At 54.8% G+C, this 65,516-nt stretch overlaps 6 protein-coding genes across 21 annotated transcripts; 4 read left to right on the top strand and 2 right to left on the bottom strand.

Moving 5' to 3' along the window:
* Positions 1–5,265: 5,265 nt before the first annotated feature.
* On the top strand, positions 5,266–28,337 carry PHLDB1 (pleckstrin homology like domain family B member 1). 15 transcript variants are annotated; one of them, XM_042882375.1, is made up of 25 exons: positions 5,266–5,343; positions 7,421–7,519; positions 8,278–8,401; positions 8,558–8,728; positions 11,428–11,553; positions 13,211–14,454; positions 16,110–16,343; positions 16,412–16,549; positions 16,634–16,771; positions 19,152–19,280; positions 20,595–20,750; positions 20,896–21,006; positions 21,270–21,359; positions 21,907–22,029; positions 23,483–23,638; positions 24,044–24,208; positions 24,544–24,660; positions 24,767–24,869; positions 25,176–25,220; positions 26,267–26,558; positions 27,089–27,179; positions 27,277–27,423; positions 27,568–27,787; positions 27,899–27,984; positions 28,087–28,337. In XM_042882375.1, exons 2-25 carry the CDS (start codon positions 7,460–7,462, stop codon positions 28,225–28,227), a joined length of 4,407 nt encoding a protein of 1,468 aa, XP_042738309.1. In that variant the 5' UTR covers positions 5,266–5,343; positions 7,421–7,459; the 3' UTR covers positions 28,228–28,337. The 15 variants fall into 15 exon arrangements, with proteins under 15 accessions (XP_042738309.1, XP_042738310.1, XP_042738308.1 ...); XM_042882376.1 differs by lacking the exon at positions 5,266–5,343 and adding an exon at positions 5,386–5,459; XM_042882374.1 differs by lacking the exon at positions 5,266–5,343 and adding an exon at positions 5,503–5,584.
* A 202-nt stretch (positions 28,338–28,539) lies between these two features.
* On the top strand, positions 28,540–42,836 carry HYOU1 (hypoxia up-regulated 1). Its single transcript, XM_042882541.1, has 24 exons — positions 28,540–28,822; positions 29,034–29,127; positions 30,350–30,428; positions 30,564–30,718; positions 30,813–30,889; positions 31,018–31,199; positions 31,809–31,924; positions 32,692–32,875; positions 33,362–33,496; positions 34,397–34,479; positions 34,578–34,710; positions 35,033–35,220; positions 35,419–35,557; positions 35,667–35,727; positions 36,460–36,542; positions 37,166–37,360; positions 37,802–38,001; positions 38,646–38,733; positions 39,292–39,414; positions 39,731–39,864; positions 40,228–40,312; positions 40,740–40,992; positions 41,666–41,749; positions 42,242–42,836. The coding sequence occupies exons 1-24, from the start codon at positions 28,540–28,542 to the stop codon at positions 42,301–42,303; spliced, it is 3,216 nt and encodes a 1,071-aa protein (XP_042738475.1). The 3' UTR covers positions 42,304–42,836.
* A 535-nt stretch (positions 42,837–43,371) lies between these two features.
* Positions 43,372–51,077, top strand: SLC37A4 (solute carrier family 37 member 4). Of its 2 annotated transcripts, XM_042882338.1 has the most exons (9): positions 43,372–43,577; positions 43,664–43,896; positions 44,750–44,993; positions 46,091–46,249; positions 46,585–46,670; positions 47,419–47,532; positions 48,112–48,177; positions 49,180–49,318; positions 49,595–51,077. In XM_042882338.1, the coding sequence occupies exons 1-9, from the start codon at positions 43,430–43,432 to the stop codon at positions 49,759–49,761; spliced, it is 1,356 nt and encodes a 451-aa protein (XP_042738272.1). In that variant the 5' UTR covers positions 43,372–43,429; the 3' UTR covers positions 49,762–51,077. The 2 variants fall into 2 exon arrangements, with proteins under 2 accessions (XP_042738272.1, XP_042738273.1); XM_042882339.1 differs by lacking the exon at positions 48,112–48,177.
* Positions 51,078–51,202: 125 nt separating this feature from the next.
* TRAPPC4 (trafficking protein particle complex subunit 4) lies at positions 51,203–52,980 on the bottom strand. The gene is made up of 5 exons (XM_042882341.1): positions 52,771–52,980; positions 52,530–52,704; positions 52,339–52,442; positions 52,137–52,263; positions 51,203–51,671 (listed from the first exon to the last, which is right to left on the bottom strand). Exons 1-5 carry the CDS (start codon positions 52,943–52,945, stop codon positions 51,593–51,595), a joined length of 660 nt encoding a protein of 219 aa, XP_042738275.1. The 5' UTR covers positions 52,946–52,980; the 3' UTR covers positions 51,203–51,592.
* A 36-nt stretch (positions 52,981–53,016) lies between these two features.
* RPS25 (ribosomal protein S25) lies at positions 53,017–54,777 on the top strand. Its single transcript, XM_042882343.1, has 5 exons — positions 53,017–53,100; positions 53,198–53,293; positions 53,597–53,780; positions 54,214–54,312; positions 54,692–54,777. The coding sequence occupies exons 1-4, from the start codon at positions 53,098–53,100 to the stop codon at positions 54,306–54,308; spliced, it is 378 nt and encodes a 125-aa protein (XP_042738277.1). The 5' UTR covers positions 53,017–53,097; the 3' UTR covers positions 54,309–54,312; positions 54,692–54,777.
* A 448-nt stretch (positions 54,778–55,225) lies between these two features.
* CENATAC (centrosomal AT-AC splicing factor) lies at positions 55,226–58,923 on the bottom strand. Its single transcript, XM_042882340.1, has 9 exons — positions 58,634–58,923; positions 58,384–58,549; positions 58,237–58,299; positions 58,030–58,094; positions 57,277–57,382; positions 56,889–56,919; positions 56,401–56,490; positions 56,168–56,300; positions 55,226–55,679 (listed from the first exon to the last, which is right to left on the bottom strand). The coding sequence occupies exons 1-9, from the start codon at positions 58,915–58,917 to the stop codon at positions 55,634–55,636; spliced, it is 984 nt and encodes a 327-aa protein (XP_042738274.1). The 5' UTR covers positions 58,918–58,923; the 3' UTR covers positions 55,226–55,633.
* Between the last annotated feature and the right edge of the window lie 6,593 nt (positions 58,924–65,516).

Below are 65,516 nucleotides of genomic sequence, written 5' to 3'. Positions count from 1 at the left end.
GTAATGATTTCCCTCAAAGTCTGATTAAATATTGATACACATAATTGGCACTCATAAACCTTTGTGCCTTTGACCTTTGTCGAGTCAGAACAACACAAAAGCAGATCTGTTTAAAGAAAATATCAGCACATAGGCTGGGAAAAACGGCACTGCATTGACAACAACCTGTCATTACTGTTGCTATTGACTAGCAAGCTTAGAGCAGAACGTTAATGACTCCAGTAACAAATAAATCAGCTTATAAAGCCATTGACCACATTTGTTGTTTGCAGGTCTTATTAGCAGATGTGCTGGTGGCTCTGAGCTGGGTGACACATGGAGCCTCCAGGTAAACCCAGGGCCATGTGGAGGGGTGGGGGAACTTCCTCCTCTACCTACCCGGGGACTCCCCACAGGGTCTCCTCTCTTCCACTTCCATCCCTGCACACAAGAATGGATGTGGTGCCTCTGCCTGCTTTGCCTGTTGCCAAGTGAGAAAAAATAAACACATTGAAAACAGATTGTCAAGAGATGCCCAGTGGAGGTGCTAAGCTTCATAAAGACAAACCTAATGAGCTGGAAGCCAGCAGAAAGGCGAGGCTTTTCCAAGTTGCAGCCAAAGCCATTTCTAATAAACAAGTTCTCCATATGCAGGGATAGAAGTCCCATGCAGAGAGAGAAGCCTGCATCATTCTGTCTCACAGCAGGAACTTGAGAAGGAATCATAGAACCATAGGACAGCTTAGGTTGGAGAGGAACTTAAAGATCAGCCCCTCTCCTCTCCTCTCCTCTCCTCTCCTCTCCTCTCCTCTCCTCTCCTCATCGGCCTTCCGGGCTGCAGGCGCACACTGCTGCCTCACGTCCCGCTTCTGCCCATCAGGACCCCAAGTCCTTCTCTGCAGGGCTGCTCTCAACGAGTTCTTCTCCACTCTGGGCTCATGTCTGGCGCTGCCCCGACCCAAGAGCAGCACCTGGCCTTGTTAAATCCCACCACCTCATTCCTCTGCCACTGACCCCCTGGAGCAGGGAACGCTCAGCATCACTTCACACCACTTTGGAAGGTCATTTGTCCTCAAGTGCTTATAATTCTTCCTGTGCAGCAGCAGCGTCAGTCATTATTAGCAACAACTTCAGGCTCTAATCATAAAGCTGTTATTTATGTTTAATCCAAGCCACACTAAATATCAATTTGAAGTTTAGTCCCCCCAGTAGCTGGCAATATTGCTCTATTATTATTGTACGTTATTGTTATTTATGTGACACGGTGAAAAATGGAGCACAGTAGTAATCTGACCTTTATTTATTTACATTTGTGTGCATCTCTTGCCACCCTGGGCCAGGCAGTGCGGTGCACTGGGAGCATCCCACACCCCCAGAGCAGTGCAGGTCCTGGGTATGGGCAATGCCTTCAGGAAGGTCTGAGCAGGAGGGCTGGCAGCACTGCGGGGTGCAGCTCTTGCTCTCACATCCCCGCTATGCTTTTCTCTCTCCCTCTGGAACCAACAGCTTGAGCTGAACTGTGATTTAATGCCTGTGATCATGGTTTGCATGTAAACATCACTGCAGAACAAAAGGACCCAAAGCAAACCTGCGAGGCTTTCAAACTGGAAGCAGCAGTTCATCAAACGCTGCAAACTTCCCCAAAAGAAAGTGTCAGAACAGCTCAGAACACTTCATGGAACAGCATTATTAACAAGCAATTATCTGCTGGGATCAATGGAGCGATTTTACAAATGAGACTTAAGAACCCCTTACTAACAGGTGAGAGAGCTGCTTTCAACCTGTGGGCTGTGCTCAGCCAAGTGAAATGCCTTGATTTGCCCTAAAATGAGAGAGAAAAACCTCTTTGTGATGTGACGAAGCTCTGGAGATGGGAGTTGGTTTTCTACCCCTCTTCCAAAAGTGAAACACATGAAGGGCTGTGCAGGACAGACCTACTTTAGGCTGAGAGCATTTCCAGCTATATTTACTATCAGCAGACACCACAGCAATTCCTACACCATGGAAAGTGTTTGCTCCTCCTGCAGCCAGGAATGAGAACACAGCATTTCATACCTCATTTCATTCGCTGTGCAGAAAAACAGGAATTTTCTGAGCCTCAGGGAGCAGCATAGGCTGTGCTGTATGCAATGTGTGGATTGCTCTTCTGTGGTTTTTAGGGAATTTTTTTAACCTGGGAAGGAGGAAATCATCCCCATTCCCAACTCTGTCTGAATTTTGAGCGTGTAGCTTTGAGTGCTTCACCGCATTCCTCCCGCAGTGCCTCTCTGTGTATACTTGGTTTATTGTTGCTTTTTTTGCATTCACTCATTTCACTGTCAATTTAAGCTTAATGTCATTAAAATTGCTCTGGTTTGCTCTACTTAAAATTCTCCAATTAGAAGGCATTTTTTTTCTTTGGCAGGAACTGCTAAGTCAATTACTTTCTCCTATTTTGTATTTTTCCCTAATGACTCATTAGATAAGCACCTTTGCAATTGCCTGCAGGAAGCAATCAGCCCGCTATCAGCAAACGCCTCGCACAAATCAGTGGCAGAAAGCTCTGCAGGTTGAAGGCCAGGCATCAGACCTGGGCCAAGACAGCAATGTTTTCCTCAGCACCCCAGGGATGCACAGAGCATCGCTGCCCTCCCGGCACAGCGCTGTGGATGCAGGAGCAGCAAGTTGGGACTTGGTGGAAACATCCTCAGCAGTCTGAAGTCACTTTGGGTAACATCTCCATGTGCTTCATCTTCCCACCTTCCACAGCCCTCCTCCATGCGCTGTGCTGAGCAGCAGGGGAGCCTCACCATTTGCTGATCAGCTATTAAATGCTTGAAATCTAATTAATAGCGTCGCTCTAACTTTAGTCTGCTTGCAAAGCTTTGTTATCAAACTATGCCTAGTGAAACAAATGTGCTAATTAGCCACATTGGAAATAGGATGGAAGTAATAGCCCATTATTGTAAAATTGTGCTATTTATGCCCAACAATAACCATCCCTTTCAGGGAGAAACGCTGAGTGCTTGTTACTGTCTGGATGGGGGCTTAGTGTTGTGGAGATGGGGAGAGACCTTCAAGGCACAAACAGGGATTCATGGTGATGCAGAATGACAGGACAGGGAGGTTTCCTTCCCTCAGCCTCTTCTGAGGATGAAGAGGTGTCTGTTAGTAGAGAACAGAAACTTGCTCAGTGCATATCAGGGCTGTGGTTCATTGCTAATATTGACCATTAGCAACCTGACTGTGTCTCACCTAGATGTAGAAGTTAACAGCGCATGCTCCAAGTGCAAGGTCTGCACCTGGGTCATGGCAGCACCCACTGTCAGTGCAACTGGGGGACGTAAGGATAGAGCACAGCCCTGCCAAAAAGGACCGGGGGTACTGGTGGGGGGCAGCTGGACATGAGCCAGCAGTGTGCCCTGGCAGCACAGAAAGCCCAGCGGACCCTGGGCTGCAGGCAGAGCAGCGCGGGCAGCAGGGCAGGGAGGTGCTCCTGCCCCTCTGCTGTGCTGTGACAGCTCACCTGGAGCACTGCATCCACAGGTGGAGTCCTCAGGGCAGGAGAGACGTGGAGCTGCTGGAGCGCGGCCAGAGGAGGGACACAGCAATGGCGGCAGGGATGGAAGCCCTCCCTGCGAGGACAGGCCGAGAGCTGGGGCTGAGCAGCACGGAGAAGAGAAGGCAAGAGAAGGAGAGCTGAGAGCGGCCCGTCAGCATCTGAAGGGGCTGTGAGAAGGGAGGGGACGGACTCTGCAGTGGGTCTGTGTGATGGAAGAAGGGGAGATGGCTTCAGACTACAAGAGGGGAGATTGAGGTGGAGCTGAGGAAGAAGGTTTGGCAGTGAGGGCGGTGAGGTGCTGGCACAGGTTGCCCAGAGAGGCGGTGGTGCCCCGTCCCTGCAGACAGCCAAGGTCAGGCTGGACGGGGCTGTGAGCACTGCTGAGCTGTGGGTGTCCCTGTGCGCTGCAGGGAGCGGCACCAGGCGGCCTTCCAGCTCCCTTCCACCCAAATCATTCTATGATTCTACGATGGGACAGACGGGCGATGGCTGCAGGACGCTCCGTGCCTCTGTGCTGCAGAGCCCGGGCTGCCCACGAGGAGGCGGAGGTGCTGCTCACCGCCGGGCTGAGCGGAGCTCACGTCCCTTTCGCTGCGGTGCTGCTTCGGGGCAGCGTTCTCCCCTCGCGCTGCCGTCCCGAGGCGCTGAGCTCCTCCTTCCCTGCAGCGGTGCCAGAGGGGCTCGGTGAGGAGTTCAGGCCGACCCTCCCGGCGCTGCAAACCTTCGGCCAACGCGCAGCGGCGGTGCAGGAGCGCTCCCTGCAGCGCTGAGCTCAGCGGGCGCGGCCGGGATTCCTCGGCTCCCGCAGGAGATGTCTTTGCGGATGATTTATGCCGATGTTTTTTGCCGGGCGCGTTGCGTTACCCCAGCAACCGCGATGCGGCCTCCATCACCCCCTCGGGGTGGGATGGGAGGCGGGGGAGGGGGCTGCCCCACGCAGGGACCGTCGGGGCACCTCGCTGCCCGGAGCTGGCAGCCTTCCCCTCCCGCACCTCCACCAGATGAGCTCCCCCGGAACACCGGCGTCGAAGGGCAGCACCGGGTTGAGGGTGGCCCCCCCGCCCCGACGGCCCCGAGTGCCCCCTACCCCGTCCCGCCCTGCTTCCGCCCTCTCCAGCTGTGGGGGGAAGGCCGCTGGTTGCGTGTTTGCCGGGGCAGAGGGTGTGGGAAGGGGTGAGAGCTCTCTGAGCGCGTTAGCAGCTGCGGTGGGAGCAGGCAGCCAAGTTGGACGGAGGCTGTGGATGCTGCGCGGTTTCCTCCCCTGACTCATCCGAGCGGCCGGGGGGAACGTCGAGCACCGGGCCCAGCTGCAAGAGGGGCTGCTCCGGGCTTCCCCAGGGTGGGGCAGAGCTGCCCGGTGCCCGTCCCCACGAGCAGAGCCCTCAGGCACCGCAGGAAGAGGACGGGGACCCGCGAGGTCCTTACTGCGGTGCACGGGGAAAACGCGGAGTGCTCCGCTGTGTCCCATCCCGCAGCGCTCCGCTGCTCCGCACGCGGCCGTCGGACCCCCGACGGCTGGCACTCCTCTGCGGCCGGGCCCTGGCTGCCACCGGCCCCGTTTTCATGCGGGCAGGGCTCGGCTCTGCTGTGCCCTTCCCCGTGCAGCCGTGGGCCGATCTCCCCTGTAAGCAGCTGCGGTAGTGGGGTCACCCCACAGCCCGCTGGGTGGGGACGGGCGGGAGGGGCCGCGGGGCTCGGCGTCCGCCCAGGTGAGGCCCCGGACCTGCACGGGGAAGAAAGGGACTTTTGTCTTCGTGCCGGGAGCCGCCAGCCCGAGGGCAGCCCTGCACGCAGGGGGCACGGGGACTGCTTGCTATTTGACGGTAACTGAGCCCGACCCTTTGGCATTTGCTGCCTCTGCCTCTTCCCACGGCGGGAACAAGCGGCGTGTTTAGCAGGCTGCGGCGAGAGAAGAAAGGCCGCCTTGTCCGCGCCAGAGGTGGGGCGCCGGCCGGGGCGGTCGCACTCCCGCCCCGCATTCCTCTGCCTGGGGCTGCGCGGGACGGGGGGTTGCGCTGCAGGCGGAGGGCCGGGGGCTGGCGGGCGTCTCCTCTACGGGAACCGGTGAGGAACGGGCAGGGCGCTGCTGGGGAGCCGTCCCAAGCAGGGTGGGCGACGGGGAGAGCTGGAACCCGTGATGGGGTCCAACGGGGTGATGGGGCTGAGGGCAGCGGGGTCGAGTAGGGTCGTGCGGCAGGTGGCTGGCGGGAGTGGGGGCAGATCCTAACGGGGGCGGCGTGGCTGTGGCTGCCCCCCTCCCTCCCCCCCCCGGGGAGCTGCACGCTGGTACGGCGGGGCTCTCCGTTCTGGGAAGGGTTAACACCCGCACAGGATCCCACCCTGGCTCCGCTCCCTTCCTATGCCAGAGCCCAGCCCCTCGCTGGCTTTTCCTCCGGACATCGTAACGGGCCTCGGCGCTGGCGAAGCTGTGGGTAGGCTGTGGGGTCTCACGATGCTGGGGAGCGTGGCTCCCCTGCCCATGAGCAGCGGTAGGCAGCCCCGCCAGCATGTCGGGGCAGTGGGGACTCTGCGGCAGAGGCTCCCGCTCAGCGCCCGCACCAGGACCGGGTGGCAGGTAAGGGAAAGCGGAGGCTCTGTGTCTGCATCCGACAGGGAGCGTGGAGCTGCTACCGAGTACCCAGGGGCTGTGCCTGTGCTCTGCCCGTCAGCTGGCACAGCCCTCCTATGCGGTGCTGCTGCAGCACCGCTGAGCCCTCGCATCGAGCGGAGCAATCTGGGCTCCGTCCCAGCCCTGAATCTGACGCCTGCTGTTTTCCAACATTTCATTTTTTCCGTGGTGTGTAATAGCTGCCCGCTCGCCCCCACAGCTGTGTTCAGGGCCAGCCGGGCTGGGAGTGCTGTCCCTCTCCTCCTGGGACACTGTGAGCGATGCTGAGGGGAGCCGAGCCCAGGGCTCACACTGCACCCCACGTGCCTCAGCTGCTCTGCACAGGCTGTGGGGCCGGGAGGGAGAAGACCCTGTCACCGTGAGCAGCAGCTGGCCCCGGGGTCCCACGCAGGGTGAGCCCACTCCCATGGCGGGGCCAGCCTGCCCAGGAAGGGTTAAGCTGCATGCAGCCAGTCTTGAGCGGAAGGGAGGGACGTAAGGAGCAGACGGTAAATTTAGTAACCAGAGCGTCCCGGCACAACAAGCGGTGTGAGCGCCGGGCGAGGGAAATTGCCGCTCATGGGCCGCGTTCCTCCCCGTGCACAGGAAGGCCGTGGGTGGCTGCTGGCCTTGTGCCGTGTCTGTGCGTCATAGGGGCCAGGCCTGCTGCTGGGGGCTGCCCTCAAGGGGCAGGAGTGGGTTGGGGTTAGGGTGGGAGGCAGAGTGCGTGGCCAGAAAGTCCCGGGCTGCACAGAGGGGTGGGCAGTGACAGCCGTGTCCCTGCTGCCCCGCTGGCTCTGGGTGCTGGCGGTGGGAGGGGACGCGGCGCTGAGTTCATGCACCCCCTAATCTGGCTGCTGCCGGCCTGTGCAGAGATGGGGATGAAGGCATGCAGCTGGGTGCTGGAATCAGGCATGTGTGGGTGTGCTGGGCTGCACTGTGAGCTGCTGCGCGCGGAGGCAGATGTTGCTGCAAACAGCTGGATGCTGCTCTGCTGTGTCTGCCTGTGGCCATAAGGGCCCAGCTGTCGACCACTCCCAGTGTGTAGTGGGGTCTGTTTTCTGCAGCATTTGTGGAGTTGTGCCAGCGTGGTGGCTGCTTCGTATGATTAGCATGCAAGCGGGTGTTCCAAGGTGCTGGAGCCTGTGCTTGCTGGGCAGGGATGCGCACCAGCTTTGGGCAGCTGCTGCAAGGCTGGAAACAGGAGTTGAGCACAGGGTCTGCAGCAGAGCCAGAGCCCTGCACAGTTGTGCCCACACGAGCACTCATACCAATGCTTCTGTCTCTCCCAGCCCGTGCCTGACATCACCAGGCGCCTCCGTGCGAACACAATGGAGGCTCCCAGCAGGACCACCACCAGCCCAACGCGCAGGGTGCAGACCATCATCCAGGTGAGGCTCAGGGCTGCGGCAGGCAGGGCGAGTCGTGCCCACCAGCACTGCCCCAATGTGTGGCAGGGTCCTGCCTTGGTGGTAGAGAATGCAGGGAAGGGTGAAGAATTCTGGCTGCAGCAATACTGAACGTCTGTGGGAGCATGGAAGTGCAGCAAGGAGCCCTTCTCCTCCGTACCAGCCCTGCTGCAATGCTCTCCTCACCCACTCCTCACCCCGATCCTATTACAGGATCTGCAGTAAAGCCAATTGAGCTAAGTGGCTGCTGCCTCGGATCCTCTTAGAAACAGCCCAAGCTTCAGGGATCTTCCCTGCAGGACCTGACCTGGGCACACTCCTGCTGCAGCTCCCCAGGGCTGGCAGCATGGGAGGGAAGGAGTCCTGGGCTGTCTGCATCCTCCTGTTTGTCCTGCCTGGCCTCCACCCCTCAGTCTGCATGACCATACACACACAGGCAGGTTAGGGGGCACATGGGTGCTTGCAGGAGAGGTGCTGCACAGAGCGGCCCAGAGCAGGCAGCGCAAAGGAGCAGGCTGCTGCCACAGGTGCTATGTGCACCCCTCCCTCCCTTCTCATCCTGTGGCATGGAAAGATAAGGAGCCTGTAAATATTTATGACCTGTTACTGCAGGGCACAGCAGGAACAGAGGCAGCTTCTGTCTCTGCTTGCTCCAGGAAGGGCCCAGCAGGACACTTGTGAGGGCTGCCCCTGCTCACAGCGCTACACAGCACTGACCTATCCTGCTCTGACCCTTGCAGAACAGCCCCCTGGACCTGATAGACACAGGCAAAGGGCTGAAGGTGCAGACAGAGAAGCCGCACTTGGTGAGCCTGGGCAGCGGCCGCCTCAGCACTGCAATCACACTGCTGCCGCTGGAGGAAGGTGAGTGCTGACTGCTGGAGCATCCCCACCTTTGGGTGCACCCCAATCCAGGCAGCTGCTTCTTGCCTGGGGTGGCTCCTGGAGGATCGCTGTGAGCATGGCTGGGAACCCATCTCACCACACGACAGTGGGGATGCTCAGCCTCTCTCTCTGCAGGGAGGACCACAATTGGCACGGCTGCAAAGGACATCGTCCTGCAGGGCCCTGGCCTGGCACCCGAGCACTGCTACATCGAGAACGTGCGAGGGACACTCACTCTGCACCCCTGCAACAATGCCTGCACCATCGACGGTGTGATGATCCAGCGGCCCACGCGCCTCACTCAAGGTAGGGCTGTGGATAGATCCCTGTTAGCAGATCCTGGGCAGGATCTGGCCGTCCTGGACACGGCCGTGCCGTCAGATAGCACACAGGTCTCCAGAACCATCCTGCCACTGCCTGTCCCGCGTCTGCAGCTCCTGGCTGGAGGTGTGGCACATTTCGGGAGTTGTCTTGGCTCCGAAGAAAACCATCTCAAGACCTGTTGCTGATGTCTGCGAGGAGCAGAGGGCCCGGGTTCTCAGACGGCCCTGTGTGACTGTAGGGGCTTGGACCCCATCGTCCCTCCACAGCCACCCCGTGAGCGTGGGGGGAGCTCAGGGCGGTCCCCGGGAGAGGAGCGGGGACCCCAAGCGGCCACGACCGCGGGCAGCGCCGAGACGCAGAGCGCAGCGGGTGGCTTCCTCACGGCCGCTCTCACATTTTCCGTGCCTGCCCATTTTGTCCGTGAATCACTCTTTCTGGTCCCGGGGTCCCCACGCTGCCGCGCCGGGAGCGCCGTCCGTGCCCCGCGGAGCCGCCCCGCCCGTGCGGCTCCTCCCCGGGGCGGTCCGGTGCGCGGCTCCCGCTGCCCGGGCGGCGGCTGCGGCCAGCGGGCGGCTCGGTCTCGGTGAGTGCGGCGCGGCGCGGCGGTGGGGGGGGACGGCCACGCGTATCCGTGCCCGGAGGGGCGGGGGGTGCAGCGAGGAGGGCGCCGGGAGGGGCGGAGGGAACCGCGCCGGTTCTGGGCTTTGTTTGGCGGCCCCGGGCTGCCGGCGCCCCGCGGAGCTGCCGCGCGTCGCCTCGCGGCCAGCGCCGTCTCGCTCGTTTATCGTCCTCCATCTGTCTGCATCGGTCTGTCGGGCCCGGGCCGTGGGGAGAGGGCGATGCCGAGCTGTCACCAGGTCGGGCTTCGGGCGCCGCGCCTCCGCGGGCAGCCGGGGCGGGGGCTCCGGGCGGGGGTCGTCTCCGGGCAGCCCGGCCCCTCCGACAGCGGTGGCTGCTTTCAGACTTTCTCCATCCGCCATTTCATTCATCGCCCGCGGTGTCGGGTTGCGCCGGAGTTAGAAATCCGGATCCTGCGCTCCTTTGACAGCCTCTCATTAGCGACGGTGATTTATCCGAGGCGCTCCCGGGGCGGGGAAGCCGCACAAAGGCCTGGGAGCCGCGGGCCGGGGGAGATCCCGCACTGCCAGGCGGGGAGGGGCGGCTGGCGGCGGGGCTCGGCCGGTGCGGAGCCCCCCGGAGCCGGGCGGGGTCCGTTCGGCCCCGCTGCTGCTGCAGAGTGAAGATGTTCCTCGCATGTTCCCTCGTACCCCCCGCAGAAGGCGGCTGGGTGCTTCGGGGGGACCGCGTGCTGCAGCGGGTCACCCAAGGGAACAATGAGAGCCGCGTGAGTGGAGGAGAAAAGGACCCGATGGGCGATGGGTGCGGGTGCTGTTGACATCCCCGTGTCCACACTTTCTGAACAGCACACACAGCTCCTTCGGGATGGGCACAGTGGGGTCGCGGAGCAGGAGGTTGGTGGCCACTGCTCTGGAAAGAGCAGCTCCTGGAAAAGCATGGGTCAATTAGACCCATCTGCACGGGGACACATGGGTGTGCTGAGAGGCTCTGCCAGCTGAACCCAACACGTGCAGGACTTCTCTTAACCTGGTGCAATCTGTGTTGCCTGGAGCTGATCTGTGTGGGTGTCACACAGGGCTGCTCTTTGCCAGCTCCCTGGTGGGACCTGGAGTCGGCACGTGCTCTCCTGTTATTTCTGCTCCACCATAGCTGGCATAGGGTGATCTCTGTACACGCTCCCCCACTCCCCGCTGCCTGCCTGGGGATTTCCCAGCCCAGCTCCCTCCATCCGGACCCACCTGCTCTGCTGGGGCTGAGGCTGGGGCTGCACTTGGGTTGCACGCTGCCAGCTCAGCTGCTCCAAAAAATGCATCCCTTCCAGCAAGGGATTTTCAGCTGACAGCGAGCAGTGAGCCTCTCCCTGGGGCCCTGGAGACGCTTCAAAGTGGGGTGTGTCGGCAACCCGGCTGCCAGGCAGGAGCCTCGCGCTGCCGGCGTGGTGCTGGCTGGCAGCAGCCCCGTGGGGAAGGCGGCTGGCTGTGTGCTGCCTGCTCCCAGCTCCCTGTGTTTACTGCACGTGTGGGACTTTGGCACCGTGGCTTCCGGATGCTGTTGTCTTCACACACCGGTGTGTGTGAAGAGTCGCCTTTTACAGCCCTTGCAGGGCGGGTGCGGGCAGCACTTTCCTCAGCTGCACATTGAGCTGCATCCAGGTGGTGGCAGAGCAATGAATGCAGCTCTCAGTGGGGCTGCTGCACTCCCTGTGCCACCCGGCCCTACTGCCCTGCCGGTCCCCCAGCGTGCGGCCGTGCAGGGAGCGACACGCAGCGTCTGAGCCGCCTGCGCTCAGCAGGGACCATCTGCAGCCTCTGCTGCTGTTCCCTGGGGCTGGCGCAGCCTGGCTCCCGTCCCTGCATTCCTCCCTGATGGCGAATCGGCAGCCTTCCCTGCGAAGGCTCCGGGTTTGGGCCAAGAAGAGGCATTCTCCTACAGCGGACAGGAGCTGTCTTGTCTGCAGCTGGCGGCGGCACTGGAGTGCTGCCAGCCCTGCTCTGTGCGTGGCCCCAGCTGTGCGGGATGCACCCGGCTGTGGGGATGGCGGGCAGTGACCTGGATTCCAGCCGTGCCCCCCCACCCCGGTGCTGAACCCCCTCTCTCCCCAGGGTGCACCATCTGCCTGGGCCAGGCGACTTTCCTCCGCTTCAACCACCCCGCTGAAGCCAAGTGGATGAAGAGCATGATCCCAGCAGGAGGAAGGAGCCCCGCGGCTCTTTATGGACTGCCAGCAAGTAGGTGGCCCTTCTTCATCCTTGGTGGGGCTGTGGGGATGTTAGGAGTCTCCTTGTTTGGAGTTCTCCCGGGTGCGGGTGGGAGCATAGGGCTGTGCAAGGTCATAACAGTGGGATCTGGATTCCTGTGATGCCCATTCATGGATGCTCTGTGGTGCCTTCACTGGCTGATGACTCAGCCTGGTGGCTGTGCTGATGTCTGTTAATTATTAATGGTGCCTGGGAAGAGTGTAACAGGTTTCTGCCCAACCCAAGCCCCCTGTTGTGTGTGGGTCTGGAGGCTATGCTGCTACTGGGGCAGAGCTCTCAGTCCTCGCTCAGCCCAGGAGCGTAGGGCTGTTGGGTGCATGCAGGCTCCCCTGCTTCCTGAGAGATGCTGTTTACATGTAGGGCTGGCTACAAGGAGGCTGTGAAGGCCGTTTCCCTGGCTGCAGCACTTAATTGAAGCAGCTGCTTATCTCGCTGTGTCTGTCTGTAAGGCATGAGGTCCCTGCCTCCAGCCTGGCTCCAGGGAGGGGGATGAGACAGGCGCTGTGCTGATCCAGGCTGGCAGCTCCCACGTGCCATCCCCACACTGTCTCCATGGCTGTGCATCCCTGAGCAGGACACAGCTGGAGCTTTCAGCAGCACTGTTTGCTGCTGTCTGGCTCCCAGTGTAGTCCCTCCCCACTGAGGAGGTGGCAGGGACCTGCTTGGTGCTGGGACAGCCCCTGCCCTTTCCCAGTGGAAGCTGGTGCCAGGCACAGGATGCTGTGGGTACTGGAAGTCACCAGACACTGGTGCTTGTTGGGTCTGTGCAGCTGCACCCTGCTTATTATCACCAGGGCAGGATGCTGTGAACTCATGGTGTGATTTGTGCCATGTGCACAGTGCTGAGGGGTGGGAAAACATCAGGTCCTACAGCTGGGAACGGGGAGTAAGAACCTGAGGAGGTGCTGTGTCCCCTGAGCAACCTGCAGCTGCCCACAGCTGCTGCCCTTCTAGTCCCTGGTTGTATCTCTGTCCCTGTGATATCAGGCAGGACTGCGTGTGCAGAGATGATGCCTGCTGCTCTGGGTCCCACCTGGGCCGTGGGACTGATGGTGTCTCTCTCAGCAGGGATGCACTCCTGGTGCGCATGAAGCAGGGGTCAGGTCAGTGTCAGGCCTCATGCTGGTGTTTGCTGCTGCCTATTTGTTTTGCTGTGGCAGCTCAAGATCTACCGATGTGGTGCTGCCCCATGCCAGTGTGGTGACACTGTTCAAGAGCAGCCACTGCTGTTATTAGCATGTCCTTTGAGTGACAGGCACATCGGTGGCACGCAGAGCTGTGTCCAGACACACCACGGCCTCGGGCCGGGATCAGGCAGGGAGGCTGCATGCCAGCATGCCTGTGCCCTCCTGGCTGGCTGTGCACAGTATGATTTTGCAGGCAGGAGCCTTGCACTGTGGGGAGGGAGAGTTTAATGGAAGTGAACTGAGCTTTGGTCTGCCAGCTGGGTGCCAGCCTCAATCTCCTGCCCCATCAGTGTGCTCTCTGCAAGCCCTGCAAGGCAGAGTGGAGCAGAGCTGGGCTGGGTGAGGGGCTGCCTGCAGAGCTGCGCTGCTCAGAAGCTGCAGGAGCAGGGCAGCACGGTGCCCCTGCCCGCTCTGACTTCCACTCCCACGTCTGCCCGCAGAGCCCGAAGCCCTGGTGAATGGCAGCCGCCAGCTGCCGGCACGGGAGCCCAGCCACAACTCCCTGGTGAGCTCCATCGAGAAGGACTTGCAGGACATCATGGACTCGCTGGTGCTGGAGGATCCGGCGTCCCCCAGCAAGAAGCCGCCGTCCCGCGGGCAGTCCCCGCTCTGCGCCATGGTGAACGGGGGTGGGCGCTGCCTCCTGTCCCCTCCGCTGAGCCCCGGTGCCGCCTCGGGGGGCTCCAGCTACGAGAACGCCTCGCCGCCCTTCTCCCCGCTCTCCTCGCCCGCCAGCAGCGGCGGCTACACGAGCCACTCGCCCAGCAGCCAGGAGCAGGGCCCGGCCGTGCCCCCCGTCGTGCCGCTCCGCTCCTCCAGCTATAACCACGCCGTGCAGCCCCCCCCGCAGCGCCCACCACCGCCACCCTACGGGGGCCCCAATGACACTCGGTCGGCGGAGAGCCCCCGCGCCTGGCGGGGTGCCCTGGACAGCTCGGCGGTCCCGCACCCCCTCCAGGAGCACAGGGCGGGCAGTCCTCGTTCCCAGCCGCCCGGCAGCCCCCGGGCAGCCCCCCGGACATTGGGCTCCTCGGTGCCGCGGGTTCGGGCAGCCCTGCAGGAGCGGCCGCCCAGCCCCTTCCGAGAGCCTAGGGACCCTCCCGCTCCCGGCCGGCAGCCCGCACCCAGGCTTCTCCCGGACGCCGTGGGACCGGCGCACGGCAGCCAGAGTGGCCGTGGGCTGCAGCCCCCCGAGAGCCCGCGGGCGGCCCGGAGGAACGTGGAGAGCATGCGGGAGCTGCCGCCCCTCAGCCCGTCCTTATCGCGCCGAGCCGCCAGCCCCCGGGCGGCCCCGGATGCCCCGTCCCCTCAGCCCCGGCTGGGCAGGGAGGTTCCTGGAAGCCCCCGAACCAGGCGCAAGGGCCACGAGGAGCCGAGCCCCGCGGGCGGGAGGAGCAGCAGGGCCGGGAGCCCCTCGTCCCCGCTGTCGATGGAGCCGTCCGCACGCCGGCCCAGCTTCAGCTCCTGCCTCAGCCCCGCACACAGCCTGGGCTCCCTGGCCGTGCCTTCGCCCCGGCAGAGCCCCCGCGCCCAGAGGAAGCTGTCGGGGGACGTGCGGCTGCCGGCGGGCGTGCGGGAGCGTAAGAACAGCATCACCGAGATCAGCGACAACGAGGACGATCTGCTGGAGTACCACCGGCGGCAGCGCGAGGAGCGGATGCGGGAGCAGGAGATGGAGCGCCTGGTGAGCCGAGGGGCGCGGGGGGCTGCTGGCTGTGGGAGGGGGTCCTGACCCGGATTTGGCAGCTGGAGCCGAGGCTTGGAGGGGCCGGGGGCAGCCCCGGCGAGTGCGAGGTGGCCTCTTTGCAAATGGCTTTGAGCTTCTGTTGTTTTCAAAATGTAGGCCTTTTCTCTCGGGGATTTTGCTGACGGCAGCTTATGAATGATGTGAACAGGCTCCTAGGCTCGAGCTTATCCGGAGAGATTATGGCCTGGAGTGGCAGTTGGTGCCCCTGGTGTGCGGGGAGCTGCTGCCTCGCACCAAGCCCCTCTGCTTGCAGCAGCCAGGGAAATCTGCAGGCTCAGCCTGGGGCAGTGCTGTTCTGATGCTCACGGCTGCCTTTGGTTGTGGATGTGTAATTTTTAGTGCCCCTGGGTTTGCAAAGTGAGGCGTGCCTTGCCAGGGCTGCGGCTCAGCAGGGACACGGTGGCTGCCTGTGCGTGGTGTGCAGATGCTGTTCCCGGCTGCCGACTGCTGGGAGGCTCTGTGGGCATTGCATCTCTATATTTAGGGACGGGGATAGAGTTTTTATAGAGCGAGCAGCTGCCTGGGTGGGGCTTGCCCTGTGCATCTGTCTCTCCCTGCTGCCCAGTGGATTGCTGGGAGCAGCCAGGGACTGTTGGGGCAGCTGGGCCAGGGGAGTGCTCCTTGGGGCTAGGGCAGCACAGCTTGGCCCTGGCTCACCCTGATGGGCTGTGCAGTGCAGGAGATACGTGTGTGTCCCCACCGGCATTGCACCCAGTGCTGCCCAAGGCTGGTGTGGGGTACCGCCTGTGTTTCCCCAGGGAGGGCCCTGGGCTGATGGTTTGGCACAGCCCGCATCCTTGAGGATTTGAGATGCCCTGCAGATGCCCTGGCTGTGTTCACCTCCCCAGGTGCCATCCAGAACCCTGCTGGGTGCTTCCTGCCCTCTGCCCATCCCCATGTTGTGGCACGGGCAGCAGAAGCCCTGTTTACTCAGTCCTGAGTCACGGCAGGCAGACAGCCTGAATCACCACCTACAAATAGCCCCTTACAGAGGCAGCGCGGCGTTCAGCCGGGGCTGCTGTCTGTAATTAGTCTGTCTCCAGCCCTGGGCATGCCACATGCACTGCAGGCCGATGCTCTGACTGCTGCCCAGGGCTGGTTGAGTGCACTGGGCTGGGGCATGGAGCAGCGCAGCCCCTGGTGTGCAGAGTGCTGGAAGTCCATCAGGGCAGCCGGGACCTTCCAGACACGGGCGATGTGCCCAGAGCTGGAGGAAGCGCTTCCTGTGTGCGGAGGTGGTGATGATCTGGGATGCGTGGGAGTGGGACACACAGGGCAGGGTGACACACAGGGGATGCTGCTGGGAAACAGGGAAGTGCCCCAAGTCCTGCTGCTGTGGCTGTGGTGAGCTGCTGGCAGCCAACGTTCCCCAAGAAACAGTTTTCCTTCCTCAATGTGGGGATGTTGGTCCTGGCACGTCACGCTGTGGTCTGTGTGTATGTGCCCTGCTGCCAGATGGGCACTGCGTCCCCTCCCTGGGCACAGCAGTGATCCCTGTGCCCCGCAGCAATGCAGGCAGCCGTGCTGGTGAGGGACGTTTGTGGACACTGGGATGGGTGCTGCAGGTCTGCTCTGACCAAACCTCCCTGCAGGAGCGGCAGCGCCTGGAGACCATCCTGAACCTCTGTGCTGAGTACACCAAGACAGACGGCTCTGAGCTGCTGCCTGGTCATACGGATGCCGGCTGGCGGGCACCAAGGGGCACAGCAGGGCTGGGCCGTGCCGCAGAGGAGCTGGGTGTGCTCCGGCAGAGGGAGAGCCTGGAGAGGTCAGATGAAGAGAACCTGAAGGAAGAGTGCAGCAGCACCGAGAGCACACACCACGAGGTGAGGGGATGGGGATGTCTGGGCTGAGCCGTTCCGTGCTGTGCTGTGCTGACCTGCTCCCTCTGCAGCACGAGGAGCTGGCAGGCCCACGCGCCAAGGAGGCACAGCGGCTGGAAGAGGAGCGAGCCTGCGTGTTCGGCCGCCTGGATGAGCTGAAAGGCCGTGTCAAGGAGCTGGAGCAGCAGCTGCAGGAGACATCGCGAGAGGTGAGGGCCTGGGCAGCACCCACATGGGCACTGGGTAGTGGATTGGGCTGGAGCGGCCATGCTGACACAGCTGTGTCACCCCAGGCAGAGATGGAGAGGGCACTGCTGCAGGGCGAGCGGGAGTCAGAGGTGGCACGGCTGCAGCAGGAGCAGGAGGTGGTGCAGCAGCTGCAGGAGAAGCTCTCCGGCCTGGACGCCAGCATCCGGAAGGAGCGGGACAAGGTGAGCCCCGAGGCAGGGCTGTCCCCTTGGGGCTGTGACATGCTGTCCCCTGTCCTGGTGCCCACGTGCAGGGATGACGCTGGTGGGGTTCTCCCATGCTGGAACATGTGGCTGGATTCTGCAGAGGCATTCGGTGACAGCTGCTGTGTCAGCTCCATGAGGTCTTCCCAGGTGTCTTCATGTGCAATGGGAGCACCAGTGTTTGTGCAGAGAGGGAGGAAGAGGAATGGGCGAGCAAGCTGGGCAGTGCCTTTCTCTCTCCTCTCTCTGTGTTCACATTGTGCCGGGCTCTGTCTGTCTGTGTGCTTGGTATTGGCGTGGTGTCCCTCAGCCCTGCCAGAGGAGGGCAGAGGCAGATGCTGGGGATGTGCTGTCAGTCTCACTGTCAGGCTTGGTGCTGCAGGGCTGCCCTAGCACTGACCATGAGGCCTCAGCACTGCCCAGCTCACAGCCTTCCTGCAAGCTGAGGTTTGCAGCAGGCCCACTGGCTCTGCTGCCCGCGGGGATGCTTTGGTCACACACAGTGGTGGTGACTGCTTGAGCATCTGTAATGCTAGAGGTGGCTGGGTTGCTCTCTTCTGAGCATTTTGCAGCTTTGGCCAGGAGCTCCCTGCAGGATGCTGAGCAGCAGCTCCGGGCTGCAAGGTGTGCTCCTGCTGCTCCTTCCTGGGCCTGGATTCTTTTTGCAGTCCTGGTGGGAGGGCAGACCACGTCTCGCCTCCCTGCGATTGGTCTCAGGCTGTGAGACCCCGACGTGCATTGCTCAGTGCCTGTGTGCAACTGGGGCCGTGTGGGGCTGAGCTGTCACCAGCACACCCAGCAGCACTGCTGCAGCGCTGGGGATTTGTGGTTTGTTTTTGATTTTCTGACCGTTTGCAGGCGTTTTCTCTAGTGAAAGACTGCGTTGTGCAGAGCTAGGAGAGGAGCAAAAAGAAGCCTCATTCCCAGAGTCTCAGTTGACTTAACCACCTGCTTTCCTATTCAGTCTGCACTAACTGGCTCTAACAGTGGCTGCTCTGAGCTCTGTCACTAACCTCTGACACCTCTGCTCTCCCCACTCACAGCCAGGTCTGGAACGTGGGGCAGCAGCACGTCCCATCCACCTCTGCATCCTCTGTCCACTTTGCCCCCACATCTGTGCTCAGGAGGGAGGGATGGCCTCGGCTTACTGTGCTCCTGTGCTGGAGGGAGCAGGAATCAGCTCCCCAAGGGGGTAGGGGGATCCTGCACTACTCCAGGGATGTGTCTTCAGTGCCAAGTGGGAGAAGGGCAGGGGCAGCTGTGGGATATGCTGGTGCCACCAGAGCCATTGCCACTGAGATGTGGCTGCTTTGGTGTGCAAGGACCGTCCTCAGAGGGGGACGATGTAGGCACATACACAGACAACACAGCGCTGTTACCTGAATGCTGGGCAGCAGCAAATCCAGTAGAAGCCCAAGTGAGCAAAGGTGCTTGTGAGACAAGACCTTGAGGCAAAATACTCATGGACAAGATTCCTTCCCAGGATTGCAGGAATTTTCAGGATTTCTAAGTAATGTTCCAGCAAGGATGGGGCTTTCCTTGTTTGAGCAATGCACAAAAATGCAGCAGTGCACAGTCTGATGTGCCAGGGGGTTGTCCTGGCAGAAAGCCTGCAGGACAGAGAGCTGGGATTCCCAATCCTTTTTGTGCTCCCTGCTCTCAGCAGCTCAAACTGGGGTTACATGTGGTGCCCTGCCAGCCGGGTGTCTCTGGTTGCACGGACTGTGGACAGGAACAAGCATTTGTTGTGCATCTGCCCTGCCACTAACGTGCTGAAGAACAGCCCAAGCAGCTCCACAAGGACAGCACAGACTTTGGTCTCCTATTGCCCAACAGGTAGCCATGCTGCTGCAGAGATGCACAGCAGCCACATCGCCGCCGCATTGGAGCTGCTCTGGCTGCCAGCAGCATCCTGGGTTTTGGGCACGTTAACAGAAGGCTCTGGTGGTGGTTGTGAGGATGGCTGTGTGGTAAAGCAAGGGCCTCTGGCAGCTCCTGGAGTCCTTTGATGGCAATGTGCAGGATTAGGATGACTTAACCCAAGTTGCAAAGCCAGGTCAACATTGATCTTTCCACTGTCCTTAAGTCTTTGGCATGGAAACATGAGACAGAGGTCCAGGGCTGGTCATAACCTCTGTAACGCTGCCCAGCCCAGGGTTCTCACGGCTTTTGCTCTCTCAGTCTCTTGGTAAATGCCCCTCTCTGGCTGACCCCTGTCTAATCCTGTAGCTTCTGCATGGCGCGGATTTGAGAAGTGTGTTTTCTCTCTTTTTTTTGTTTTGTTTCCCTTTTCTGTTTTTTTTGTTTGTTTGTTTTGTTTTGTTTTGTTTTCGTTCTGTTTTGTTCTCCCCTAATTTAGGAAAGGGCAAAGATTGATGCTGAAAGGAAGGAGCTAGAGAAACTCCGGGCGCTTTACAATGAGTCGAAGAGCCACCTTGATAACTGCCCTGAGTCAATGCGGGAGCAGTTGCGGGAACAGATGCGAAGGGTCAGTGTCTCACCCCCACCCCTCCTGGACCATGGCCCACCTCCCTCCGCTCCAGCTTAGGCCAGCTCTTCCCTGGCAGCTGGGGCCGCACTGAGAGCATCGCAGCCGGGCCGGAGGAGGCTGGCGCCGTGTTGGTAAGCTTGCTGCTCACCCGGCCCCATGGCACGGTGCTGGCTCCAGACCAGGCAGGGCACGAGCACGGATCTGCCCCAAGCATGCTGAGGAGGAGCCGTGTGCCCCACAGCACAGCCCCACGTTGAGCGTGGTGTCCTCTGCTGGGGTCCTTCTTGACCCCGTGCAATGGGATCCGCCCCACACATGGGCTCACAGAGCCGGGCTGTGCCCTGCCCGCCTGCCCACGAGCTGCAGTGCTCTGCGTCCAGATGCTGAGCATCTCTGAGGTGTGGAGGTGTCGCTGTGTCCGTGTGTCCGGCTGGGCACTGCCTGTGGAAGTTGGTCCCTGTTCTCCCAGGGTGCCGTCCCCAGGCTGCCTCTCGAGAGGGGAGCGCCAGGGAGCTCCATGTCCCTGTGTGTGTGTGCTTCCAGCTATTTCCTGCGAGTGTTTATTTACACAGTACTGTCAGTTTATGTTAGCATCGGTCTGCAGCATTTTTTCCCATTATCTGGTATTTTCTGGTAGCTGCTGGCTCTCCTCAGTCTGTGGCTGGAGCAGCCCTCGCTGCACAGCTCTAGCACACAACTGCTTGCGTCCCCTTTCCAGGCTGGTGGTGGATGCTCCTGCATTTGACATGGGTCTGGGTGATAGCAGGTGCTGCCCGCAGAATGTGATGGGATGCTCAGGGATGCTCAGTGGTCCTGGTGTGCAGGAGCCCCGGCAGCTGCCCTGCATGCACTGCACTCTATGTGGCCACGGAGTGGTGGTGGTCCCTTTCCTGGGGCATGGGAAGTGTGTTCTTGCAGTGAGAGCTCTGCCAGGACGGTGTTTGCAGACACTGAGTTGAGTGCCAGCATCCCAGGATGCCACATTATTTAAAGGCTGGGGGGCCAAAGGCATTTGTCTGTTGTGGTGCTGGTCTGTGGTGGATTTGCCATCAGCTTGGTGACATGGGTGCTTGCCATGCTCCCTGCGTGCTGCTTGGCAATGGTGATGCTGCTAGCACGGGGCATTTTCTGGCTCTGCAGCCTGGCAGAGCGTCACCGTAGGCTGGATGGGATCAGGTGGGAGCAGCTGATCTGGATGCAGCTCCCAGCCATTGCGAGAAGCTCATCCCATGGGATCTGTGCCCAGTGCCTCCTCCACCACCTTTGCACTGAGGCAAGGGAGTGAGTGGCCACCCCACTGTGTGTCTGAAGGAAGCAGAGGCCCTGGAGACGGAAACCAAGCTCTTTGAGGACCTGGAGTTCCAGCAACTGGAAAGGGAGAGCCGGCTGGAAGAGGAGCGTGAGACGCGGAGCCAGCAGCTCCTGCAGAGCAGGGCTGAGTACCACCGCAGCATCGCCCGCAGGAAGGTAGGGACACAGGGCAGCAGTCCCTTATGAGTTGCTCCTCAGCACTCATGTTCCCAGCACCCCATGTCCGTAGCACCCCATGTCCCCAGCCCAGCCACACTGCCAAGCTTCCCCTACCGCCAGCTCAGCCCTTGCCCATCCCCAGGAGCGGGTGGCTGCACTGGATGCTCAGGCTGCCCAGATCCGGCTGCAGAGTGCCCAGGAGGCTGAACGCCTGGCCCAGGAGAGGAACGATGTCCTGCGGCTCCTCCAGAAGGTAAGGCTTACATCTAGGGCCAGAGGGTTGTCACACACTCCCTGGTCTTGCATGCTTGCAACATGGGTGCTTGAGCGTGCAAAATGCTCCCAGGGGGTCACAAGTCACTGCAGCATCCCACCTTGCAGATGTTGCTGATTAGGCTGAGAGGGGATCCTGCCTCCTCTTGCAGCAGGGGTTGGCTGTTAAGGTGTGAGATGGGGCCTGGCCACCACATGATGATAACCTTCCTCCTCTCTCTGCTCTTGTTGTTGTGTGCTCAGGAGAAGGAGAAGCTTGCATCTCTGGAGAGACGGTACCAGCTTGTCACAGGTGGCAGGAGCTTCCCAAAGATGTCCTCAGCTCTCAAAGAGGTAACTGGGGAGATGGGGCACTGTCCTGAGAGCTGCTCTCCTGTGTGCTGGGCTGTTCCCATCCCCAGGGACAAGACTGGGGCACTGCAGTTTATGTCTGCAGCAGTTCCTCTGCTTCCCAGTGCCATCTGTCTAAAGCTGGGCACTTGCACTACTCCAGGCTTGTCTGTGGGCTGCAGGGACTGACATCAAGTTGGGAGGGAGGGAAATGCAACATAAGTGGGCTTGGGAGCAGCAGCATCTCCCGTGTCAGACTGCTGGGATGCTGCAGGAGCCTGGGCAGGCTGCAGGAGCCCTGCGCCAGCCCGTGTTGTTAGTGGGTGGCATGGCGGGGTGCCCTCAGGAGAGGGGATAGCACAGCTGCAGAGCACTTTCCAGTCTGGCTCTGACCAAGCTGGGGCTGCAGTGCTTCCCAGCCTGCTCCTGAATGGCGGGGTGCCCTCGTGCCTCAATGTCCTACTGCCTACCTGGGCATGTGGGCTGCTGCTGCTGCTATGAGCCTTCTGCCTCTGCGTGCCTCGCCTATGTGATCTTTGCCTTCCCACAGGAAACCCTCCATATTTCAGAGCCTTATGAGCTGCTGGAGGGAACTAAGCCCCTGAGTCCCCCACTAGGAGCAGCTGCCTCCTTAGCTTCTCCTTCTGCCCACTCCTACCCCAAGATGCAAGAGGTAATGGCACTAACTGCATGTGCTTGCGTGCTTGCCCTATGCAGGGCGGGCTGAGCCTGTGTATGGATATCCTTGCTGGCAATGGGGTGGGTGCCAGACCCCTAATGATGCCTTGAGGCAGCATGTCACACCCTGTAGCAGCAAGCTGAGGCAGTGCAGACAAGTTCTTCCCCATTTAGCTATCTGACACTTGAGCTTGGTAACACCAGCTGCCTGTCCCTGCCACGCTCCTCCTGCTCCGGGCTGTACCCAGCTCGGCTGGTGCTGAGCTGCTTCCATCTGCTTTAATCCTGGTGCAGTGTGGATGCCCCACATTTCGCCTTTGCTTAGCACTGGCTGAGGAACTGCCTTCCTGCAGTGGTGCTGGGGCAGCTTGAGGCACCTCCTATTGCCATGGTGCCATCTTGCCATGGATGGCTTGTGCCTGGGGACCTTGGTGACTCCTGGCTCAGGCTGATGGAGCCGTGGCAGTACAGGCTGGAGTCTTCTGTCTCTAGCGTGTGGTGATGCTGCATTTAAAGCAGCAGAAAGGCATCGTGCTGGGACTCCCAGCCCTGCTTTCAGGTAGCTGCAGAAGGGGACGATAGCAAGCAGGGAAGGGTTCAGCTGGCAGCGGTGGGTCGCGTGTGTGCATGGGGAGGTTTGCTCCTGTTTTGAGGTCAATGCCATGAGGCTAGCACATAGGTCTAACTCTCCTCCTTCTCCGCCGTGGATTTCTAGGAGTACATGAGGCTGTCTGACGTTTTCAGGTTCTACAGCAATGCATACGGCTCCAGCCTGGACACTAAAGCTTCTGCTGCTGCTCCCGCTGCTGCTCAACACTCTTTCTTGCTTGCTGTGCCCCCTGCAGCCAACGAGGTACCTGCCCTAGAGCATGCTCGGGTTGCCTGCCTGGGGCTGTGGTGGGCTGGCCATGTGGCCGCCTCCTGCGCCCAGTGCTCAGAGCTCACCTCTTCCCTAGGCTGGGCAATTTCTTTTGCTGCAGCTGAGCAGGGAGGAGCGGTGGGAGCAACCCAGCCTTGCTAGGGAGCGCTTCTTGTCTGCTCCGTGCAGGGTTCGCCCTCTGAGTGCTGGAGCAGAGCTCAGGAGCAGAGCAGGGAGCAGGTAGATCAATGTGGCAGCCCTTTGCCTTTTGGCTCTGGGGATCTCTCAGGCTGTGGTCACTGCACCTATGCAGGGAGGATGCGGAGCAGGGGGGAGCAGAGCTTTGTCCATGCTGCATGCTGCCTGGGCTGGGGGCATGATGAGGGAATGGAGAAAGGATGTCTGAGGTCCATGCTCTGCGCTCTGCAGCATCAGCGTCACCACATGCTGCCCTTTCTCCTGGGGATGCTGATACCTTTTCTGAGGGCTTCTCCCCATCGCTGTTTGCTTGCTCCTCTGTACCTATCTCTGCCTGGCTGTCCTGGCCCACAGCCCTTCTTCACAGCTCACTTTGCTTCTCTCTGCCCAGTACGTGACCATTGAGCAGCTCTCAGGGATCCTGGGCAGTGTCAGTGCCCCTGCTGGTTCCCCACTGGGCCGTGCCCCTCCAGCTTCTTCATCCTCAGGCTGCACTCCTCTTCCTCCTTCTCTGCCGGCTCTCTCTTCTCCCTCCATCTCCGCAGAGGTTTGTGTCCCATTTCCCTCCCTGTATCCCCAAGCATTCCCTGGGCAGAGAGAGGTGCTAGCAGGCTGAGGGGCACATACAGAAAGGGATGAGGTGCCCAGGGTGCTGCTGAAACAGCCCAAACACCGGCATGAGCTGCAGCCCCACTGCTGCCTTTGCTGTTCTGCTACCTGTGTGGCAGCAACCCAAGCTCTGCCCAGCACGTGCTGGGCTGCTGATGAGCAGGGGTGTCCTGGAGCTTCTAGTGGTCACCAGGGTCCCTGGGGTCTGTACCTCGCCTGCCATGCCCCTGCTACCTGGGGCCAAGCACCACACAGGGCAGTGATGCTCTGATCTCTCACTCTCTTTGTGTCTCTGTCTTTGTGTTTCTGTCTGTCCCTCCTATCTCACGCGGTGTCTCTTCAGATGGAGAAGCAGCTTCCAGGGGGCCCACTATGGCTCCCGGCTCTTGATTTAGAGAAGTGGTACCAGGAGGTCATGGCTGGCTTTGAGACCTTATCTCCTGTCTCTCCTCCTTCTTCCCCTCCTCCACTTCCAGCTAAAGCTTACTCTTCTCAAAAGCCTCTCCAGGTAATGCCCTGCTCCCCCTGCAGCTGCATGGGGCTACAACTCAGGCCTTGGGGATCGTATGGTGCCACTGTGCTGGGGGAGGCTTATGGGCCAGGGGAGCTGGCAGGTGCTCAGCTGGATACTGGAGCCTGCAGCAGTGTGGGACCACTTCCTCCAGCACCACTCTGTGCTGGTGCGTCAGCTGTCACCATGGCGAGGGCACTGTCAGGATGTGCAGCGTGCACAGGGCAGGAGTGGTGTGGGAGCTGGTACCGATGTTGGAGCTGAAGCTCTCAGCCCGATGTGGGAATTTTCAGCCTCTCTTTCCTTACTCACCTCTGCATCTTTGTGCCCAGGTCTATCGTGCCAAAATGGAGGGTGACACTGGTGCCCTCACCCCTCGGATGAAGAGTGGCACCCCATCATCCTCACAGCTCAACATTTCTGTGCTGGGCCGCAGCCCCTCGCCCAAGGTATGGCCATGGTGGGAGCTGTGCCCCATGCAGGGCTGCTGCTGCCCAACACCAGCCCCATCCTGAGTGCACAGGGTAGTGCTTAAAACATGCTGTATTGCCCTAGGGTCCCCTGCATGCCCCGAGCCACGCAGGCAGCCTGCCACGCAACCTGGCAGCCACACTGCAGGACATCGAGACCAAACGCCAGCTGGCCCTGCAGCAGAAGGGTGAGTGCCAGCTCCACACTGCCGCAGTTCAATGGGGCTGTGCTCCCACTGGGCATGCCTTTCTTCCCAGACACGCAGAGCAGCCCAGGCTGTGGTGGTGGTCCAGCTTCTCTGCACAGCTTGGCAGAGGAGGGAATCTGGCTATGTCTCTACCCACCCAGCCAAGGGCAGCGGGATCAGCCAGGGCCATGGCAGCCCTGTGGGCAGCAGCCAGGCTCCAGCAGGACACAGCGCCTTGCTCACGGTCTCTTGCTTTTCCCCTCTCTCCCCTTCCCTCAATCCCTCCGCCTGATGGTGCATCTCCAGCCGACCCACTCCCAGCAGAGCCCTTGCAGCCAGGCGATGTACCAGGTAGAGACATGGAGCGGCTCGGATTGCCTAGAGTAGCCCCAAGGCAGAAGCATGGCTGTTTGCTGATACCTTCTGTGTGGATGGGGAGGGGGCATGGCTAGCCAGGACTCCAGGGTGCTGTCAGTGTCTGCTTATGGACAAACCCCTCAACCCCTGCAGGCATTCTGCACGACACAGGAGCTAAGAGAAGCTCAGTGCTCTCACATCCCCCAGGGACATGGGAGCTCAGGTCCTGCCTCATCCTCCTGAATGCTGTGCTGCATGGACAGACAGTGCCTCTGGGACAAGAAGCGAAAGCAGGCATGCTGCAGGGCTGCGCCATGGCCAGCACCTCTCTGCAGCATTCTTTAGGCCAGAGCTACTGCTACCAGAGGCTGGGCTTTGGGCTTGGCAGGCACGATCCCAGGCTGTTCCCCTGCCAATGCTTTGCCAGCCTGCTCCCGCCAGCCTGACGCATGCGCTCCTTGGCTGCCATCGCCGCGTGTGTCGGAGCGCAGGCAGGGCCTTGTGCCAAGTGCTGACCTGGAACAGCAGCTGCTGTGTGTCCCTGGGGAGGGCTGTGCCGCATGTCAGCCCTGCGCCTAGAGAGGAGCACCGGGGGAGCTGCCACAGCTCTGGCAGCTGTGAGCGCAGCGGGGCCTGGCCACTGGGTTGAACCTCCCAGCCCTTCTGAGGAGCCAGGGCCAGCATCAGGGCACAGTCTCTCACTGAGCCCTGGGCCCAGCTCCTCCTGGCAGGTGCTACTGCTCACGAACCAGAGCCACGGCTGCAGCCCACCTCCATCTCCCCCTGCCCCACTTCAACCCCTTTCATTCCCATGGATGCTGAGCCAGGAGTGCAGCTCCTGAGCATGTGGTGCTCAGCAAGGCATGGTGCTGCTGCAGAGCCAGAGCCGGGCTCTTGAGGACAGCCCTGAGCCAGGCTGTGGCAAACTCGGAGTGCGGCATTCCATTGCAGCAGCTCTGTGTCCTTCCATGCCCAGGCAGTAGAGCCTGTAGGCCCACAGCTGCCTGCCGACCTGCTCTCTCCTTCTTCCCGGGGCACAGGTCAGCAGGTGATTGAGGAGCAGAAGCGGCGCCTGGCAGAGCTGAAGCAGAAAGCAGCGGCCGAGGCTCAGTCGCAGTGGGAAGCCTTGCACGGGCAGCCCCCCTTCCCCCAATCCTACCCTCCGCTCATGCATCACTCCATCCTCCATCACCACCACGCCCACGGTGCGGGCCCACGGGCCGAGGAGCTGGACCACGCATATGACACCCTCAGCCTGGAGAGCTCGGACAGCATGGAGACCAGCATCTCCACAGGCAACAACTCAGCCTGCTCACCTGATAACATGTCCAGGTAATCCTGGGGCTGGCTGTAGGCCCTAGGCTGAGCAGTGCAGGAGTGTAGGCTGCGTGTCTTCTTTGGCCCAGAGTCCTTGCTGTAGGCATTGTAGCTACCTGCTGAGCCAGGATTCCCTTCACACCTGAGGGGTGCAGCCTGACTGCAGAGACAAGGGGGTGTGAAGGGGCTCTTTATCACTGCTGTGTTGTGCAAGGAGGGGCTTGAGTGCTGCATGAAAGCTGCCTGATGCAAGCTGTCTGCTATGACACCTTCATGGCACCATCCTCCATCCCATGCTCACCTGCAGCTTCTGCCAGCACCAGCTGTGCAGGGCTGACCCTGTTGGAGGGATGGGGCCCAGCGTCTTGTCCTTGCCCCAGCCAAGCACTGGGGCTTTGCTGCTGTTTCCTGAGAACCTCCAGCAGCGTTGAGTTGTGCTGAGCCAGGCCCTGGCACAGGCAGGGCAGCAGGAGTTATGCTGTGGGTGTGTACTGACCCAGTGGTGTTCAGTTGTCTGCAGGATGGCAGCTGTGCTTGTCTTGCAGTGCAAGCGGGATGGACGCAGGGAAGATAGAGGAGATGGAAAAGATGCTGAAGGAGGCACATGCTGAGAAGTCCCGGCTCATGGAGTCCCGGGTGAGCAGATGTACCCCTGGGAGCAGGCTGGGAGCGGGACAGGGGCCGTGTCCCTGATCCATTGGGTCCCCAAGCCTGAGCACCTCTACACCTGCAGGAGCGGGAGATGGAGCTGCGCCGGCAGGCACTGGAGGATGAGCGCCGGCGCAGGGAGCAGTTGGAGCGCCGGCTGCAGGATGAGACGGCCCGCCGGCAGAAGCTGGTCGAGAAGGAGGTCAAGCTGCGGGAGAAACATTTCTCACAGGTGTGGGGCTTCGGGACAGAGCTCCTCCTGGGATGCTGCAGCTCCCTCCCCAGGCAGGGACCTGCCACTGAGCTCGGTGGTGCTGATGGGTGCACAGCGCTGTGCCTGCACAGCGAGGTTTGCAGCATGGTGTTGCTTTCCCAGGCTCGGCCTCTGACGCGGTACCTCCCCATCCGTAAGGAGGATTTTGACCTGCGGCTGCACATCGAGTCCTCGGGGCACAGCGTGGACACGTGCTATCACGTCATTCTGACAGAGAAGATGTGCAAGGGCTACCTGGTCAAGATGGGAGGCAAGATCAAGTCTTGGAAGAAGCGCTGGTTCGTCTTTGACCGCATGAAGCGCACCGTCTCCTACTACGTGGGTGAGTCCCTGGGCGTGCCAGGCAGTGCTCAGCCCCAGCACCACGGCCAGGTGGCTGTCACCGCATCCCTTCCCCATGCCCCTGCTAACGTTGCTTTTCTCCGTGGGGCAGATAAACACGAGACAAAGCTGAAAGGTGTCATCTACTTCCAAGCCATTGAAGAGGTGTACTACGACCACCTCCGGAGCGCTGCTAAGGTGAGCCCGGGCTGCGGCTGCCGCGTTTTGTCCCGGCATTTGGGTGGGTGGGAGGAGCCAGGGGAGCCCACTGCCATGCTGACCCTGCGCTCTCCTCCGCAGAGCCCCAACCCCGCGCTGACGTTCTGCGTGAAGACCCACGACCGCCTCTACTTCATGGTGGCCCCGTCGGCCGAGGCCATGCGCATCTGGATGGACGTCATCGTCACGGGGGCCGAGGGCTACACGCAGTTCATGAACTGAGGGCCGGGCTGGGCGAAGCCGGGCGGCACAGAGCTCTGCGGGCGCGGCCACGGGCGGGTTTTTTGTTTTTTGTTTTTTATGTTAACTTTTTAAAAACAATTTACTGGAAACGCGTCAGAGCACTGAGATGTGAAGCCGCGCGGCGCGGGGCCGGGGAGGGGCGGGGTCCTCCAGCCGCCAGGGGGCGCTCGCGGGCAACGGACGGCCCGCTCCTTTGTCACCGCGGAGGTACTGCTGCGCGCACGCGTCGCGCCGTCACGCGCGCTTCCGCCCACCCCGGCGTGCCCGACCAATGGCGGTGCGGCTCCCGTCATGCCGGCTTCCGGCTTTCCCCGACGTGGCCCAATGGGGGCGCGCGGGCTGGCCGGATTGGGCGTGCGACTCCCGGCGTCGCCGTCCGCGCCAATGGGCTCGTGCCGCGTCCGGGCCGGGGGTTGCGCGAGCTGCGGAGCCGCGGACGCAGCGGCGGGCGGGAGGGGGGCGGTGCGCCGCCGCAGCGGGCCGGGAGCCGCGATGGCCGGGAGGATGGTGCGGGCGCCGGCGCCCCGTTGGATGCTGGGCTGGATGCTGCTCGCCTGCTGCTTGCCGCACGCAGGTACTCGGCCGGGCCGCCGCGGGGGAGGGTGGGATGTGGGGGGCTGCCGTTCCTCCGCGTGCCGCCGGGCCCGGCTCGGGCGATAGCGGCCCCGATGCCGTGTTTGGGCCGGCGCAGCCCCGGCCGCTCGGAGACGGCTGGTGGCCATGCGGTGCCGAGCAGCCTCCGCCCTCGGGACGAGTGCTCACGTCTGTTTCCTGCCGTGCCGCAGAGCCGCTGGCTGTGATGTCCGTGGACATGGGCAGCGAGTCCATGAAGATTGCCATTGTGAAGCCTGGCGTGCCGATGGAAATTGTCCTGAACAAGTAAGCTGCTGTCCTTCGGGCACACCTACCTGCTGCTGTCGGCTGTGGGCTGCCGCTCACGTGGGGGTTTTTAGGGGCTGGAACTTTGGGATCGTGGGGGAGCTCAAATAATTCTGTTCCTGCGGCACAAGAGGAACATCCCCTTCCATGTAGCATAGAGTGCTCTGAGTTCAGCACTCGTGCTTCCTGACATGGCTGTGGAGCACACACCTGAGCAGCTGGGCGGCAGCTTGGCCTTTACCCTTCTCTCAGGGTGCTTGGTCCCTCTTTGTGAGGGGGGGGGAAGTGTTAAAAGCAGGCAGCCCACAGTCTGAATAATATCTTGTGCTACAAACATGAGAGGATGTGGTATCGTGTTTCTGTGTGTAGAGTTAAGAAGCTGGGTTATCACTTCTCCATAAGGGAGCACGAAGGCTGGTTTGTTTTCCTGCACCTGCCACAACCCACAGTCACTTGTGAAGTGAATAAAACCCTCCTCTCTCTCGGGTGCTATCGCCAGTTCCAGTCCTCAAGACAATGATTGGAGAAACTGCAGCTTGGAGAGCATGTGCACTCAAGACCATCCTTGCTTCATAGAAGTCTAGGCTCAGACAGATAACAAATGCATTTTTCACTCTGAAACTTGGCAGGCATTGGCAGAAGCTGGCTTGCTTTGCTCACTGGTGGAAGAAAGCAAAAATAAAGCAAGTTTTGTCTAATCATGAAGTAGCATGTTCCAGAAAATGACTTGTGAGTCTTTGCTCTTCAGGGCAAGTTGTTTTCTTGTAGCTTTGTTATAAGACTGCTGTTGTGTTACAAGGCGTTCAGAAATGGATGGCACACAGAGGTATTTGTGAGCTTAGTGGACAACTTTGAGCCGTTTGGTAGTTGTTGTAGTGAAATACTCTTCCTAGGGCATTCATGCTGGATTTGTAGCCGAGAGGATGCATCCATTCTGAAGTTCTCTGGTGTTATGGCAAAAGCAGTGGTCTGCTTCACAGCTTCAGTTATTAATTTGAAAGGTTTCTGTCCATGTTTCAGTCAAGCTTATCGTAAGGAACATTAGAAAGTATGAAAATTTTCTAGAGTGGTGTTACTGCAGCGCTTCCAATTAGTGAAGTTTGTCTTCCTCTCAGTAGGTGGTATCTGAGCATCTTGCTGCAGTCTTTCTGAACTGAAAACGCTGCCATCTGTCACGAGGACTTCTGTTTTGAGTGTTGACTTGTATTTCCTTTCTGTACAGGGAATCACGGAGGAAAACACCTGTGGCTGTTGCTTTGAAGGAGAATGAGCGGCTCTTTGGTGATAGCGCACTAGGAATGGTAAGAATTCTTGTTACTTATTATGCCAGCTGCAATTCACATGCACAGAATGCGTGTTTCTGCTCTTGAGAGAGGTTTGTTAGACAGTAACCGAGCCAAAGAGATGCAGTTGGATGATTTTCTTTCTTTCTGTAGTCTATAAAGACCCCCAAGGTGGCCTTCAGATACTTTCAAGATCTGCTGGGTAAACAGATTGATAACCCTCAAGTGGCACTGTACCAGTCCCGATTCCCAGAGCATGAGCTGGTGAAGGATGAGAAAAGACAGACAGTTATCTTCAAGCTGTCACAGTAAGTGACTGCTTCTGGGTTCCTGCTGGGTAGGACTTCTGCTGTTGGACTTGCATAGCTGACTGTATTTGCAAACTTCTCCTCTTTCTCATAGAGCATTACAGTATTCTCCGGAGGAGATGCTTGGTATGGTCCTGAACTATTCACGTGGTCTGGCTGAGGAATTTGCAGGTTGGAAAGATTTATCTATTTCTTACAGTATCTGCATATGTTTATGTATTATAGGACTTAAATAGCTGTTATTGTGTTATAATGTATTTGCATGTGGTTGCTCTAATGGAACAACATGTCTGTTTCAGAGCAGCCCATCAAGGATGCAGTGATCACTGTTCCTGCCTACTTCAACCAGGCAGAGAGGAGAGCAGTGCTGCATGCTGCTCGCATGGCTGACTTGAAGGTTCTGCAGTTGATCAATGACAACACTGCTGTAGCTCTGAACTATGGAGTTTTCAGGAGGAAAGACATCAATGCCACTGCGCAGGTAGGTGTCACTGGGAGATGCAGAGTACCACACTGCATGCATGCAGGGAGAGAGTGCTACAGAGTGAAAAGTCAAAATACCGTAACAGTGAGGAAACAGACCTGCTGTTCAGCTAGTTTCCTCGGTCTTCATGTGTTCATCAATGAGATGAAGAGATTAAACTCTCCGTGTGTGGGGTACAGCCGTAAGAGGCCACAGAGCTTCTGTGGTGAAAGCTAAGTGGATAGGAGTTTACATCTTGTAAGTCCGTTTGTTCCTTGCTTGTCAGCTGGTGGGGAATAACATCAGCATTTTCTTGAGGTTTTGGATGGCTGACTCTGAACTAGTTGACCTTGCTGAGGTTTAAGAAACTTTGAAAGAGCAAAGCTTTGTTTTCTGATTTATAGAATGATTGAAAAAGCTTTCTTGTCTGCTTGTCATATATGATCCTGAACGTCTCCTTATTTTTGATTGAAGCGCAAGTCCTGCATTGCTGTCATATGGAGTAAAGCTCGTCCAGGGCATGGATAAACTTAGTGTTCTATCAGGCTTGGAAAGCCGTGGGTTCTTTCCTTGTTCATGGGGGATATCGAGGTGTTTCTGCTTCACCGTCCCAGCTTCTCTTTTCAGAATATCATGTTTTACGACATGGGAGCAGGAAGCACCGTTTGTACTATTGTTACCTATCAGACAGTGAAAACTAAGGACTCGGGAACCCAACCTCAGTTGCAGATCCAGGGCATTGGGTAAGAATTCAACACGAGTCTCACAAAACCTGCAGGTCTCAGGAAAGAAATCTTCTGTTTCATGGTCTCTTTTGCACAGATTTTTTCGGTGAGACTTCGGGATGGTAATTTGGATAACAAAGTGGAAAACATTTAGAGTGAGATGGTTATGGTTATTAATAATTCTGACATCACTGTCTTGTGCAGAAGGTAGTTGAGAATTTGCAGGAGCCCAGGAGGTAGCATTGGTACTTAGTCTATTTCAGACTGCTGCTTTTTATTTTTCCTGTGTTTTAAACAGCTTCAATCCATTTTTCTTCAATTCCATTTCGTACAGCATTACAGAATTAGAACATGACAGTTCGGAAAAGATGGAATGTCCTTCTGGAGAGGAGTGAAAATGCACTGCAGTTAAATGTTGCCAAATAAGAAAGGGGAGAGTTGCTTTTCATGTTCAGCTCAGCAATTTGAACTCTAGAACACAGTACTGTTGCTGACAAGATACCTAGGACCTGGCACAGTCATGGCTTGGCTTCTCAGCTGTTTGATGTGCTTAGCAATAAGGCCTTTGCCATAAACATCGTGATGTTTCTTGTTCAGTGGCTACTGTGGTGGTGAATCTTTCTTTTCTTGACGTGTTTTTTGGGGGGTAATTGTTACTCTTTCGCAGTCACAGCTGACAGTACATCAGCTATCTTTGACCGCTTTCTGCTCTCAAATAATACGTGAGGTTTCTTTGCTTTCAACCTCCCGCAGCTTATTCTGTCTTGGTTCTTTCTTTTGCTCAGGTTTGACCGTACTCTTGGAGGTTTGGAGATGGAGCTTCGTCTTCGAGATTATTTGGCAAAACTCTTTAATGATCAGCACCCTTCGAAAGATGTCCGAAAGAATCCCCGGGCCATGGCCAAGCTGCTGAAGGAGGCCAACCGCCTGAAAACTGTCCTGAGTGCAAATGCTGACCACATGGCACAGGTGGGACGGGGTGCAGAACTCCAAGAGTTCTTAGGGCTGAGGGTGGGATGATGTTATTTAGATTAATTGCTGAATATGGACAGAATTAACTACTTATAGTGTAGATAATGTCATTAAATGCTAGCTGTTCCTCTGCAGTGTCAGTATACTGGAAAGAATCACCTGTAGTATTTCAGGGGTGGTGGCACTGGCAGCTCCTTTAGACCTGTGCCCACTTAATAGCTGTTCTGATCAAATGAGTGCATTGGATGAAGGTTAGTTGTGTGGAGCTTGGTAACTAAACTTCCATCGGGTTCGAGAGAAGCTGTCTGTTGTGCCTGTGTTCCATCCTTTCATAACAGCAACTACAGGGTTCAGGTGGAATGCTGTAAGGTCCTAAGTGCAATGACAACACTGGAACTTTTTTGCATGTTAGGCAAATTAGGCAGAGATTCCGGTTGTAGAATGCTCTGTGAATTTTTAATTCTTATCTTTTTTACTGGGCAGATTGAGGGGCTGCTGGATGACATTGACTTCAAAGCCAAAGTCTCAAGGCAAGAGTTTGAGGATTTGTGCTCTGACTTATTCCAGCGAGTCCCAGGACCTGTGCAGCAGGCTTTGAGCAGCGCAGAGATGAACCTGGTATGTTTAGGAGTGCATTAGGAAGTCAGAAGGTTTCTGTTGGTAGAGCTGTTGTCTCATGATCAAAGCATCAGTGGCTGTGGCAAGGCATTAGCACTGCTGAGAGGTGCAGATGCCTGCTGCTGTAAAAGGGAGTGGTGTTGGTGCTGCAGAAGTTACTTCTTGCACTGTGGAGCAGGAGTCTGTCATGGTTGTCTGCACTTTCCACCTGAAACAGGGTAGCTGAAGGGTTGATTTGTTTCTGTTACTAAATCTGTACTCTTGGGGTTTAGATTTTAAAGACTGCTCTTTCACTGTTTTGTCTGGGATGACAGTTCTGGTCTCTCTTCTGCAGTTTTACCTTCAAATTGCATGGAAGCTGAGTTACTGCTCTACAGGCTTCTCTTTTGGGCACTCCACTTAAGCCCTTTTGCTGATTGTAGTTGAACCAAATGTGATGCAGTCCTTTGGAGGAACTTACTAAATGTTCCCATTCCGGCATTTCAGCCAGGATGCTCTCGAGCATCATTTGGCTCTGATATTCAGAGCAACACACTGATTCCCCTCTTAAGGTGCAGTGTTTTCATCTCTTCTGGTCCAGCTCACCCTGTGAGTTACTGATACTTTGGTGTAAACTGTGGTCTGTTTAACTGATTCTGATCAAAGTCCCATGTTTCAGGTGACTGAGCAGTGTCTGTATCAAACCTTTTTGATAGACCTGGTTCCTGTTGCTGGCATGGCTTGTGTCAGTGTGTCTGGGACTTCAGGCGCTGATCTGCACTGGGACTGCAGCATGTAGCGTGGTTACTCTCAAAGCACCGCATTGCTGTGTGGTGCCTAGGGAAGGAGCGTAAGGAAACCCTGAACTTAGCTCTCCAAAATTGCTTTCTCAAAGACAAGGTGACTGTTTCCAATCCCTAGGATGGAATTGACCAGGTGATTCTAGTTGGCGGTGCCACACGGGTCCCCAAAGTGCAGGAAGTTTTGCTGAAAGCTGTGGGCAAGTGAGTATGTGAGGCCCCCTTCTAGTATGTCTCCTATTGTAAACTGCTGCACGTGGCAGTGGCTGCAAAGCTCATACCTCCTGCTTTTTGCTTCACAGGGAGGAACTGGGCAAGAATATCAATGCTGATGAGGCTGCTGCCATGGGTGCAGTCTACCAGGCAGCTGCTTTGAGCAAAGCCTTTAAGGTGAAGCCTTTCATGGTTCGGGATGCAGCCATGTTTCCTATCCAGGTAATCTTTTGTTCACCTTTTGTGCATCATGTGAGTAAATGGGCTGTGTTGGGAGGAACATTCCGGGTGACCTGTTGGATATTTTTAGGGGGTAAAGAAGTTAAGCAGATCTTTCTGCCAATCATAAAAAGCAAACAGAAGAGAGTATTCAGGAATACAGAAAGGATTTACCCAATAAGTGCAGAAATGTGTTGCAAAATGCTTACGTGTCCCCCAACGTTTACGTGAGGTAGAACATCCAAATGCTGTTGTAAACCTCTAATGTAAAATGCTGCGAAGGAAGTTTGTAGTTGTGGTGTCTTATTTTATATTCGTGATGCAGGTAGAGTTTACTCGTGAAGTTGAGGAAGATGATAAATCCAAGAGTTTAAAGCATAACAAGAGGATTTTGTTCCAGCGCATGGCTCCTTATCCACAGCGTAAAGTCATCACTTTCAACCGCTACACTGATGACTTTGAGTTCTATGTCAACTATGGAGATCTGTCTTTCCTCAACCAGGATGACTTGCGGTGAGTCAAGGCAGCTGAGCAGACAGCTCTGTGGTGTGCAGTGTGCCCAGCCTATGATGGGATGGCCACTGGTACGTACTCAGCACACCAGCAGTGGCAGTTCCTTACTCTGTGCAGTTGTCCATCGCCGTGAGTGTGAGAAGTGACTGGCTGTTCCGCAGCTGATGTCCAATCATTTTCTCCTTTTGTCTGTATCAGAATTTTTGGATCTCTGAATCTCACTACAGTGAGGCTAAAAGGAGTTGGGGAGAGTTTTAAGAAGCACTCAGATTATGAGTCCAAAGGCATCAAAGCTCACTTCAATATGGATGAGAGTGGAGTGCTGAGTCTTGACCGGGTAAGCACTGCCTGCGATGTTTGTCAGCCTGTGTGTTTCCCCACTTCTGTCCCTGTCTATGGCCGTGAAGGTCCCTGCTTAAAACTAATTCTCTGCTCACTTCTCCAAGGTGGAATCTGTGTTTGAGACCTTGGTGGAAGACAAGCTGGAGGAGGAGTCAACGCTGACAAGTAAATGCTGAAATTCGATATTCATGCTGGCTGTTTTACCAGCAGTAGTCGGGTTTACTATGAGCCTGCTGTTTATCTGAGCACAGCAGGCACCATGTGAGAGAGGGGAAGGAGGTTAAGGAGTTAACCATAGCCTTGGAATGTATGTACAGCTCCAGAAAACTTAAAAGCCCTTTGTAGGTGTCCTCTGCAAGGAGGTCTGAGATGTCGTCTGCTCCTATGGTGACTGGCATGCATTGCAACTTGAGAAATTGATGTTCTCTCCTTATTCATCTACAATTGATCATTTCAGAAAGCCTGTCCAGAAAGCAAGCAAGCCCTGCATTCGCAGCCCTGCATTGTTCTCCCTTCTATTTGTGATATTCTGATCTTTGCTTTGCACTGTTTGGATTTTAGAGCAAGTGCATAAACTACCATGTAGAGAGAAGTTGGAAATGTGCGTGTTTGGCGGTGAAGGAGAGATGCAGGGAGGGCTGATGCAGGCACAGGCTGAAACTTGGAGCTTTTTAGCTGAAGTTACAAATTTCAGGTCATATTCCTGCAAAGGTGGAGGCCAAACTTCTGTAAGCACACAAAATTAAGTCAGGAAGGAATGAGCTTCTGTAGTGTATGTGAAGTAGTTAGGAAGCTCCTTGGTGGTTATCACAACTGGAAGGAGAACTGAGTGCTGACGACGGCTGTCATTCTCCTTTGCAAGCACTATATTCTGCAATTTTTGTCTCCTATTGACAGAACTTGGTAACACCATCTCAAGCCTGTTTGGGGGCGGTGGCCAAGTACCAGAGGCTGGAGAGAACCTGACAGATTCAGTTCAGGTGAGTCACCTGGGCTAAGTGCCCTGATGCTTAGGGGCTGGGGAGCCCCTGGTTCTTGCTGGAGCTGCTAAAGAGGCAGCAACTCGTGAGCAGGATTAAGGGTGACTGGCAGAGCATCAGGACTTTAAATCTGTATTTTTCAGGAAGTGCAGAATTCTTCCAAGTTTCACGTGGTATGCATTTAAAGAAATATTGGGGGGGGGGGGGGCGGTTGCTGGCAAGTCTAGCAATGGTGGACTAACTTTAAATAATTTGTTTCTGAAGAAGTCTCTCATTTCTAAATTGTTTGGCGGCATACAAATAGGTTTCTGCCTGTGCATTGTTAGTGCAGGTCTACCAGGCTCCTTGCATCCTCATGGGTAACATAGGCACAACTGCAGTTACTCTGGCAGTACTGATCCAATTTCCTTCCAGCGAGATGAAAATTCTGTGCCCTGGATGCATGTCCTGCACTGAATTATCTCTTAATCAATTATCTGGCTCTAGCTCTCCTAGAGCATTCCCTCACCAGTGAATGAAGGCACTGTGAATGCTTTGTTTATGCAGAGAATTTTCTGTTCTGTGAAAAATTTGCATGGAATTTCTACTTAAGAAGCACTCTCTTGGTTTCCTATGCTGACCAGGAAGAAGAAGAAAGCCTAGCAGAAGCAGCTAAAGAAGAGCAGGGGGTGAAACAGGGCCAGAAGAGTAGTGCAGAAGATGCTGGTGAAGAACAGGGAGAGGAGAAACCGCAGTCACCACCTCCAGATCAGGCAGAAGCCGTCCATCCTAAGGAAGAGTCTCAGAAAAACGAAGAAGGCGAGAAATCGGAGGCTCAGGTGAGCCTTGTGTGGAAGGAATGGGATGGAGATTTTGGTGTTTGAGTAGTATGTAAAGTAGCAAATACAATTCTTATGGTCTTGAAACGGTCAGTGGCATTCTTCTTTCTCTATAAATGCCCTGCCTTGGAAATAGTTGGTTAGTTTGTCTTCAGTTGCAGTAAATGCATTTTCTCTCTTCTACGCAAGCCTCTCTTAGAACACTCTCAAAGGCTAAAGGGCAGTGTCTCTGCATACAGAATTCCCCAGTATTCCTGTGGAAATGTGCCAGTGCACACTTCCACTTTTGTCCTGCAGACGCCCAAGTTTTATTCTTGCTTCCTTCACCAGTCTTGTGTAACCAGGTCCTTCGAGTTCAGCTGCATTAAAATGTCCTTCAGACTATTTGGAATACGAAGTAAATCTGTCCCCTTGCCTAAAAATTCATTCTGTCTGTTATAGGATCCTAAAGAAGATAGAGAAACTGTAAAAGAGGAAGAACTTTCCAAAAGTTCTGGTGCAGGCACTGCTGCCAAAGCAGAGGAAGAGAAAAAAATCAAAGCACCCAAGAAGCAGAAGCTCGTCCATGAGATCACGATGGAACTGGATGTAAATGATGTGCCTGACCTGTTGGAGGATGAACTGAAAAGCTCAATGAAAAAGTAAGCTTTAAATGGCTCTCTTTGGTTAAAATTCTACATGAAGGAAACAAGTTGCTTTGGGACCAAACAAAGAGAAGGCTTAAAAAAAAAAAAGTAGATTTTCCTGAATTCTGCTCCCCGTGCAAGAGTGATTCCTTTTGTACTCCCTTAAACTGATGTGCTTTGAGTGAAAATTGGGCTTCATGGCCTGAAGCAGCCGTCTGGCCTTGGATTAGCTTCCTGTCTTTGGCAACTGCTTGAAGTGAACCAGGGGAAAATATCTCTAAAGTAGATGTTGGCAACTTTGTTGTGTCAGTGTTCTGGGACTGCAGCAATCTGCCTAGAGGTGGCTCTCAGTCTAACAGGGATCTTGGAGGTGGTGGGGATAGCAGCAGCCAGAGAAGCGTTGTGCAAATATTAATACTTTCTGCTGGGTTTCTTTAGTCAAGGAGTGTTTCAGATTTTAAATTGTCAGTGCTGTGAGTTTGGTGAAGAGTTGAACTTTGCTCTTCATTATTTTTCCATCTGTCACCTTCTAGAAATGGAGGACTGAAGGAATGGTAATTGCTCGCATGGTGCAGCTGTGCACAGGCACTTGTGTTTATGATATGGTACTCAGCTGAAGGCGCTTGCTGTCTTCAATTTCTGCTCTGTTCACTTGCTAGGCTCCAAGATTTGACAGTCAGAGATCTGGAGAAACAGGAAAGAGAAAAATCAGCCAACAGCTTGGAGTCATTCATCTTTGAGACCCAGGTAAGAGAGGAATATATGGGAATAAGAATTCCTGGAATGTTGGTCGAAGTGGCTTGTGTAGCTTGGCTGATTTGGATCTTCTGTGAGCTGATTAGAAGAGCTCAGCTCTCTTCCTTTAGTCACTTTTTCTACTAGCATTAGGCCTATCAAACACATTGAGCTGAGAGTTTTCTTCAGCATAGAATGACCACTTCACTGGAGTGTTTCCAGCATCCCATATGTATGCCTGTATGTGTGCTTTGGTTCAGTTGCACTCAGGCTGGACAGAAGCTACAGCTTCTCAAAGACTGTTGTACAGAAGAGGCAATTAGCAACAACCTTTATCATCATGTACCTGGTGACCCCCACTGCCTGCCCCCCCCTCGTGTGCATCCATCTTGCACCTTGTAATGCTGTGAGCAGGAGCCCAGATTTGGGAGGCCTGAAGGAGAATCTGTAGTCAGCAAATGCAGCACCCTTGGAGATCAGGGCCCAGTCCAATTAGAAGCAGGTGAACTGGCTGTTTTTCCTTCCGCAGTCAGTGGTATTTGAAGGAAGTCCTTGCTTTGTTCTTTACAGGACAAGCTTTACCAAGAAGAGTACCTGTTTGTCTCAACAGAGGAGGAGAGAGAAGAAATTTCCAAAAAGCTTAGTGAAGCTTCAAACTGGATGGAGGAGGAGGGCTATGCAGCTGCAACTAAGGTATTGCGGTCGAGATACTAGTCTGCTACAGCTGACATAGAAATAACCACGTGGGCTCATAGATCCAACTTGATTCTTTCGTTCTTGAGAATGTCTTGCTTCCTCACTGCACTGTGCATGGACATAATGTGTGTTAGTTCTTCCAGTCACAGCTTCACGAATGATCTTGAGCAGCCTCATCAACAACCTGTTGATTTAATATTTTCATTATATGGAAATAGTGTACTGGATAGAGAACTACACAGCTGTAGTTATAACTTCTGGAGTTGGCACTGGGCAAGCTAATTTTCTCCTTTCTGCTCTGCTCCATTCACAGGAGCTGAAAGACAAGCTTGCAGAGCTGAAGAAGCTTTGCAGGAACCTCTTCTTCCGTGTCGAGGAGAGGAGGAAATGGCCAGAACGGCTGGCTGCCCTGGAGAGTCTGCTTAACCACTCAAACATCTTCCTCAAGTAAGATAAGCTGCTAGGAAGAAGAGTTGTGCAGGTGATACTGTAAGAGATGTGTACAAAACGTGACCACGTTAAATATTTTCTGAAAGTCACTAATGCCTGTGAGGAGAGGTGGCCAAAATTCAGCTTCCCTAGAGCTTAGTTCTGCAGATTGTGTTAACAGAAGCTTGCAAACCCTGTGTAAAGTGGAAGGAGGAAAGCATCCATAGCTGTATGCACCATTTCCAAGCAGAGTTTTTTTCTTTGTCCTATGGCCTCACGCTGCTGTGATGGCTCTGTCTGCTGGCCTTGCTTCCCATTCCTAGCACAGTCTGTACTTGGTTGTTTGGCTAAACAAAATTAAACTTTCTTTTTAACTTTAAGGGGAGCCCGAATGATCCCGGAGTCTGACCAGATATTCACAGAGGTGGAACTGGGTACACTGGAAAAAGCAATCAATGAAACAACGGTAATGAGGGTTGCAGTGATGGGGCAGAATGGGTTGTGCTACTTGTTCTGAGTAACTGTGTGCTTTCACTCCAGGTTGGGGAATAGAGAGTGCATGTCTTGTTTCAATGGCACCAGAAACCTTTTGTGTGTTCAGTGTCTTCTAATCCCCACTGTGACCTCAGAAAGCACCAGGGGATAATCGTTCTTGTTCTGCATGTGGACAGTTATCTCACAGCCCATCATCTGCTACATGCAGCTCTCCACTGGGTTTTGAGAGTTCTGTTTCTTTTTGCCCCCTGGGTAACTAAGAAACTAGTTGAAAGGAGCAGTGTTATCCTGAGCAATATTAGAAGGCTCAGGAGCAATGACTCCGAGGTGGTTTGATATAGAGTAATTCCTGGATTTAAGAAGTGTCCAAAAACTACTTTTCCCCACCCATCCCACAGGCATGGAAAAATGAGACCCTGGCAGAACAGAATAAGCTCTCTCCTGCTGAGAAACCTGTCCTGCTGTCCAAAGATATAGAGCTGAAGATAGCAGGCCTGGACAGGGAAGTGCAATATCTTCTGAACAAGGCCAAGTTTGCAAAACCAAAACCCAAAAAGGAGAAGAATGCCACTAAAACTGATTCAGGCAAGAATGCTACAGCAACCTCTGAGAGTGAGAACACTATCCCTCCCACGGAGGGGAAGCAAGAAGGTAAGGAGCAGTGGGAGAGTATGTCCTTACTGTTATACAATTACCGTACAGTAGCACTCAATGAAGGCAGCTAAATATGTGAAAATGAGTTAGCTGAAGGATCAAATGATCCTCCTAGTTCCCCTCTGAAACCCTGTATTTCCTAGGTTGTGTTGGCTATATCCTTTATAAGAAGGACAAGCTGTCAGTTGCCTTCTGGATGTCTAGAACAAGTATTCACAGCTGTGTTCTGTGTCAAGGAATAGATAGATGAGAGAGGTTTGTAGCTTGGGGGATACTCGTTAAAAAATCATCATCATCATCATTAAGACTTGGTATTTTCCTAAGTTTTTTAAGATCCTCAAATTCTGAGTGCCCTGTTACTCTTCAGTCTGGACTGCTGTGTTTGTCAGCACAGTTCCTCTTGCCTAAGACGTCCTGCTTGTAGTCACAGCCCCTAAGGCTGCTGGTGGGTGCAGTGGGTGAATCTCCAGGGCTTCTAGGGACTGAAAGCCAACAGACAGAGGCAGTGAGAAGATGAAGTTCTCTTTTCTTTTGAGTGTTGTAAAGAGATTGCTGTCAGAGTGAAGTACTGCAGTGTCCTGCTAGATACCACTGCTGGTCACCAGATCTCCTTGCACCTGATCTCAGTAGTTTTTCACTTCTGTGCTGTTTCTTTCTGCTTGAAATACAGAGAAACCTGAGGATATCAGTCCAGCCAAGGAACCCCCTACGAATGAGAAAGTGGTGACAGATGATGAGCCTGGATCAGACTCCGGTGAGTGTGTTTGAATAATGGTCTGGAATTTGGGGGCTGAGTGCAGGATTTTTGTCTTCATGTTTTAGATGTAGGAGGTGGAATGTGGTAGAACTCCAGGTTATGGAGTAGTTCTTAGGATGAAAATCTTTGGTTCCTTACTGCTCCACGTTTTCAGTGTTCAGTGCAAAGCTGATTTATGCCTTTATGACAGTGGTTTATAGCAGTTTATAGCCAGACCTTTTGCTTGAGCCTGCCTTTGTCAGAGCACTTAAGGAACTGATGTGCAGGTGTTTTTCTGCCATCTCTTTTGAGGATATCCAGTTTTCAACAGGTGGGGGATCACGTGTTGAGCACTCTGCAGCTGAGTATCAGTTCCAGGAACATTCCCTTGGTTTATGTACCATAGATCAAAAGTTTAATTGAATAGTTAATGAATATCAGTGACTTTTGATTTTGCACTGTGCTGTTAAAGCTGTTACAGTGTGTAACAGTGTTTACTTCATTGCACAGGGTCCAAAAAAGAGAAGAAAGCAGAAGCTGGAGGAGAAAGCAGGAAAAACGATGAGTTGTAACACCCCTGAAATCCCTCTAGTGTCAACATCTATTTATTTCATCGTTACCTTCTTGTTTTTATAATGGACTGCGTTAGTTATGTAAATGGAACACAACAAACAGTCTGAAAACACAATGGGATAGAGATGTACATTTTCTTCTTTCTGGGGATTTTGCCGCTACTAACTTAGTGAATTGGGGTTGTTTTTTGTTTTTCTTTCATGTTTGAAGGTGGCAGGAAGGTGCCCACCAGGAGTTGTTTCAGTGCAGAAGTCACCACTGTGACTCTGCCGTAGGGAGAAAGCGATTTAAGAAATGTTTGAAGCAAGTTGGAACGTGTGCCATGCGCCACAGCTCAGCTGGAGGAGGGCAGTGGGGTTAATGGGGGGCTGGGATGGTTGGTGTTTGTGCAGCCCCGACCTGCAGTGTGGTTCCAGGGAGGGGAGGCGTGTTTCCTTTGGAGCCGTGGGAAAGGGGAAGAGGAGCGGGGAGGCAGATGAGAACGAGATGTGTCTATTTCCACAGACTGCAATTAAAACCATTTCTATCCACACTCTGTAGCAGAGTCTGAAAACTATTAATTGAGCGTTTAGTTTCCTGAAGCCAAGAATGAATGACAGCAGAATGAAGGCGTCAGTGCAGCTGACAGACCGACCCCTGCAACGGACTGTGGGCCGAACCAGACCTTCCCGGCAGTGTGTGAACTCTGCTCCCTTGCTGTCCGTGTGCTCGCACTGCTCCCCGTGCCCCGCGTGTCCCCGCCCCGGGCTCCCGGGCACCTCGTGTCGCTGTGCATCCCGTGTTGTTCTCAGTTGGCCTCCGCCCAAACAAATTAAAACGACGCTTCCCGCCCGTCTCTTTAAGGAAAAAAACATAAGTCCTGTTTGCTTTGAGAATTAGAAGCTGGCGGCAGTTCCGCGCGGCGGAGCGGAGCCGCACCGCGACCTTCGGCGGCGCGGGATGCCGCGCGCGGCGGAACGGAGCGGGGGCGGGGCGCGGGGAGCGGCGTCCAATGGGAAAGGCGGAAGGGGGCGGGACTTCCGCGCTAGGCAGGGCGGCAGGGGTCGCTCGCGGCCGCCGGTTCTTGGCAGGGCTCGGCGCTGCTGGCTCCTCCGCTCCGCTCGGCGATCCTGGGAGCGCGGCGCGATGGCGGTCGGCGGGTACGGGCGGTACCGGGCGGTCATCTTCACAGCCATGTTCGTCGGGTACACGCTGTACTACTTCAACCGCAAAACCTTCTCGTTTGTCATGCCCGCCGTCATGGCCGAGGTGCCGCTGGACAAAGACGACCTGGGTGAGTGCGGCCGGGCGGGGAGCTGCGGGCTGGGCTGCGGGAGCACCGCGCTGACACCGCGCTGACACCGCGCCGCGCCGCCGCAGGTCTGATCACCAGCAGCCAGTCCGCCGCGTACGCCGTCAGCAAGTTCGTGAGCGGCGTGCTGTCCGACCGGCTGTCCGCGCGCTGGCTGTTCGCCGCCGGGCTGCTGCTCGTCGGGATCGTCAACGTGCTGTTCTCGTGGAGCGGCTCCGTCGGCGCCTTCGCCGCGCTGTGGTTCCTGAACGGGCTGGCGCAGGGGCTGGGCTGGCCGCCGTGCGGGAAGGTGCTGCGGAAGGTGAGCGTTTGGGATCCAAAAGCGCTGTGGGAAACGGGGCGAGCGGCCGCGGCGTCCGGCTCCGAGCGGAGCAGCCGAGTGGAGGGGAGCTGTCGGAGCGAGCTGTGAGCCGCTGTGAGCTCTGCGAGCCATCCGCGCCGCGCGTTCTGAAGGCGTTCGCGAGCGGAGCTTGCAGCCGTTCTCGTGTCGCCGACGGCCGAATGGCTCCGAGCGCACCTTTCAGTGAGGAGCTGATGGTTAAGCCCGGTGCTTGATCACAGAATTGCTGGGGTTGGGAGGGAATCTCCGAAGATCGCCCACCCCCCGACCGGCAGGTGCCCAGGTGGGCTTCCAGATGGGTCTTCAGTATCTCGGGAGTAGGAGACTCCCCCAGCTCTCCGGGCGGCCTGTTCCAGGGCTCCGTCACTCTGACAGTGAAGTTCTTCCTTGTGTTAGCGTGGATCTTAACGCGGCAGCGAGTCCTAAAGATCCCCCAGCTCTCCCCTTACTGCTCACAGTGCAGTGCCAGCGTTTCCAGGAGGAGCAGCTCCTACCCAGTGAGTACACAGAACTGCACGCTCACAGATTTGCCTTTCCCATCCCATGGCTCAGTTTCATCGTCTGTAAATGGAAATAGTCCTGAGCTGGCTCACGGTACAAACAGCTGTCAAGCTCCTGTGACTGACACTGGCTTAACATTTGGAGCTTCCTACACGACCCAGATCGAGAGGAGAGGCTCCCACTTCAACTGGGCTTGTAGAGCTGTACTCGGGTTGCCCAGAACACTCAGACTGGAGTTATATTGAGGTTTTTCAGGTACAACACTGCATTCTTCTTTCACATCCCTTACACCATTTTTCTTGTTGTTGCACAGTGGTTTGAGCCTTCCCAGTTTGGGACTTGGTGGGCAATCCTGTCTACAAGCATGAACTTGGCTGGAGGCTTAGGCCCCATTGTCGCTGCTCTCGTGTCTCTGAACTACGACTGGCGCATGACTTTGTCCTTCTCTGGCTTCATCTGCGTGATTGTCTCTTTTGTTTGCCTTGTCCTGATTAAAAATGAGCCAGCGGATGTTGGGCTGCCCAACATTGACCAAGGAACCAAGAAAGGGAAGAAAGGTGAGCAATAGACTCAGCTGTAAGTGAGCAGCGTGTGAGATGCTGCTGTGCCTTCTGTGTGTTCAGGTACAGATGTGTCACCCTCAGTGGGCAGAGCTCTCAGTCCTTTCTTCTTCCTGAAACTGCTGCTCAGGAGGATACGTTTAAGGGAATGCTTTCAGCAGCTTTATTCTGCTAAGTGCCAAGCTGTTGTGTTTTACTTTAAAATCATACATATATGTATATATATATGTGTGTGTGCTTTATTTTATAGGTATGTATATGAAATAATATGACTTATAGCTGAAACACACGCACACATAAAAATCATACACCAAGCTACGTGCAGGTGGGGGCTGATATTTCTGAGGCTGTGGAAGCGACATGCAGAGGGAGGGCCTGGCCATCACTGCAGTTCTGTTCCTCAGTCCACCAGCCCATGAATGTTGTTGTTTTATCCCCCAGTCCATATTATTTCCTCATACTGAATACCACCCTGCTTTCACGGGACCTTGTTTTTTTATGGATTGTGAGCAGAGCCTTCCAGGGGGTAATGGAGAGGAAAAAGTGCAGCAGCAGGAAATGGCTCCTTAAGCTTTTCTCCCCTGTTGCAGAGGACAGGCAGCTCTCCCCTCACCCCTCCACAGTTCTCCTGACCCCTGCCTTGTGGTGGACTCTGCTCAGTGTTTTCTGTTCTAACTGGGACATCTGGTTAGTAAATGTTTGTTCAAAGTACTGAGTGTGATGCTTCTCTGAAAGCAGAAGAGGTAGAGGAGAATTGCAACATAGGTTTGCTGCTGAATTTTAAAGGCTAGTGGAAACTCATCCATCACCTGCACTGTCCTGTGATGCATGTGCTGCTGGACTGCCTCTCTTAGTGTAAGAAAGCAGTGTTGCTTCCTTGGGGTGTTCTTTGGGGAGAACACGTCTACAGGGTGTGACTGATGCAAAGACCAAGGTACAACCTGAAAGTCAGCGTCTCTGGATGAATATCTTCCCTGTGAGGGTGTCCTTATGCAGAAATGCTCTTCTGACAGCTTTTCGTGCTGCCCCTGAGTTGCTGTGGTTCTGTGGCAGTGCTCAAGCAGGAGTAACACTGATCCTGATCTTTCTTATAGGTTCCTCCAGTGACAACAGCACTTTGGCAGAGCTGCTCCTCTCGCCATACCTTTGGGTGCTCTCTACAGGCTACCTGGTGGTGTTTGGTGTGAAAACATGCTGTACTGACTGGGGACAGCTCTTCCTGATCCAGGAGAGGGGACAATCCATGCTTGTGGGTAAGATGCAAAGCCGCGCTTTTGGATGTTGTGTGTGTGTGTGTGTGTTTGAGAGGTGTTCAGAGAGCTCAGCTGGAAACAGCAAGAGAACCCAGACAAACCTGGCTGCTTTGATGCACACAGGTATGGAAATAAGTTGCTGACACAGTTACTGCATGTGCTGAGTGCCTCGGTGCTGTTCTGTGCCCTCCTGGCAGACCGTGGTGTTCCTGCACAGCTGGAGGATCTCATCCAGCAGTGCTGCTCGAAGCTTGCAGTAAACTGGCAGCACTGAGCTTGGCCTAAAGCACATCAACCACAGCTGACGGACTGTTGTTTCCTTGGCTCTGATCTAGGTAGTTCCTACATGAGTGCTTTGGAGATCGGGGGCCTGGTGGGAAGCATTGCTGCTGGATACCTTTCTGACAGAGCAGTAGCAAAAGTAAGTATGCAGGTGTGCATGCTAGCTGTGTGCTAGCACGGCTTCAATGTGAGCTGCTTCTGAATTTTGTTTGTGGCTTCTTTGGGGAGTGCTTAAGGGTATATTTTTTTCTTCCTGTAATACCTACATCGGTGCACACAGACCTACACTTTCCTTGTGCACACATTTATGTTGTTCTGGAGATTCAGGATGCCCAGGACGCGTAGGCAGAGCACAGCTGCTTTGTGCTAGAAAATTCTCAGTTTCATGTCTCCTTCTTCCTTCCCAAGCTCTTCTGGATGCAGCTGTGTCTAAATGACCCTGCTTTGGAATGGGACTCCTAAAAACCAGACCATTCCTGGTTTAACCCCTCTCTTTCCCTTCACACAGAGGTAGTTTGGAGGCACGCAGCCCATCTCAGCAGCGTAACAGAGGTGCTAACTGTCAGGCAGGCTGGCGTTGCCTCTGCAGGACACAGCTGCAAGAAATAGGCCCGTTCCCAGTTCTGCTTTGTGCTTTCCGAATTTCCATGTTGAAAGAGATGCGATGTGGTTGTTGATAATTAATTTTTTTTCCAGCAGAAGACAACTAAAACCCAACTCACTGGGTTCTTCTTCAAAGGAAGCCAGAAGTCTTGCTAAAAGCTGTGCTTCTGATGCACCACTCATGTTTCTGACAGGGCTGTGAGGATGGCATTCGTCACTATGAATAAAAAGCTGGAAGGAATCCTTGCAGGCTCTCACCCTTGTTTTTCCTGGCTGTGTCACAGGTCGGTCTGTCAAACTACGGGAACCCTCGGCACGCACTGCTCCTTTCCATGATGGCAGGGATGTGTGTCTCCATGTTCCTCTTCCGGGTAACAGTCACAGGCAACTCTCCCAAGGTAATCCATGCTCAAGCAGTTGGGCACCAGTTAAGTGCAGGGTGTAGGGGTGGGAGGGGTGCCTTGAGGGGAGCCACGCAAACGCAGTGGGATGGCAGGGTTAGGTGTTGTGTTTGAAGGCTGACCAAGTGAAAATGGTTCCATTGATGGCGATGGAGGAGAGGTGTAAACCAAGAGAAAATGTAAAAATTCCTTTTGGTGGAGAGTAACTTCAGGCAATTTTTGTCAATGTAACGTCATTACATTATGCTATGAGAAGAGCTGCCCATGCAGAGAAATGTAGGGCACTTTCTGCTGACAGTTGATCAGCAAGGAGTTTGGTGCAGCCTTTGATAAATGCAGCTTTGAAGCTTCAGTGTGAAAACTGACCTGAGTCTGTAGTCCTAGGTGCAGGATGCTGCCTAGCAATGAAATGATGGATGTGTTGATGTTTTGCAGTAGGTGTCTGTCGTGTTCAGTGATTCTCAGCATTAAAGATAGCTGGCAGTTTTTTCTAAGCATAGACCTGGCTTGAATCTGACACTGATTGCTAAATAACTGAAATGTATATTTTCTCCATCTTACTCTTTTCTTCTTCAGGAAAATCACTTCTGGACTGTAGCCTTCCAACCTCTAGCTGATCTTACAGGCCTAAAAGAACACGAGGTTTCTGCCTTGCATTTCTTTCTCCCTCTGCCTGTTTCTGCTTTCACTGATCTGCTTTTTTCCAATCCTGCAAGGTTGGTTAGCACTACAGACCTTAGAACCAGGGCATTCAGAAGATTACTGTAAGTTTCGTAAAAGAAACCTTTTCTTACAACCATTTGATAACACTAACTGACTGCAAAAAGTCTGAATCCAGAACTCTCAAGTTTCATGTAAGAAGTTCTGAGGATATTTGCTCATGGGGTGAAATTTAGTTACTTAAGGGGGTTTGAGTGTGCTCAGAAGGAATGATCCTTCTTCTGCAGGTGCTCTTCTGTGTAACTTTGGCAAGTTCTTTCCTGTTTCTATTCCCCACCTGGGAAATACCATGGTGCTTACTCCCTCCTGAGCATCTTGAAACAGTGTTTGTTGTTCATAAGGCATGCTGTGATCTGGAGTCTGGACAGTTACTTACCCTTTGTTGTCTTTCCATAAGCGATTAGAAAGAACTACCTGCTTCAGAATCTTTCTGTGTATGCTAACACCGAACTGAAAATGTTGAGCTTTTGTTGCTGTTTTGCTACTGTTGTTTCTGTTTAGTGACAGCAAAGTTATTAGCTAGTCTTTATCCCTATCTGATCCGTTGCTTGCATCTGAACTGAGAATGGCTTTTTAGTCAGGAATCCCTGGAATCATTTTTAGAGATGATCTGAGTTGCAGTTCTCTGTCATTTCACAGGCCCGTTGCCCATGCCCATCTATGTTCTGGTTCTTCCTTACAGAATGGGGCATGTCGTGTGCACACAGCTTAGCGGCTGACCTGCAGGACAGTGGGAAGCTCGCCCTTGCTGACTGGTGTGTAGGAGATGCAGCTGGGTTGTTGTTTGAGGCTTGAGCTCTTCTGTCTGCAGATTAAGGAATCAGTGCCAGCCAGAAAATGTCTAAGCCTCTTCCTCGTACTGTGCGCCTATGTAGCTGCTGACTTGGCAGTGGCAAAACACAAAGATCTTGTTTGTTTTGACAGCTGTGGATCCTGACTTTGGGAGCTGTGTTTGGGTTTTCCTCATATGGGCCCATCGCCCTGTTTGGGGTTATAGCCAATGAAAGTGCCCCTGCCAACCTCTGTGGCACCTCCCATGCCATTGTGGCTCTGATGGCCAATGGTGAGTAATGTCCATTTCCCCCTTCCCAGAAACTGACTCATGTTGTTGGTGAGGTATGGCATGACCCCTCAGTGCCAAGTTAATGATCACAGAAAGACATCTAACAAGCAGACATATGAGCTGGAAGTCCCAGAGACATTTTCTGGTGTATGTGACAGGTTTTTGTCACGTGCTTTAAGCTCAAACAATACCGAAAACAAAAAGTTAGAAAGCAGAATTGCCAGGTGAAAGTGAGAAGTTCAAGTGTTGCTAGCTTTCTGTTTGTTTTCGTTACAGTTGGGGGATTTCTGGCTGGACTGCCCTTCAGTACCATTGCCAAGCACTACAGCTGGGCCACAGCCTTCTGGGTGGCTGAAATCACCTGTGCTGTGAGCACTGTGGCTTTCTTCTTACTGAGGAACATCCGCACCAAGATGGGGCGGATTCCCAGGAAAGCTGACTGAGGATAAACTGCTTGGTGAAAAGGATGCTCCTGCACTGACACGAATGAATGATACTTGTTTTTTATTTAACTGGCCTAAGAGTGAGTTTACCTGTTGCTGCAACCTAGATAAAAATCTCAATTTCTCATTCATTTTCACGTGCCTGAAGACACAAAGTTCCTGCTACCGATGGCTTTTTCCCTTGAGATGTGATAATTCAGCTAGTTTACACGTGCAGTGATTTTACTGTACCTCCTTTTTACAGCACTATTGGTAAAGCAAGTGGGTCTCACAGCCTGAGGTACTAAGCTAAAAGTGCTGTAAAATAACTGGCTTCAGGTGCTGTCACATTTCATTTTGTCCTTGTTGTTGTTCTCGGCCATTAACTGTCATTTGACCTCGTTGTTAGGAGCACTGACTTGCACCTTTGCTGCGTTCATTCATCTCTTGCAGCTGCTGTAAATGCAGCTGTCGTAGTTGACTTAGGCCAGAGCTCCCTGCTATCTCTGCCCTTGACCTCTGACAGAACAGTGAATAATGATTATTACGGTACAGCTCCACAACTGATTTGAGAGCAGTGTTGCTTTAGCTTTACCCTGGATTGGTTTTTATAGAGCAGCGTTATGTTCTGGACAAGCGGAACATTGATGTGCTGTGAGGTGGCTCTCCACAGCCACTTAGAAATAGGCAGGTTTCCAAGAAAACTCTCAGCACTTCAGGGAAAAGCATTTACAGAAGCTCCTTCTGTTAACTGATTGTGCCCAGTGTGACTCCTGTTTATGATGTTAATGATTTGCAAGGTAGGCAGCTGCTGCCAGCTCGGCTCGCAGCGCACACTGCAGAGCAGCTAGGATAGCTGAGAGCAGGTATTGCAACAGCAGTTGCCTCGGGCACACATCTTCTGCAGCTAGGTTTTATGTAAGCTAGTATTTCTAGCATTGGGTTGCATTTTGTCATTAAAAGATGTATGATCTAGAACGTTTTCAGCCCCAAACTGCATTTCTTACAGCTCTGGTCTGTCTCAGAGAAAACCTGAGCAGGGCTACCGCTGACTGTGGGCAGCACTGCTCACTCTAACCCAACACTCTTGGCAATAACTGGACTCAGGTTTCTGGTCATGGTTTTGTTGAATATCCTCACGCTTTCCCCAGAGGGATTTATTGCTTTTGGATCCTGGAAGAGGAGAGTTCAACTCCTGAGGAATCACAGGTACTTAACTGAGCAGCTTGGTTGCAAGAGCAGATGGTCAGCCTTAATTAAAATAATGGAAGTAAAGGACATTTTGTACTTAATTATATCTTGTTGTACTATCTGTGAAATAAAACTGGAGCAGTGTCTTTAGGGTTCTGGTTGTCTTGAGGAGATTGGTGAAAGCAGAACTGTCCAAAACCCCTTTTCCTCGTGAGGTGGTATTGGTGTAAATAGGCCTTCCCAAGAGAAAACAAGACAGAAAACAACAACATCCACCTCTCTAAGGAATGTTTATTATTTCTACACAGAAACCCTTTGTAAAATTATAAATTAGAGCTATACAGAAAAAATTCTTATATACAGTCGTGAAAGGAAACAATTGCAGTAGAGCTACGCTGTGTCTTCCACTGTTCACTCACAGGTCTAGGAGCTACAACACCAGAAAAAGCTTCTGTAGCCCAGAAGTAAAGAGCAGTAATAAATCTGTTTAAGGTCAATTTTACATGAGAGGAGCAGAACGCAGTATCCTGGGAGATAGGAAACATGTTTTCAGACTATGAGGTCTCTGCTGTGGTGAAGAGAGCTCTGGGACACAGCTGCCAGGGAAAAAAAAGGCCCTGCTCTTCATGGAGAGGAGACCACGCAACAGGCAACTCATTTTCTATGATCCAGGTCCGAATGGTCCAGCTTTCTCAGCCGCTTCCAAAGCAAGCTTCAAGTTCTGATCAAACAATTCACATCTGAAATTGAGAAAATCAGAAGAGGATGGATGGCTTTACTTATAGAAAGGCCAAGGCAGACAGCACCTCTACAGTGCCTGGCTGTGCATCCTTCAAGGAGAGATTCTGTAACTTAAGAGAGAGTAATCTGCTGTCAACCTTGGACTGGCTGTCAGCTAAGAAGAAAGCTTCTCACATGGGCTTTAACACTATATTAGGACTGCACGGATCACACCAAGGAGAAGCAACTCCCATTTCTTTAGTAGCGCAGCACTGGAAGAAGCACTGCCATGTAGAATCAGAAACATTATGAGTTGGAAGGGACTTCTAAAGGTCACGTGGTCCAACTCCCCTGCATACCTGCAGCAGTCACTGTTTTCCCTCTTCTGTCATCTCCGTATCTGGGCTGTGCCAGCACTTGTTACTGCACAGGCACAAAGCAGAGCAGGGTGAGGCTGCTTTCTTACTAGTAGGCTTCTCCCTTACCTGATGGGCATCTCCAGAGAGTAGAAAGGATTCTTCAGAGCAAAGTCAGAGTAAATCTCGTAGATCTTGCGGAGCAGAGCATCTATCCCTGCCTGCCTGGGGTCAGCGAGCACCACAAATTTAATCCCTGGAACCACAAAGAGGAGCATGAGGAGGGCTGAGCCTCTGGCAGCCCTGCAGAGCAGAGCAGGCCAGGCAGTACCTGTCAGCGTCTGGAAGCAGTGCAGCTTGAAGGTGTCGGTCTCCAGCATCTCGATGCCTGAGCTGCCCACCTCTGGGGAGAGCTGCGAGCCGATAGCGAACAGCCTGCAAGGAAACGGCCCTGAGCCCCCGGCCCTGCCGCCCCCATCCCCCTCCCCACCCCGGCCCCGCCGCCCGCTGCTCCCGGCTCACGAGTGGAACATGGAGGCCAACATCAGCTTCTCGTTGGAGGAGAGGCGGTGGCGGCCGAAGCGGATGGACACGGGGTAGTTGGCAGGGTTGCTCAGGAACTCCAGCACATCCTTGCCGTCGGCCGTCAGGCGCCCGTTGACCTCGGCGCCGTTGATGGCGAGCACGGCGTGGCCCACTGTGGGGACAGCGCGGCGTCAGCGGGGCCCGGCGCGGCCCGGCACCCCCCACGCCCGGCGCGCACCGCGGATGCCGTCGCGCTGCCCGAAGGCCACAACGACGCGTTCGTCGCGCGGGCGCAGGACCAGGTCCAGCGGGAAGCTGAACGTCTTCTCGGTGTCGCTGCGCGGCGCGTAGTGATCCAGCTGGTAGATGAGGCCGCCCGCCTTGTTCACCACGTACACGCTGAAGATCGCCATGGCGCCGCCCGCCCGCGGAAGTGACGTCGTCGCGTCTGCCGGCGGAAGTCACATCACGGCACCCGCCCGCCCCCGCGGGGTCTTCCGGCTGCCGCGCGTGCGGAGCTTCCTTTCTCAGCGGACATCTTGGGAGCAGCAGCAGCAGCCGCAGCATGGTGAGCGCGGGGCCGGGTGCGGGCGGCGGGGGGTCGGAGCGAGCGGCGGGGCACCGGCGCCTTCTCTCATCGTTCCGTCCCTTCTCCCGTCTCGCAGCCGCCCAAAGACGATAAGAAGAAGAAGGACGCCGGCAAGTCCGCCAAGAAGGACAAGGATCCGGTCAACAAGTCGGGTGGAAAGGCCAAGAAAAAGGTGGGAGCCCGCGGGGGAGAGCGGGGCCGCCGGCCTTACCCACACACGGCCCGAGCCGGGCTCTGGCTGCGCGCTGTGGGTGCCGTCGGGCTGTGGTAGCTGCTGTATGAGCGGAGAATCGCAGAGAGCAGCGTTCAGTCCGAGTAACCCCGTGCTTTGCTTCTATGTGCCTCGTTTGTTCTGTTTGAGGGGCGAGACGGAGCCAGCTGAGGGTGGTGCGTAGGACGTGCAGAAAGACCGAGGCCAGTCTTTAGAGATTGCTTAGAAGATGTATTAACGGTTGGTTTCTCCCTTTCTGAGTAGAAGTGGTCCAAGGGGAAAGTGAGAGATAAGTTGAACAACCTTGTGCTGTTTGACAAGGCCACCTACGACAAGCTGTGCAAAGAGGTGCCCAACTACAAACTCATCACGCCAGCGGTGGTCTCAGAGAGACTGAAGATTCGAGGCTCTTTGGCCAGGGCTGCTCTGCAGGAACTGCTCGGTAAAGGTAAGCCTTCAAAACTCTGGAAGAACACCAGGCTGCTGGAATTGGGGATTTTTACCACTACTTTACACCATTATATGCTGCACCTGAAATACACAATTCGGCATGTTTTCAAAAGTCTCTGCCTTCATCTGTATTTCGAAGGCTCAGATGCATTTAGTAGTAATGCTGTGCTAAGAAAATGCTGTTAAAATAGGTTGTAACGCAGCCCCTCCTGGTCTTGAACAAAAGCCTTCGTGTGTGTATGCTCAGTCATTATCCCTGCTAACACCGATTCCATTCTTTCTGTGGAAACAGTCTTTAATCTGTAACGTTAAGTATCATGAACCCTAGGGGTGTTTGCTGTTGGACATCTTTTGGCTCACTGCATTAAAATGACAGCACAACATCCCTGGTATCATGCAGTAGATGTGCACTCAAACCACCTCTTTCACAGGTTTGATCAAACTGGTGTCGAAGCACCGAGCCCAAGTGATCTACACCAGAAACACAAAAGGTGGAGATGCTCCTGCTGCAGGGGAGGACGCGTAGGAAGGTGAGACAGCAGTGTTTGTGTACTGGGTTTCACCACATCCAGGGCTAGCAAACAGCTGCACGCAGCAGCAGGAAGCATGCGATGAGTGATTCCATGTTGCTCGGGGTTGGTCACTTCTCCAGTCTGTTCAGAGGCTGTTACTTGCACTCTTAACGTGGAATTTCTGGAAACATCAGCCCTTGGGATTAGAAGAATTTGCTGTTTTGTCTGCATTGCTCTTTGGGTGGGGAAGGCAGCAGCATCTCTCCCACCACTGTGGGCTGTAGATCATGCATCCTTGCTGCCAAAGCGTGCTGTGACTGATTGCCCTTGTTTAAGCAGAGACTCCCAGTAATTTGCTTTGAGCTGCTGGTCTGATTTGGGACTTCTTGCTTTGCAGGTTCTCCAGCGACCTCCTCGGCAACATCTTATACAGATGCATACAATAAAATTATTGAAATAATTACTTCCCTTCTTTTTCAAAAATGTGTATGTTTCATTATTCATGTGTTACTCAGGGTAGATTCTGGTATAAATTGGGGTTTAGCTTGTTACATCAGCCACTTCTTGACAGGTTTTCTCTTTTTTTGGTTTTATCAAGCACTGCAAATGCAGCATAAAGTTTCCCATGATAAAAGAATGCTTAACAGCAGTAGCTGTTACGGTTGATGTGAGACACATTCAGTTTTAGTAAGAGGAAAACAGAAGCCTCTTCCTTGCATAGGGTAGGAGGTTTTGATTATTTGTTCCAACGTCTTCTAACCAGCCATTCCCCTTTGTTTCTTCACAAGGAAACATTGATCAGGGCAGGGTAAATGGAGATAACAGACTTAAAATAAAGCGAAAGAGCATTGTTTAGAGGGATACAAAAAAAATCTGAGCCTTCCTTTCTCCTGCTGAAGGTTAATTAGTTACCCTTCATGGGAGGCAGAACTGGATTTTTAAATAAATTTATTTAAGGAGATACTATGCTGAAATGCAACGTAGCACAGGGGCAAGACATGCTGTGTAAGGTGGAATTTCTGCCTGTGAAGGCACTGTCTGGGCAAGGGACTAAACCTGCTGGCAGGATCTGGCTTTGTGTTGTCTGTGACTTCAGAAATCAATGCCTGGATCCATGGTACATGGAATCTGCTGCAGCTTCCCCTTCCCATGTAGCTTTCAGTAACGGTGCTCAACTCATCACTTCCATACTAATATGACCTTTCAAGAGACTGAATGCGTCTAGATGTGTACATACATACATACATGAGTACTGAAAACCTTGACACTGACAGAAAGTACAGCTATCTCCAGTCCACCTTTTCACAGAGATCAGAGCCTGGGTTCTGTGTTCTTCTGATCACCTTTTTTTCTTCTTTCCTCCTGATTCAGCTCTAAACTGATGTCTGAAAGAGAGCACAGAAGTCAGCATTCAATAACCTTTATAAAGAGGTAATGAAAACTGCCTCATGTCATAGAACAGTGCTACATGTGATAATTTACAACAGGAGCTCCCCTCAATTTGTTCAGTTATTTCAGTGAACCATGCTTCAGCTGCTTGACAGCCATCAAAGAATGGCTGATGGGGTTGGAAGGCACAGAGCACTGCAGGTGGGGCCTTCCAGGGGCAGAGCAGAGGGGCACAGCCCCCTCCGTCTCCTCCCCCTGCTGCCACCCCTCTGTTTCTGCAGCCCAGGGGACTGTTGGCCTTCTTGTTGGCAGGAGCAGCACCTGGCCTTGCTGAACCTCATCATGTTCTCTCGTGCCCACTTTCTGAGCCCATCCAGGTCCCTCTGGATGGTTCCCTTCCTGCTGTTGTGTCCGCTGCACCACTCAGTTTGGTGTCCTCTGCTCACGCTCAACTCAGCATCAGTCCTGTGCTATTCAGGCTCACCTGGACTGCCACCTCCTGCCATGATTCCAAACCCGGCCGAAGGAAGGAAGCCAGCTGTCCCCTGTCTGGGAGGTATGGTCAAAATTGGCACCAACACGCTCTGCTGGGAGCTTTTTGAGCTTCTGCTTCTCCTCTAAAAGGCGATTTGGGGAGAATTTTTCAGTCAAATTCCTTTTGATTCTTCAGTGCAGTACTGGAGTGTATTTAAAGGTAAATGTATACAAGCTGCTTACTTTGCTTGAGAAATTCCTCATATGAAGGTCCAATTTGTTGTTTGCTTCCATCCTCCTCATCTTCATCTGTTAGCCAGGGAGGTTTTGCTCCTGGAAGACACAGGGAAAATGCATTCAATCACTGCAGTAAAATTAACGGCTCAGCCTGAGAGAGGGAATATTCCCTCTTCCCCTGTACCTGCACCTTGTAAAGTCAGCAGTAAAGAAAAAGTCAAGTTTATGTTCTGTAAATAGGGCAAAAAAAGGCTTCTGGCCTGCCTTGGTTAAGGCCAAGGCCAAATCACACCTAAAGCCAGATACTTTGCACAGCAGCAGCACAATATGAAAGTGTTCTATATTAGCATTATTATTAGCACATCAATATTGCAGCACAAGAGTCAGCACCTTTGGGTATGCTATAACCATTACAAAACTGCTGTAAGTTACCCCGCTTGCAACCCGTGTTTTTGGGGTAGCTGGAAAAGTAGCTGAGAAGCAAGCAAGATTACCTGTATGAACATTTCCTTTCCCTTCTGTTTCCTGTTAAGGGGAAGATAAAACAGTAATTAACAAGTGATGCTTTTAAGTGCCTCTGTGACCAGGGGGTGACACCGCGAGTGCTGCACACAAGGAACATCTGAGAAATTCCCTTCCAGTTCTGCTACAGAAAGGGCAACTATTCTCCTGTCTCTAAGGAGAGCTCTCTTAAAACACATTTTAAACAAAGTTTTCTTCAATGTAAATGCGACCCAGTGTAAATCTCAGCTCACTGCTTGACTGCAAAGATGCCTTTTTCAGCACGAGGTTCACAGGGGTGACTGTAACCCCTCGTTTTGTTTTGTAACATGTAATTTGTAGCTACTTAAATTGAATTCATTAACAACATTGTGCTCTCACCTGGTGGCCAATGAAGGTCAAAGCCTGGCCTGATTCCATCCAGCTTAAATCTGGTCCTGTCTGCATCGCACTTGGGCCGGGCAGCTCAGCACAACCAGAGATGTCCCTGGAACACAGGAACCACAAAACAGGCTGAGAGATGAGCCTGAAACAGCACTGAAGTGGTGTTCAGTGAGTTTTGGGATAAGAAAAAAAGGAGAATCGGTCTTGGTGTATCATAGAATGGCCTGAGTTGAAAAGGAGCACAGCGCTCATCCAGTTCCAACCCCCTGCTGTGTGCAGGTCGCCAACCAGCAGCCCAGGCTGCCCAGAGCCACATCCAGCCTGGCCTTGAATGCCTGCAGGGATGGGGCATCCACAGCCTCCTTGGGCAACCTGTGCCAGTGCCTCACCACCCTCTGGGTGAAAAACTTCCTCCTGATATCCAACCTAAACCTCCCCTGTCTTAATTTAAAACCATCCCCATGTAAATAGTGTACATGTAAAGTTTACATCCCCATGTAAAATTCCCCCTCCTGTTTGTATACTGCCTGGAAGTATATACTGTATTTACTTATATACTGTACTGGAAGGCCACAATGAGTACACACAATGCATTTTTATGATGGTTGCTGATTACATACTTCTTTGTGGAGGGAAGAACAATTTGCCTGGGCATTTGTTGCCTGCTGTACTTCAGGTAAAAGTTGGTTAAAGACGTGAATGAACGGAGGATGCTGAGGCCCGGGATTGGGGCGGGGAAACGGCTCTTACCGGGCAGATCCCACGGCAGAGCTGCAGCCGGCAGGTCCAACACAACGCTCTGTCTCTGTTGGAGGCTGAGTTCGATTCAGGAAAAAGCAACGAGATTTCTGGTACTCAGCGATGCCCGCCAACCCCCCCCCCCTCCCTTCCCGTCCCGTCCAACCCCCGTCGCTCGGCGCAGCAGCGCTGGATACGGCTCAGCTCCGCGGCACCAACCTCGAGGGCCGCCCGCACGGTGTCCCGCTGCCTCCGTTCCGCCTCCCGGATGCGGGCCGCCATCTGCGGGGACAGAGAGGCGCTGAAGGGCGGTCCCTTAACGAGCGGAGTACGGAGGGCTGTTTGCGGTGGTTCCGCATCCCTCACCTGCCGGATGTTTTCCTCCTCACGCTCCTCGTGCGCTCCCACCGCCTTCCGCAACGCCGCCGCGAACCGCTCGTATTCCTCAGCCGGCACCACGAACCGCTCCCGCAGCGCCGCATCCGCGCGGTTCTCCCTCCAGAACCGCACCGTCTCCTGTCGGTGTTCAGCCCTGGGACGGGAAGAGCGCGGAGGGACGGCGGTCACGGCCGGCACCGCGGTCACGACTGGCATCGAGCCCACCGCCCGCTCCTACCCGGCCAGGTGCTGCAGGAGCCCGGCGTGGGGCAGAGCCAACGCTCCGCTCCTCCCGTCCCTCCGCACGCCTCGTCCGCAGCACAGACACCACACGCGCCGCTCGTGCTCCGCCGGGTCGTAGAGCCGCACCGCAGCGCCGTCCAGCGCCGCCCGCGCCGCCGCCACCTCCTCCTCCAAGCGGCCCAGCGCCTCCTGCAGCCGCCGCCGGTGCGCGGTGCTGTACAGATGGCGGCGGCCGGTGAAGAACGTGCGGCGGCACAGCGAACAGCGATACACCGCCATGGCCGCTGAGCGCCGCGGGAGGAGCCTCGGTTCAACCCCGCCCACAGCCGCGTCCGCGGGGCTTAACGAGGCTCCTCCCATCGCTTTAGGGCTCCCCCTGGCGGCAGAGAGTTGTACGACCATGAGAGTGGGAAGGAACTGAAGGCCGCCTGGTGCCGCTCCCTGCAGCGCACAGGGACACCCAAGGCTCAGCAGTGCTCACAGCCCCGTCCAGGATGACCTTGGCTGTCTGCAGGGACGGGGCACCACCGCCTCTCTGGGCAACCCGTGCCTAATTTCAGTCTTCCTAACAGAAAATCACCTTGCATGTGGACACAGCGTGCTGCCCTTCATCCTGTGTGGCTCTAAAGCAGAGGGCAGCATGTGGGGCTGAACTGTGGGAAAAAGAAGAGGCTGCAAAGGTTTGGCTGCTCAGCATTGCTCCTGCTCTCATCACACTCTGGCTCTGTGCTCTGCCTGTGCAGAGGTGTATTCTCCGGCACGGGCAAGGCTCGCTCATACCCCCCACATCTCTCAGTTCTGTGAAGCTGCAGTGAAAGAGCAGAACTCGGATCCCTGCCCCTCCTCTCAGATTTCTGCTCCGCTTCAAAGCAGGGCTGGGGCCGATTGAAGCAGTGCTGGGCTGTGCTGCTGCTCACCTCCATCTCCGCTCCCCCACAGAACAAAGCGCAGCGCTCCGCTTTGATTTCCTCGTTTGAAAGCAATGGGGGACGGAGTTTGAAATGTTCGGTGGCTGTTTCGGTGCGTGCCGGGCCTCAGATCAGGGCGGTGGGGGGCAGGCTGGGCCTGGGGACACCTGGGCTGTGGGCACTGGGGAGCAGAGCGGCACCAGTGGTTGTCACAGCCTTCATGGCTGGAGCTGCGGTCACTGCCAGGCCTCTGGAAACCATCGAGTCCAACCTCCTGCTAAAACAGTTCCCTATGGCAGGTTGCTCAGGTGGGCGTCTGGATGGGTCTTGAGTATCTCCAGAGGATACTGTTCCACCTCTCTGGGCAGCCTGTTGCAGTGTTCTGTCACTCCCACAGTGAAGAAATCCCTCCTCTGTTCATATGGAACTCCCTGGGTTCCAGTTTCTGCCTGTTGCCCCGTGTCCTATTACTAAACACCAGCAAAAAAAGCCCAGCCCCAACGACTTGACTCCCTGTAGATATCTACAAACAGTGCTGAGATGCCCTCTCAGCCCTCTCTCCCTCAGACTGAATCCCAGGGCTCTCAGCCTTCCCTCACACAGGAGATGCTCCAGGCCCTTCGTCATCTTTATGGCCCTCTGCTGCACTCTTTCTAGGAGATCTCTGTCTTCTTTGAACTGGGGAGCCCAGAACTGGACACAGGGCTCCGGATGTGGCCTCAAAGAGGCAGAGCAGAGGGGAGGATCACCTTCCTCATCCCACTGGCTATGCTCTGTGCAGTGCACCCAGGATACCACTGGCCCTCTTGGTCACTAGGGCACACTGCTGCTCATGGCCAACCAGGATACTCAGGACCTTCTTTGTGCTGCTGGTCACAGGCCTCTGAGCTCTGCCAGTCACCAGTCCCCAGCTCATCTCGCAGTCTGCTCATCTATCCCATATTTTCTAAGTTTTATTATATGGAGACAACGTCAAAGGCCTTACTGAAGTCAGCAGTGTGCACTGCAGGCAGGGACAGGTGTGAGGACAGAGGAACAGTTCTTTACCCAGCAAAGAGTGCACTTGTCCAAGCCACAGGCTGCAGCTTCTCCATGGCAATACTACTGGAGACAGTGTCAAAGGCTTTGCTGAAATGTAGGCTACCTCTACAGCCTTTCCCTCATCCACCAGGTGGGTGACTCAATCATAGAAGGAGATGAGGTTGGTCAGGCAGGATCTGCCTTTCATGAATCCATTCTGGCTATGCCCGATCCCCTGGTTGTCCCACACGTGCCGTGTGATCTCACTTCAGATGATCTGTCACTGTGCTGTTCGTTGGTGTGCTGCCTGTGGTACCACTGGGGCTGAGATGTTTGGAAATCTGCAGCCATAAGAAGGCTGCAATGAGGTCTCCCCACAGACATCTCTTCCTCCAAAGGCACAACTCCAGGCAGGTGACATCAGTTGCCCTTCCTTTGCCCACCGATGCCATCACTCCATCACAGAAGGCCACTGCATGGGTCAGGCACGCTGTGCCCTTGGTGAAGCCGTGCTGGCTGTCTCACCCCACTATCCCAATGCTCCTTAACATCTCTTCCAGGAGAATCTGCTCCACATTCTTCCCAGGCACAGAAGTGAGGCTCCCTGGCCTATAGTTCCCAGGTCTTTCTTTCTTCCTTTCTTAGAAACAGGAGAGATGTTTCCCCTTTTCCCATCCCGAGGGACTTTGTCTGACAGCCATGACTTTTCAAATATGATGGAGAGCAGCTTGGCAGCCAAGGTTGTCTCTGCTCAGCTGAATCTGTGGCCATGCCACAGCACAGCAGTGAGCCGTGCTGCCAACACGTGCAGTGCTGGGTTGGAAGAGATGCAGCCCATGGCTGTCGTGCCTGGCAGCAGCGGGATGCTGACAGTCTGTGTGTTCGGGCATAAGGCAGCTCTGTGTAATTCAGCCTCGCTGTTCTTGTCAGTTCAGAGTCAGGAGGACCATGTCACTACACGTTTCATCTAAAAAAAACCAAATAAATCACCTTTTTCCTGTAGCTTGCAAGAGGAATGTAGTATCTTTAAGGCACCCCCCTCCCATTCCCCTAATACCTCAAGGCCTCTGAGTGATTCTGGAGGAGAGGATCAGTGCAGGAGTTTCAGGCATCTTTCCCTGCCCTGCTGCACTGCTCACTTACCGCTCTGAAGGCTGTGCTTTGCCATTTCCATGGAAACCATTAGTTGCTAAGCAACTGGAGCATCATCTGTGCTGAGCCCTCGCATCTAATTATCCCATCACAGTGGCTGAGAGGGGCTGGGGGGGATTAACTCTTCTACCATGGCAGATCCATTGACAACACTTTAGTAACATTTAAAGGGACATCATCACCCTTCTCTAGCATTTACTGGCGGTGTTGCTCAGACAGTGACTTGGTTTTCTTGCATTATTGGAATATAAGGAGAAATAGAGGTTTCTGCAAGCAACCAGGAGAAGCTGGCAGTGCTTGTGGCATGCTGGCTGCCCATGCAAGGAGCTCTGCTGAGAGCTGTTGGGTCTTCTTCCTGGCAGAGGTGTGCACACCCTGCTCAGCTGTGTGCCTGGGTAGTGCACTCCGTGTCTCATGGACTGGGGCCACACTTCCAGTCCTCATATCTCTTCTTTGCATCATGTGCCTTGCAGAAATTCCTGTGGTTTGAAGTGGAGAGAAAGGTGCAAAGCAAAAGCTCTTTTTTTTCAACTGTGATTGGGAAACAGAAAAAAGGAGCAGTGCTCACAGCCTTTTGCTTTTGTTTCTTCGGTGTAAGTGGGCTCAATACCCGCTCACAAGATGTGAGGTCTCAGTGAGAAGGTGGTGGGCCATGTGAGCACAGGGGGCAGGGGATGACTGCTTCTCAGCAAAAGTGAGAAGGTTGTGCACGTGCAGAAAGGAAAGGAACTGTTCAGAACAGCATTTGCCGTGTGTTGGGGGCTTGCGGAGATTAGGAAAAGCAAATGTGCAAACCTATGACTCACGCATGAGGTCCCAGAGTCAGGAAGGAGTAATGTAAAAGCTGCTTGAGCCATGTGCTGAATGCTAATGAGGCAAGCAACGCTCACAGGAGTGCTGCAACCCGCCATCGCTGTGCTTCGCCACCAGTGTGGCCAATTCCCTGCAAAGAAAGAGCAGCTCGTGCTGCAGGCCATGCTGGATAACTGCAACTTCTGTGCCTTGCATAGCAAGGCAGTCAGGGGCTGCAGAGCTGTGTGCTCCTATGTGGAACAGATGGGATGTCCTCTTCCAGAGTTTGCAGTCCGTGCTGATCCCAGGGCAATCTCTGAGGAGGAAGCAGGCCTGCCCCTGGACACAGGGTCTTCCTGCTGAAGCAGACCAGTGCTTGCTCTCTGCCCTTGGTAGCGGCTATGGGAGGTGGGACAGAAATGCAGGGTGGTTTTCTGTTGTTGTTTTAAAGTAAAAAATACTTAAACAACTTTATATGTGAGGGAAGAGCCCTTTATATTTTCAAGAACATTTGGTTTCTAAGAGCCAATCTCAACAGATGCACTGTCAGTTCTGAGCAGGACAACCTCATATGGAAGAGCTGTGTATGAGGAAAAATGTATCGGCTGTACCAAATGCCTCCCACTCAGACTGACATCCCCGAAAAGTGGAGCAGCTTTATCTCAATTAGTGTCCAGAACTGTGCTCCTCAATGGAGTCCCTTAGTAGGAATCCGGCTCCTTCTTCCTCTTGTGAGCCCTTTTGTGCAGAGGGGACCTGAGGACAGGACTCTGCAATGCACGCAGGCACGAAGCTGGAGAGGGAACCGGGTACCTGTCAGATACACAGGTGCTATTCGGCCTGGTGATGCACATGGTTCATCCCTCCCTGTTCATCCCCTCTGTAATCCAATTTGCATTCCCTTTTCTTCCTCTGGATCCGGCTGTTACCATGGGAACTATGTTCACAGTTGTGTTTCATTGGCTTCTGGAAAAACTCCTTTTTCTCTTTCCCCTTTTCCACCTTGGGCACAGAGCTGTCAGGGGGTGGGGAAACCCATAAGGATTCTGGTAACCAGCAGGAAGGCAGCAGTCAGAAGGAAGAACAGGGAATTACGGCAAGGCCTAAGGAGCTGGAGGAAGTAATGGTGCTCGTGTGGCCTGCAGCTCGGTCACTGGTGTGGCACTGATGTACGGGTGAGAGAAAAAAAGGGAGGAGAAGCTGCCCAAGTCTCCTGTGCTGTCTGTATGCTACCTCTTGCTCTGCCCAAGGAGGAAGGGCTTGCTTTGAGGGCCTTTTCAAGAGCATGCACAGAAAGTTGCAAGCGGCTGAGATACCCCATCTTAATGAATTAACACTTGTTGGCAGCTGCGTGATGTGCCTTAGTGCTTCTAATGCAACATCTCTCCTTAAACTGTGAGAGGAAGAGAGAGAGAGAGCAGCAGGGCTGTGCTCCACTGCCTCTGGCCCTGACTTTTCCCATCTAAACAGACCCTGCCTCGGTTTTTGTCCTGGCAAAGCACCTCAGCCTTCAGTGCTCCTGGGTACCTGCTGCCAGATGCTCAGCCCTCCTGCACTGCCTTCCACCTGAGAGAGAATTTTAATGATCAGTTCTGAGTATGCACAGCTGTGAACTGCTGTAAGGTACCTGTTAGGCAGATATTAAAGCAGGGCACGCAGGAAGGGGTGATTCAGCGTTTCCAGCACCAGTTGCTGCTCCTGGAAGGGGGTGTTTGCTTGGCAGGAGCGAGGACGCCGCAGCCATTCACTTCTTTCATTGCGTGGCTGGATGTAAAATCTCCTCTCGGCATTTTTTCAGCCACAGTTCCTCCTTCTCTTCGCTCAGATCCCCCCCCGGCCCCCCCCACTCCGTTATCCGCTCTCGCGGAGCCACCGCCCGGGGCGCCCGCGGCCGCAAGGGGGCGCCATAACAGCCGCTCGGGCCCTCAGCCGCCGCGGCACCTCCCCTGCGCTCAGCCGGCGCTTTGCGGGGCCCCGCGCGGTTCGGGGGCGGCTCCCGGTGTCCCCGGCGTCCCGCACCGTGAGCGGCTCCTCCCTGAGAAGCTGCCCCGGGGGCACGGGAAATGTCAGAATCCCGGGCCGGCCCAGAGAGTGGGAGTCCGGTGTTAGGCTGCCTCGGAAGCCTTACACGCAGAGCGGGTTTCTTTGCAAAGAAGGGAATCTTTCTTTCTTTTTGTGTTTCTGCCAACGAAACGGAGGGATACGCACGTATTCCTGAGGCCGGAGGAGCCGGCCGCTTGTGTGCAGTTCTGTGTAGCCGTGCGAGTGGCGGTTAATAAGGTAAACGTTTCATAATACCGATATTGTGGAGAGCTGCTGTTGCCAGACGCGCTGATGCCGCGCCTTTGGGCGACGAGCCCGGGCTGCCGGGGGCCTGGGGCAAAGGTCTGCGGTGCCTCTGCTCCTGCTGCGAGCTGCCTGATCCTCCAGGGGTCAGCCTGGGCGCTGCTGGCTCATCTTTCTCATCCTGCCTGTGCCGTGGGACGCCCCCCCAAAACCTTACTATTGCCGGAAAAGCACAATGGCTGTGAGCTCTGCTTCTGTGATGTTGCGTGCTGGGAAGACGGCGTGCATCCAGCACTGAGCTGCTGCACTGCAGAGATGCTGCTGTGGGGTACGGTGGTGCCCACACGTCTGTGGGAGAGCATGGAGCAAGGTTAGGGGAGCTGGGAACGTGGGAGGAACACGGATTGAGAAGCAGCTGACAGGTGGCTGGGCAGGAGGACCTTTCCCTCGCACCAATTCCCAGAGTCCTGCTGGCAGCCGGCTGAGGTGCTGAGCATCTCCATCAGGGAAGCACCATCAGGGATGCATGTCTCGGGGGCCTGGGATATGGATGAGCTGAAGGAGCAGCGACCCCAAACGCTAATAGAGATATTGAATAAAATTGTATTTGTGTCGGGTTTGTGGCCTCGCAGAGCAATCCTGATCTCTGCTCCAGGGCTCGCTGACAAAGGGCTCACGTATCCGCAGCGACAGAGCTCCCAGCGTTCCTCGGGAGATGGA

The sequence above is a fragment of the Lagopus leucura genome, unplaced genomic scaffold (assembly GCF_019238085.1).
Source record: "Lagopus leucura isolate 7727_CA_CO unplaced genomic scaffold, USGS_WTPT01 Super-Scaffold_100034, whole genome shotgun sequence".
Classification (NCBI taxonomy): domain Eukaryota; kingdom Metazoa; phylum Chordata; class Aves; order Galliformes; family Phasianidae; genus Lagopus; species Lagopus leucura.
This window is presented reverse-complemented; position numbering and strand designations above follow the sequence as displayed.

What these genes read in the sequence shown, in the direction of transcription:
- PHLDB1 (XM_042882367.1), top strand. Translation starts at nt 5,973, where the DNA reads ATGCTGGGGAGCGTGGCTCCCCTGCCCATGAGCAGCGGTAGGCAGCCC. An exon ending in CCGAGAGCACACACCACGAG is followed by an intron (nt 16,344 to 16,411) that starts GTGAGGGGATGG and finishes CTCCCTCTGCAG; the next exon opens with CACGAGGAGCTGGCAGGCCC. An exon ending in CTTCTCAAAAGCCTCTCCAG is followed by an intron (nt 24,209 to 24,543) that starts GTAATGCCCTGC and finishes CTTTGTGCCCAG; the next exon opens with GTCTATCGTGCCAAAATGGA.
- HYOU1 (XM_042882541.1), top strand. Translation starts at nt 28,540, where the DNA reads ATGCCGGCTTCCGGCTTTCCCCGACGTGGCCCAATGGGGGCGCGCGGG. An exon ending in GAGTGCTGAGTCTTGACCGG is followed by an intron (nt 35,558 to 35,666) that starts GTAAGCACTGCC and finishes CACTTCTCCAAG; the next exon opens with GTGGAATCTGTGTTTGAGAC. An exon ending in ACCTGACAGATTCAGTTCAG is followed by an intron (nt 36,543 to 37,165) that starts GTGAGTCACCTG and finishes TATGCTGACCAG; the next exon opens with GAAGAAGAAGAAAGCCTAGC.
- SLC37A4 (XM_042882338.1), top strand. Translation starts at nt 43,430, where the DNA reads ATGGCGGTCGGCGGGTACGGGCGGTACCGGGCGGTCATCTTCACAGCC. An exon ending in CAGGCCTAAAAGAACACGAG is followed by an intron (nt 48,178 to 49,179) that starts GTTTCTGCCTTG and finishes TTGTTTTGACAG; the next exon opens with CTGTGGATCCTGACTTTGGG. An exon ending in TGTGGCTCTGATGGCCAATG is followed by an intron (nt 49,319 to 49,594) that starts GTGAGTAATGTC and finishes TTTTCGTTACAG; the next exon opens with TTGGGGGATTTCTGGCTGGA.
- TRAPPC4 (XM_042882341.1), bottom strand. Translation starts at nt 52,945, where the DNA reads ATGGCGATCTTCAGCGTGTACGTGGTGAACAAGGCGGGCGGCCTCATC. An exon ending in TTGGCCTCCATGTTCCACTC is followed by an intron (nt 52,443 to 52,529) that starts GTGAGCCGGGAG and finishes GTTTCCTTGCAG; the next exon opens with GCTGTTCGCTATCGGCTCGC. An exon ending in TCTCTGGAGATGCCCATCAG is followed by an intron (nt 51,672 to 52,136) that starts GTAAGGGAGAAG and finishes TCTCAATTTCAG; the next exon opens with ATGTGAATTGTTTGATCAGA.
- RPS25 (XM_042882343.1), top strand. An exon ending in GTGGAAAGGCCAAGAAAAAG is followed by an intron (nt 53,294 to 53,596) that starts GTGGGAGCCCGC and finishes CTTTCTGAGTAG; the next exon opens with AAGTGGTCCAAGGGGAAAGT. An exon ending in GCAGGAACTGCTCGGTAAAG is followed by an intron (nt 53,781 to 54,213) that starts GTAAGCCTTCAA and finishes CCTCTTTCACAG; the next exon opens with GTTTGATCAAACTGGTGTCG.
- CENATAC (XM_042882340.1), bottom strand. Translation starts at nt 58,917, where the DNA reads ATGGCGGTGTATCGCTGTTCGCTGTGCCGCCGCACGTTCTTCACCGGC. An exon ending in TGAGGAATTTCTCAAGCAAA is followed by an intron (nt 56,301 to 56,400) that starts GTAAGCAGCTTG and finishes ATCGCCTTTTAG; the next exon opens with AGGAGAAGCAGAAGCTCAAA. An exon ending in GGCAGGAGGTGGCAGTCCAG is followed by an intron (nt 55,680 to 56,167) that starts GTGAGCCTGAAT and finishes GCTCTCTTTCAG; the next exon opens with ACATCAGTTTAGAGCTGAAT.